Source organism: Mesoplodon densirostris (genome assembly GCF_025265405.1).
Source record: "Mesoplodon densirostris isolate mMesDen1 chromosome Y unlocalized genomic scaffold, mMesDen1 primary haplotype SUPER_Y_unloc_2, whole genome shotgun sequence".
NCBI lineage: Eukaryota > Metazoa > Chordata > Mammalia > Artiodactyla > Ziphiidae > Mesoplodon > Mesoplodon densirostris.
The window spans coordinates 853910-925998 of record NW_026778237.1 but is presented as its reverse complement, the minus strand read 5'-3'; the positions used below and the strand labels follow the sequence as shown (position 1 = coordinate 925998).

The 72089-nt window shown below is 41.8% G+C and overlaps 1 protein-coding gene across 1 annotated transcript; it reads right to left on the bottom strand.

The window, feature by feature from the left end:
- Positions 1-14504: 14504 nt before the first annotated feature.
- Positions 14505-63717, bottom strand: LOC132483039 (immunoglobulin-binding protein 1-like). Its single transcript, XM_060088280.1, has 7 exons — positions 63654-63717; positions 52384-52666; positions 43479-43674; positions 41830-41909; positions 40767-40879; positions 39429-39431; positions 14505-14706 (listed from the first exon to the last, which is right to left on the bottom strand). Exons 1-7 carry the CDS (start codon positions 63715-63717, stop codon positions 14567-14569), a joined length of 879 nt encoding a protein of 292 aa, XP_059944263.1. The 3' UTR covers positions 14505-14566.
- Positions 63718-72089: the final 8372 nt, after the last annotated feature.

Genomic DNA, 72089 nt, shown 5'->3' with positions numbered 1-72089 from the left:
GGGGTTAGTGCACCATGGCTAGCCCGGAGGGAGTCCGGGGAAAGGGTCTGGAGCTGCCGAAGAGGCAAGAGACTTTTTTCCCTTTTGTTTCCTGGTGCGCGAGGAGAGGGCATTAAGAGGGCTGCTTGGGGACACGCCAGAGACGGGCGCAAGCCGCGGGTAAGGCACGGACCTCGGAGACGGGCGTGGGCCACCGCCGCCGCCGCCGCCGCCCGCCGCCGCCCGCCGCCGCCACCGCCGCCACGGGGCCTGTGTGCGAGCGCGGGTCATTGTCCGTCCCGCCTTCCGGGGGACCTGTGCACCCTGGCACTGCCGGGGTCCCGAGACCCGGGGACGGCTTTCCCGGGAAAGCGCACGGAGCGCCACGGGCTGCTGCAACGTCACGCCGGCCTCTGCCGCCACAGGCCCGCCCCACACTGCGTGCCCCTCCCTCCCCTCTGCCTGAGTGAGCCAGAGCCCCCGAATCAGCGGCTCCTTTAAACCCGTCCTGTCTGAGTGAAGAACGGACGCCCTCCGGCGACCTATGCGCAGAGGCGGGGACAGGTCCAAGGCTGAGACCCGGGAGCTGTGAAAGCAGAGACAGGGAAATCTCTCCGTGCAGCCTCGGAGGCAGCGGATTAAAGCTCCACGGTCCATTTGATGTGCCCTGCGTCTGTGGAGTGCATGAATGGACAGAGAATCATCCCAAATTGAGGAAGTGGTCTTTGAGGACAAGATTTAAGACTTTCCCCCCTTTTCCTCTTTTTACAACGAATTATTCCAAATTAAGGAGGTGGACTTAGAGAGCAAGATTTCAGACTTCTCGCCCTTTTCCTCTTTTTGCAACGAATTATCCCAAATTGAGGAGGTGGGCTTGGAGAGCAAGATTTTTGATTTTTCCCCCTGCTCTCTTTTTGTGAATGTGTATGTGTAATCTTCTGTGTAAGATTCTCTCTGTATAGCTTTGCTTCCACCATATGTCCCAGGGTTCTATCAGTCCGTTTTTTTTTTCAATAATTACATTTTAATTTAAATAACGCTACTATATTTCATACTTTATTCTATTTTACTTTACCTGCTCTTTCTTTTTTGCCTACCTTCCCTTCCTCCCTCCCTCCCTCCACTCCTCCTTTCCTTCTTTCTTTTTCTTTCCTCCCTCCCACCCTTCTTCTTTCCACTTTCTTTTTCTTTCCTTCCTCCCACCCTCCTGTCTTTCTTTCTTTCCTTCCTCCCTCCCTCCCTTCTTCCATTCACTCTTCCTTTTGCTTTCATTCCTCCCTCCCTCCCTCCTTTCTTTCCTTCTTTCTTTCCATCCTTCCTCCCTCCCTCCGTTCTTTCTTTCTTCCGTCCTTCCTTCCTTTCTTCCCTTCTTCCTTTCTTTCCCTCTCTCTTTCTTTCTTCTACTAATTCTTTCTTTCTACTTTTTCTCCCTGTTATTCTGAGCCAGGTGGATGAAAGGCTCTTGGTGCTACAGCCAGGAGTCAGTGCTGTGCCTCTGAAGTGGGAGAGCCAACTTCAGGACACGGGTCCACAAGAGACCTGCCAGCTCCACATAATATCAAGCAGCGAAAATCTCCCAGAGATCTCCATCCCAACACCAGCACCCAGCTTCAGTCAACGACCAGCAATCTACAGTGCTGGTCACCCTATGCCAAGCAACTAGCATAGCAAGGCAGGAACACAAGCCCACCCATTAGCAGAGAGGCTACCTAAAAATATAATAAGGCCATAAGCACCCCAAAACACACCACCAGACATGGACCTGTCCACCAGAAAAACAAGATCGAGCCTCAACCACCAGAACACAGGCATTAGTCCCCCCCACCAGGAAGCCTACACAACCTACTGAAACAACGTTAGCCACTGGGGTCAGACACCAAAAACAACGGGAACTACGAATCTGCAGCCTGCAAAAAGGAGACCCCAAACACAGTAACATAAGCAAAATGAGAAGACAGAAAAACACACAGCAGGTGAAGGAGCAAGATAAAAACCTACCAGACCTAACAAATGAAGAGGTAATAGGCAGTCTACCTGAAAAAGAATTCAGAATAATGATAGTAAAGCTGATCCAAGATTCTATTTCCAAGATCCATAATCTTGGAAATAGAATAGACAAAATGCAAGAAACAGTTAACAAAGACCTAGAAGAACTAAAGATGAATCAAGCATCAATTAAAAACACAATAAATGAAATGAAAAATACTCTAGATGGGACCAATAGAAGAATAACTGAGGCAGAAGAACGGATAAGTGAGGTGGAAGATAAAATAGTGGAAATAACTGCTGCAGAGCAAAATAAAGAAAAAAGAATGAAAAGAACAGAGGACAGTCTCAGAGCCCTCTGGGACAACATTAAATGCACCAACATTCGAATTATAGGGGTTCCAGAAGAAGAAGAGAAAAAGAAAGGGACTGAGAAACTATTTGAAGAGATTATAGTTGAAAACTTCCCCAATATGGGAAAGGAAATAGTTAATCAAGTTCAGGAGGCACAGAGAGTCCCATACAGAATAAATCCAAGGAGAAATACACCAAGACACATATTAATCAAACTGTCAAAACTTAAACACAAAGAAATCATATTAAAAGCATCAAGGGAAGAACAACAAATAACACACAAGGGAATCCCCATCAGGTTAACAGCTGATCTCTCAGCAGAAACTCTACAAGCCAGAAGGGAGTGGCAGGACATAATTAAAGTGATGAAGGAGAGAAACCTGCAACCAAGATTACTCTACCCAGCAAGGATCTCATTCAGATTTGATGGAGAAATTAAAACCTTTACAGACAAGCAAAAGCTGAGAGAGTTCAGCACCACCAAACCAGCTTTACAACAAATGCTAAAGGAACTTCTCTAGGCAAGAAACACAACAGAAGGAATATACCTACAATAACGAACCCAAAGCAATTAAGGAAATGGGAATAGGAACATACATATCAATAATTACCTTAAATGTAAATGGACTAAATGCTCCCACCAAAAGACACAGACTGGCTGAATGGATACAAAAACAAGACCCATATATATGCTGTCTACGAGAGACCCACTTCAGACCTAGAGACACATACAGATTGAAAGTAAGGGGATGGAAAAAGATATTCCATGCAAATAGAAATCAAAAGAAAGCTGGAGTAGCAATTCTTATATCAGACAAAATAGACTTTAAAATAAAGACTATTAGAAGAGACAAAGAAGGACACTACATAACGATAAAGAGATCGATCCAAGAAGAAGATATAACAATTGTAAATATTTATGAACCTAACATAGGAGCACCTCAATACATAAGGCAAATACTAACAGCCATAAAAGGGGAAATCGACAGTAACAAACTCATAGTAGGGGCCTTTAACACCCCACTTTCACCAAGAGACAGATCATCCAAAATGAAAATAAATAAGGAAACACAAGCTTTAAATGATACATTAAACAAGATAGACTTAGTTGATATTTATAGGACATTCCATTCAAAAATAGCAGAATACACATTTTTCTCAAGTGCTCATGGAACATTCTCCAGGATAGATCATATCTTGGGTCACAAATCAAGCCTTGGTAAATTTAAGAAAATTGAAATTGTATCAAGTATCTTTTCCGACCACAATGCTATGAGACTAGACATCAATTACAGGAAAAGATCTGTAAAAAATACAAACACATGGAGGCTGAACAATACACTACTCAATAACGAAGTGATCACTGAAGAAATCAAAGAGGAAATTAAAAAAATACCTAGAAACAAATGACAATGGAGACACGACGACCCAAAACCTATGGGACGCAGCAAAAGCAGTTCTAAGGGGGAATTATATAGCAATACAATCCCACCTTAAGAAACAGGAAACATCTCGAGTAAACAACCTGACCCTGCACCTAAAGCAATTAGAGAAAGAAGAACAAAAAAACCCCAAAGTTAGCAGAAGGAAAGAAATCATAAAGATCAGATGAGAAATAAATGAAAAAGAAATGAAGGAAACGATAGCAAAGATCAACCAAACTAAAAGCTGGTTCTTTGAGAAGATAAACAAAATTGATAAACCATTAGCCAGACTCATCAAGAAAAGAAGGCAGAAGACTCAAATCAATAGAATTAGAAATGAAAAAGGAGAAGTAACAACTGACACTGCAGAAATACAAAAGATCATGAGAGATTACTATAAGCAACTCTATGCCAATAAAATGGACAACCTGGCAGAAATGGACAAATTCCTAGAAATGCACAACCTGCCAAGACTGACTCATGAAGAAATAGAAAATATGAATAGACCAATCACAAGCACTGAAATTGAAACTGTGATTAAAAATCTTCCATCAAACAAAAGCCCAGGACCACATGGCTTCACAGGCGAATTCTATCAAACATTTAGAGAAGAGCTAACACCCATCCTTCTCAAACTCTTCCAAACAATATCAGAGGAAGGAACATTCCCAAACTCATTCTACAAGGCCACCATCACCTTGAAACCAAAACCAGGCAAGGATGTCACAAAGAAAGAAAACTACAGGCCAATATCACTGATGAACATAGATGCAAAAATCCTCAACAAAATACTAGCAAACAGAATCCAACAGCACATTAAAAGGATCATACACCATGATCAAGTGGGGTTTATTCCAGGAATGCAAGGATTCTTCAATATACGCATATCAATCAATGTGATACACCATATTAACAAATTGAAGGAGAAAAACCATATGATCATCTCAATAGGTGCAGAGAAAGCTTTCGACAAAATTCAACACCCATTTATGATAAAAACGCTGCAGAACCTAGGCATAGAGGGAACTTTCCTCAACATAATAAAGGCCATCTATGACAAACCCACAGTCAACCTTGTCCTCAATGGTAAAACCTGAAAACATTTCCACTAAGATCAGGAACAAGACAAGGCTACCCACTCTCACCACTCTTATTTAACATAGTTTTGGAAGTTTTAGCCCCAGTTATCAGAGAAGAAAAGGAAATAAAAGGAATCCAAATTGGAAAAGAAGAAGTAAAGCTGTCACTGTGTGCAGATGACATGATACTATACATAGAGAATCCTAAAGATGATACCGAAAAACTACTAGAGCTAATCAATGGATTTGGTAAAGTAGCAGGCTACAAAATTAATGTACAGAAATCTCTGGCATTCCTGTACACTAATGTTGAAAAATCTGAAAATGAAATCAAGAAAACACTCCCATTTACCATTGCAACAAAAAGAATAAAATATCTAGGAATAAACCTACCTAAGGAGACAAAAGACCTGTATGCAGAAAATTATAAGACACTGATGAAAGAAATTAAAGATGATACAAATAGATGGAGAGATATACCATGCTCCTGGATTGGAAGAATCAATAGTGTGAAAATGACTCTACTACCCAAAGCAATCTACAGATTCAATGCAATCCCTATCAAACTACCACTGGCATTTTTCACAGAACTAGAACAAAATATTTCACAATTTGTTTGGAAAAACAAAAGACCCCAAATAGCCAAAGCAATCTTGAGAACGAAAAACGGAGCCGGAGGAATCAGGCTCCCTGACTTCAGACTATACTACAAAGCTACAGTAATTAAGACAGTGTTGTACTGGCATAAAAACAGAAAGATAGATCAGTGGATCAGGATAGAAAGCCGAGAGATAAACCCACGCACATATGGCCAACTTATCTTTGATAAAGGAGGCAGGAATGTACAGTGGAGAAAGGACAGCCTCTTCAATAAGTGGTGCTGGGAAAACTGGACAGGGACATGTAAAAGTTTGAGATTAGATCATTCCCTAACACCATACATAAAAATAAGCTCAAAATGGATTAAAGACTTAAATGTAAGGCCAGAAACTATCAAACTCTTAGAGGAAAACATAGGTAGAACACTCTATGACATAAATCACAGCAAGATCCTTTTGGACCCACCTCCTAGAGAAATGGAAATAAAAACAAAGATAAACAAATGGGACCTAATGAAACTTCAAAGCTTTTGCACAGCAAAGGAAACCATAAACAAGACCAAAAGGCAACCCTCAGAATGGGAGAAAATATTTGCAAATGAAGCAACTGACAAAGGATTAATCTCCAAAATTCATAAACAGCTCATGCAGCTCAATAGCAAAAAACAAACAAGCCAATCCAAAAATGGGCAGAAGACTTAAATAGGCATTTCTCCAAAGAAGATATAGAGACTGCCAACAAACACATGAAGGAATGCTCAACATCATTAATCATTAGAGAAATGCAAATCAAAACTACAATGAGATATCATCTCACACCAGTCATAATGGCCATCATCAAGAAATCTAGAAACAATAAATGCTGGAGAGGGTGTGGAGAAAAGGGAACACTCTTGCACTGCTGGTGGGAATGTGAATTGGTACAGCCACTATGGAGAACAGTATGGGGGTTCCTTAAAAAACTAAAAATAGAACTAGCATATGACCCAGCAATCCCACTACTAGGCATATACCCTGAGAAAACCATAATTCAAAAAGAGACATGTACCAAAATGTTCATTGCAGCTCTATTCACAATAGCCCGGAGCTGGAAACAACATAAGTGTCCATCATCGGATGAATGGATAAAGAAGATGTGGCACATATATACAATGGAATATTACTCAGCCATAAAAAGAGACGAAACTGAGCTATTTGTAATGAGGTGGATAGACCTAGAGTCTGTCATACAGAGTGAAGTAAGTCAGAAAGAGAAAGACAAATACCGTATTCTAACACATATATACGGAATTTAAAAAAAAATGTCATGAAGAACCTAGGGATAAAACGGGAATAAAGACACAGACCTAGTTGAGAATGGACTTGAGGATATGGGGAGGGGGAAGGGTAAGCTGTGACAAAGCGAGAGAGAGGCATGGACATATATACAGTACCAAATGTAAGGTAGATAGATAGTGGGAAGCAGCCACAGAGCACAGTGAGATCAGCTCGGTGCTTTGTGACCGCCTGGAGGGGTGGGATGGGGAGGGTGGGAGGGAGGGAGTTGCATGAGGGAAGGGATGTGGGAACAGATGTATATGTATGACTGATTCACTTTGTTATAAAGCAGAAACTAATAAAAAAATAATAATAAATAAATTTTAAAAAAAAAAGCTTGCTAGGAAAATCAAATACAAAATGGTATCAAGCGTCCTACAAGTACAAGGAAATATTGTTTCCTTAGCCTTTTCCAGGAATATTAATGGAACTTTGTCTCCCTCCCTACCTCCCACTCTGGCTTGGGCCTCCTCGATTAGACTAATATGAATCTTCAGAGTTGAGCTTAGGGGATGGTTTTCGTGCACCGTGGGATGTACTATCCTCCCCCAATGTACCCGCCGTGGCCACTTGACATGCCACCCCTCATTCTCTTTCTCTTTCTTTCTTTCCCCTGGCTAGCTGGGGTTACGAAACTGCTTCTTGGGGGCTAGTTGGCCACATACCGGGTAAGACATATTAGAGCACGTCTGCTCAGAATCTGCAGGGGAGAAGGGAGAGAGGTAACAGGTGGACCTGGGCTCTTCCAGGGCTAAGCACAGATGTGGGGAAGGCGAGAGTATCCCGGATAGATGAGTTCCAAAATGCTGCCAGCTCCAAGGCTGCTTACAAATCAGGTCTCTACCCCTTTTCACTTTCAGATGGGTAAATGGAAGAGGCCTAGAAAGGGCTCACATAGGGTGCTAGATGCAGGGCAAAGACACACCGATTTCCATCTCTGTCTTCCTAATGTCCGGCTCAGGGCCTGGTACAGTGTAGGCATTCAAGTAAATGTTTGTGGAAAAAATAATGAGGTCTGGTCTCCTGGTTCCTTAAGCAAGATGGACTGGCAGGGCCGGGCCATGACCCTGATTTACCAGCCCTCTTTCCCTCCCAAAACAAAGAGCATACTATCTGAGCTGGAGGCTTCCTGAGCCAACTGGACAAGTATAACATGAACACCAGTGAATGTAGTAAAAGCAGGAAGAAGAGAAGTAGGTAAGCAGACAAATCCTGAATAACCAGCATACATGATTTCCTAATCACAATCCAACCAACCAACAAGTAAACCCTTAGCTGCCTCAGAGTAAGCAGTACCAAAGGAGAGGTGGCCGAGAAGCACAAAAGGGTCTGGTAATTTCATTAATAGACTTTTAGGGCTGATATGATTCTAACCCTCAAGAAACACACAGTCCAGCATGTGAGGTGGATGGAATCTCAGACACCCATATGGGGTGCTGTGGGGTGTGAAGACGCAAATGAGAGAAGCATCCACCAGCCTGAGGAGGGCAGGGAAGCCTCTATGGAAGCAGAGGTGCTGTGGTGAGGAGAAAGGGTGCAAAAGGCATGGAAGGACAGCACAGGGAAGACAGTAATTAGCTCGTCAAACCAGAAGCTAAGAATCTTTGCAGGAACAACAGAAAACCAAAGAAGACTGGAAGGAAAACGAGAGCAAGGGGGTCAGGGAGATCAGAAGGAGTGGGTGGAAGCAAGGGAAATGTTGAGAAAGAAAGTAGCCTTAGGATTCTTCTTCCTGGATTCTCAAGGTTCACCCTCAGCTTTCAAAATGACTCATTTCTAGAAAGCTTTGGATAGCAGAGATTTTGCCATAATGTGTTTTCTTCTGATCGTTCCCCTTCAATTATACCCTTACTTGGTTCGGTACTGCAATTTCAGCAATACCTGAATAGGAGAACTTACTTAATGTCAGTCAATGGGCTAGGTACTATACAAGGGACATACATAGTCCCTTCTTTAACCAAATTTTATTGAGGTTCTACTACAAGCCTGGCATTATTCTAGGTTGATAATCATGTGTGTGGTGGGTCAGGGGGCTGGCAGGGAGTGAAAAGTACACACATCATCAATACAAGGATTGGGGCCATCAGAGAAGTACAAAGACGATGGAGAGGAAGGCTAGTAGCTGTGTGACCTTGGACAAGACTCTTCCCTTCTCTGAGTCTTGGTTTCCTCCTCTGGAAAAAGGGACTAATCATATTTATTTGCTGTGAGGAGTAGTAGTAATGTTTAAAAAGTTCTCGGGCAGTGTCTGCCACCCAGGAGATTTTCCATGGTACTAGTACTCAGCTGTGCAGTGAGAGGTGGCATTTGCAATGGGCTTCAACAGGCAGAGAAGCAAGGAGAGTGATCTGTCTTGTGACGGTTGGGGAGACACAAAAGTCTGCAGGTTTGCTTTGGCATAGAGACTAGTTTTGTTTGATGGGAGTCTCAGGTTTGTGGAGGGGAGCAGAAGGAGAGAAGACTGGACGTTGGTAAGTGGAGATGTCTTCCTCATAAATCCCTTTATGTATGGAGATCAGCAGCTCTAGAAAGAACCTACAGAAAGTAAATGAACCCAGGAGTAGTGGCTGGAGGTGGGGACCAAGGAGGTGGAGGGTGGGACAGAACAGGGTATTTCAAAATCTCTTAGAAGTCACTGGATCACTTCTCAGGGCAGGCAGCCTCTGGGGAACAACAGCATCTAGCACCTTGGTTCAGGCTAGAATGACCGACTATGTCTATTTGCAGGGACTGAGGAGTTGTCCGGAATTCAAGACTTTCAGTGCTAAAACCAGGGTGTTTGGGGGCTCATTGGGACAGCTGTTCCCCTAGTTCAGGCCTTTGTCACTGTCTCCTGGACTTCAGCAGGCTGCTCCCCACTGCTCTACCTTCCTTTGATCCTTTGCTGCTAGAGGATTGCTATCAAACACAGCTCTTATCCTCTGCCCTGTTTCTAACCCTCCAAAGGTTCCCATGGCCTCTGGGATCAAGTTCGAAGCCCAGAGCCTGGTCTCCAGAGCCTTGCTCCACTGGTTTCTGCCCTCCTTGAAAGTCTCACTTCCCATAACTTTCACACCACACCAGATACAGTCTCCTTTCCCAACTAGGAAGTACCCTTTGCTATTCTTGGTCTTTGCCCGCGGTGGTCTCTAATCAGCCTAAATTCTACACATGTTTCAGGTTACTGTGAAAATGTCTGAGATTCTCCACCCTGCTCTCTCTCCTGGATTCCCAAGGTACATTATACATACCTGTGGGAGAGCACATATTAGGAAGTTAGTTTGAGAGTGTAGACCCCACTGGTATATCCAGCTTCTAGTGAGATGCTTCATATACAGTAAGCTTTTGGTATATATATCTTGAATAGTCAGCATATTCACATGATTCAAAATCCATAAGGGTCTATAGGGAAATTCAGTGAAAAGTCTCCTTCCCACTCCTGGCCTCTAATAATCCCACACCCCTCCTTCTCCTCCAGGGAAATTTTATGTATGCCCAAGCAAATAAGGTAATTTGTTTTGTTAAACGAATAAAGGAAATAACAATAGAAACCTAGAAACAATCCAAATGTTCAAAATCTGGGCCTGGCTATGTAAGCTATTATATAGCAATCTTATAGACAATCTGCAGTCATTAAAAGTCATTAATATTAATACAAGGTAGACTCTGTAGTATATGATATGGCAAGCTTTCAAAGCAGACCTCTCCACTGAATACACTTTGTGCATATGTGGTCCCTTCAGTGATAGGATGAAAGGGGGTGTGAGAGAGAAACGATTGCTGCTTTAAGGGAAGGGATTCTGGGTTTCCTTTTATGTAAAGTTGTTTATTTATTGCCAGTTGGGACAAGAAACTAAATCTTTTGTCTACCATCTTTTCACATACATTTGTCAAAGGCGGCCTGGTGGGCAGATAAGTAAAAACCGGTTCTCAATTTCCACTGCATGTAACAATTCTCTCCTGTGTTGGTCATCTCCAGCACACAAAGAAAATCCTATTCACAAACCTTTTCGCTAGTGGTGATATATATAGAAGACTGAGAAAGCAATAGGGGGGAAGGGGTTAAAATAAGTTGTGAAATACTGAATTTAAAAAACAATGTATCCCCTCCTCTGGCCACCAAACTTACCTTTGTGCTCTGTTTTCTAATTGTTTAAAGTGTTTTCCATATTTGATTTCATTTGCTCCTTACTCTGGCCTGTGAGGTAAGTAAGGCCAGATGTTGTCAGCATCTGGGAGGGGTTAAAACTGACAGAGCTGGTATTAGAACCCATACCTCCTTGCTATGGAGCATGAGTGAACTGAGTCTGGTTAAAACTTGGATGAATGTGTGAAAAGCAATCTGTGAGGAAATGATGTGCAGCTGTTGGAGGGAGCTCTTTTGCAAGGAGGCAAAGGTCACAGTGCCGTCTTGTTGTTGGGTGTCTGAAAGAGACGGGTGTCAGTGTATCTGTTGTGCTGATGAGTAAACCAGAGGCCCACAGTAAGCAGAGGAGGACTTTGGAATTCAGTTGACATAAGAGAGGTGGATTTAGGTTCAGTAGTTTTATCCTTTGCACGTTGTTTTAAATGACAGCAGTGACCCCGGTGACCTGGGTGGCCCTGGGTCACCCAGCTAGGGAGGGGCAGAGCCCTGAGGATTTAGACTCAATTCAGAATCCTTAACTCCAACTTCTTGGGCTTGAAATCAGCTCATTCAGTCCCCTGCCCTATCTTTCTTACAGGGGTGTTGAAAAGAATGACTGGAAAGGAGAAATCACTGCGTGATGGCATTAAAAGAAGTAGTACCAAGCGTTCACCTTTTCCAAATAACTAATTGGCTTCCATGTGAGAGCTACAGAGGGCAAATATTTTGGCTACACTGATATGTTTGCACGGTGTATGTATTAGCTGTGTGCTGAACTAAGTCACTCACTGCATTTCCCCAAGCCAGTTTCCTTCCCTGTAAAACGAAGGCATCATCTCCTGCCTGACGGGTTGTGAGAATGAAATATGCAGCATATGTGAAATAAGCATAGTGCAAACGATGAAGCAGTGCTGTTATCTGTGGAATGCTTTGAGTCCTAGCTTCCCGGGGAGTCCACCAAACCCAGCTCACTCTAGGACCCTGAAACGCCTTGTTCTGGTGGGAGTAGAGAAGGTGGTTCTCTTTTTGTTTTCTCTAGCCGCCAGGCAGGCAGACTGAACTGGGGAGGAAAATGGAGGGAGATGGGTTTGCTCACCGCCTCTGTCTTATCCCCCAGCTGAGGGGGAAATGGTAGTGGGGAAGCGGGCTGGCATAATCTGTTCTTCGGTGAGTCAGCTCCCTCTTTTTAAGCTGCTTTAAGATGCAGAAGTAAAAGCACACACAATTGGGAAGCACATGGAAAATGACAGAAGCACAGCTTGTTACTAATGTGAACTTAAAGAAATCACTCAGCTTCTCTGGGCCTGTTTTCTCATCTGTAAAATGGGTACAATGCTACCTATTTTACAGGGTCATTGTGAGAATTAATAGCATGTGAAAGTGCCGGGTCTGGTGCCTGGCACAGAACAGAGTTTCCAACACCTACCTGTCCATTTCCTTTCCCTTCCTAGTGGACAGACCATAATCACTGAGCTCAGATGAAAACACTTATTCTTTAGCCTATTATAATGGCTGCCATTATTCATTTAGTTCTCACAACAACCCGATGAAACAGCTCATCTATAAACATGGAGGAAACAGAGGAGCAGTTCAGAGAAGCTATATTGCCCAAGGTCACACAGCTTTCAACTTTTAAAGCCAGGATTCAAACCCACTTTGTCTAGTTTGCCTTTTAGATATCAGAATGTGAGGGGGCTTCATCAGGCTGAATCTTCTGGAAGGACCATCTTTAAATAGACTTAGACCAAGGGGATAACCCGAACCTGGCCCATTTGGGGAATGAGCTCAGGATGGAGTTTGTTTTTTATTTTTATTTTTATTTTTTTTTTTGCGGTATGCAGGCTTCTCACTGTTGTGGCCTCCCCCGTTGCGGAGCACAGGCTCCGGACGCGCAGGCTCAGCGGCCATGGCTCACGGGCCCAGCCACTCCGCGGCATATGGGATCCTCCCAGACCGGGGCACGAACCCGTATCCCCTGCATCGGCAGGCGGACTCTCAACCACTTGCGCCACCAGGGAGGCCCCTCAGGATGGAGTTTTAAGGGCATGAAATAGGCCATTGCTAGAGGCAGCCTGGCAATAACTGGAAGAGAACTACAAATGAATGTTTGCTTCCCAAATCTGTGGGGAAGTTAATCTGTGCTCTACCAGCTTCAGGAGCTTATGTTGTGAGGGTGACATGAATCCTTTATTAAGCAGTATATATTTAGCAATAAACATATTATTGGTAGTCTTCTGTCATCTCCCACTAAACATAACGTCCTACTCATCGTCTGACAGCCCTCCATTTACCACCCTACAAAGGAGAGGGATCTGAGTCTCCTTTTCAAACCCCTGTCCTAAGCTAGGCTGCAGAAGCTAGAATAGGAAGGCTGAGTCATCTTCTTAAAAGAAAATGAAGTGTACCAAAGCCACATAGAACAAAGTATGGTTTCTAGATCATTTGTTTTCACACATGGCTGCTTTTCTAGGGTATCAACCCGGGAGCTGAGGATGTGTCTTCTCTTTACCGTAGAAAGTAAGTACCTTTCCTTGACATCTCTGCTGTCCCCCCTCCTCCACTCCCAGTTATTGGCATGACTGCAGGTACCTTATTAACTAGCAAAATGACTGCCATGGCACACTGACCGTTTGGGACTGTGCCAGGTATGGCACAGCACGGGCAAAGAGGGTCAAAATTGTCTTCCAGCAGTCCACTTAAGAGCTAGGCTATGGCCTGAGCTGCTCTTACCCTCAGGGTTCTAGATAGTTCCAGAGTAAAGGCCCTGGCCTCAGATGCTCACACAAGGATGGCTCATAGTGCCTTATTGGTTTCCTCATTTCTCATGGCTGAAGCAAGGAAGACTGGGTAGATAGAATTGTTCTGTTCATTTACAGCTGTAATTCCTGAAAATAGAGCCATGTGGCAGGGCAAGTCCTGGCTTTTGCACTTGTCCCTTGTAAAGCAAGTGTTGGGTTAGTTCACAGCACTGGGATAGAAAGGAGAAAGCAAGCTCCAGCCAGTCTGGGCAGCTCTGATGCTGGGTAACTCACTGCCCATATCAAAGGGAGATGACTAGGATCTCTCCATAAGCCCAGGGACCCACAGCTGACCCCCTCCCCTCACCCCCTGGAAGAAAGCAGCTGATACTTATATTCTGCACAGGCTCACATGGTAGATGGGACTTCTATTTTTCAAAGAGAATTCATACAGCCATTGACTATACAGAACCATTTCTCAGTACTCTTTTCTTTCCACTTAAGGAAAGTAGAATATACCATGATGAGGATTATAATTCCAAGACAAGATTGTTGGCTCATCACCTAGGGTACAAATACACACTTACGGCTTCCCTGGTGGCGCAGTGGTTGAGAGTCTGCCTGCCGATTCAGGGGACACGGGTTCGTGCCCCGGTCCGGGAAGATCCCACATGCCGCGGAGCGGCTGGGTCCGTGAGCCATGGCCGCTGAGACTGCGCGTCCGGAGCCTGTGCTCCACAACGGGAGAGGCCACAACAGTGAGAGGCCCACGTACCGCAAAGAAACAAAAATCAAAACAAACAAAAAAAACCCCCAAAAAACCAAATACACACTTAATTGACATTTTAATGAACGCAAAGCGAGATTAAGCATCTCTGCCTTCGTTGTACACGGCTGAAGCAGGAGCCCAGGGAGGGGAAGACTGTACAGCTTTCCTTGGTGGGGAAGACAGAAGCCCCTGTAGTCCTGTCTTGTTGTGGGGAGACTAACCCATGTTCTGTCGGTTGCCATAGCCCCTAGGATGGGTGTCCTTCCAGTCATCCCACTCCCAAGCTCTGTGTACTGCCTGTTCATCATCCTCTTCCTCCTGCTCCTGATCTTGTCGCTGAGCTGCTGTTCTTAACTCTGCCCAAGTGGAAAAATAAGAAAGCAGGTGTAAGGGAAAGAACGACTGTCACGGGCCCCAGCTCCACTCTGAATATGACCACATAACAAGAGAACAAGGAATATATACTTAGCTGCTTACCCTCGGGCCACCAGAACTGGGGAGAGTACTTACTATTACTTAACAGGTGACATGTTAAATAATAGTAAGACAGGGTCCTCTGAGTGGTTTTCACGAGAAGGCAAAAACATAAAAGTTGCCCCTCAAAATGAATTCTATTTTGGGAAAGAATTCTTGCTAAAATGTCCAACCCCTCACAACAGAAAACAAAAACACTAACTGACCAACAGAATCCCAGCAAACCAAAAACACTGAAGTGTTTCCATAGTATGTAGTGGTTATCACACTTGCCTGACAAAAACACTAATAATAAGTATTTATGATTTTATGATTTGTGATTTGCCAGGGATGTGGGACTATAGGTGAATTATCCTCCTTTATCCATTTCCTTTATTACAGTTCTACAATTCTGTGTGTGTATAAAATTGGAAATCACGGGACAGTTGAACCTACCAGAAAAGAATGCGTGCTATTTTGCACGTTTGGAACAGGGTCTGAGGTCCAAATGGCACTTGTCATGCAGTGTACCAAATACTAGGTCTCTTTTGCACTTTTTCTTTCCTTTGTGAGGTAAAGGAACATTTCCTAGATACCTTGAATTTGCCCACAAGAAATATTCTCATTACCATGATAAAGAATGAAATATGTGGGGAATCTGATCTCTCCTTACAGCTTAGGAGTCCTGTGCTCTGTTTTGTTTTTTTTTAACCCTTTTATTGTAAAACAAAAGATACTGGAAATCACACAAAATATATATATAACTTAAAATTTGGTAAGGAGGATATACCTTTATAGCCTTCACTTGGGTCAAGATATAGATTTTCTGTACCCATCCCCAAAGCTTCTCCATGAGCATCTACCAAATGACACCGTGCTCACTGGCAGTTAACCCCCATTCCTTCCCTCCCTGGAAATCACCAATCTACCTTCTATCTCTATAGATTTGCCTATTCTGAACATTTCCCATAAATGGAATCAAGTAACATGTGGTCTTTTGTGTCTGACTTCTTTCACTTAGCATAATGCTTTTGAGGTTAGTCTTATCCATTTTCAAATATTTTGATATATTTTTAATCTACAGGTTTCTTCTTCCATCCCTTTTTTTCCTTACAAGTTCTCTATTGAAGAGGCTGGGCCACTTGACCTGTTGTTTCCCCAAATCTGGATTTGGCCGACCGCATAGTCCTGATGGAGTCCAACATGTTCTTCTGTACTTCTGCAGATTGGCAAGTGGACACAGAGCTTGATATGACTCAGGGTTGATCCCTTCTCATGATACAGGTGGTGCTGTTCTCCCCCGGCAGGTGGCACATAGTATCTGTGTCTCATATGTTGTGATGTTAGCAGATGTTGATGCTCAATGCCTAGATTTGTTAATTTTCCCAGGATTTCAAAATGGTGATACTCTTTAACATTTATTTTTTTATTAAGTATAATGCTTTTATAAAGAGAGGCTTTCCCCCATCTACTAATTAGTCACCGGGGAAAAGAAAACAAGATTAATGCTTGATTCTTCTGCTTTAATTTACCATTTCTCAAGGTAACAAATTGGTTCCTTATCATCCTGTGAAATTGAACAATTTTTGTTTTAACTATAGTTATGAACTCATGGATTTAAATATATTTGATGGGTTTCAATGAATTGCAATGATTTCTAAAAAATATTCAAATAAACTTTCTAACTTTAGTTTTAATTTACAGAAAAAAGGAGAAGATAGTACAGAGTTCTTATACATCCGTACCCAATTTCCCTTATTGTTAGCGTCTTACATTACTATGGTTTGTGTGTCATAACTAATGAACCAATACTGATACATACATAACTAACAACTAAAGTTCATACTTTATTCAGATTTCCTTAGGTTTTACGTAATGTCCGTTTTTTTTTTTTTTTTTTTTTGGTTCCAGGATCCCATCAAATATTCCATATTACATTAGTCCTCTGGCTCCTTCGTCTCCTCTTGGCTGTGAGAATTTCTCACTTTCCTTGTTTTTTATGACCTGGACAGTTTTAAGGGGTACTCATCAGGTATTTTGCAGAATGTCCCTCAACCTGGGGTTGCCTCTTTTTCTCATTAGACTAAGGTTATGATTTTTGGAAGAGAGTAACAGTGAAGTTTCCTCCTTATCACATCAAACCAAGGCTATACCACCAACATGACTTATCACTGCTGATGTTAACTGGGGTCACTTCAGGTAGTGTTTGTAGGGTTCCCAACTTCTCCCCCTCCTTCTATACTATAGTCTTTGGAAGCAAGTAACTAAACATAGCCTACACTTAAGGGGTGAGGAGTTATGCTGCACCTCCTCGAGACAGGTGTATATACGCAAATTATTTAGAATTTTTCTGTAGGGGAGATTGGTCTCTTCGCCCCCATCTATCTATGTAATCATTTATTTCTATAACGATAGACTCATGGACACATTTTATTCCTTGTGTTATAATCCAATACTGTTATTTTCCTGCTCACATTCTTCCAGTTTGGGGCAGTAACAGTTCTTTCAGAAGGCCCTGTGTCACATTAACATACCTCAATAGTTTTTCTTTGTTGTTGTTTTTGAGTGCTTCTTTATTTTCTAGTACTACAAGGCATTTGAGGTTCATCTTGTATATTCCCTGTCCAGCCCTAGAATTATCCATTTCTCTAAGGAGCCTTTTAATTGGAGAATAGTATTAGAAACCAAGATTTGGGTACTAGATGTGCTCATTGCTACTGGCAATTATTCTTTTTCAAGCCAAACTGTCTTTGGCCAGTGGAAACGTCTTCAAACTGGCTTCTGAGTCCTTTTGATATGACCATAGTAGTCTTTGAAAGCTTCTTTCCTATCCTTTATGACAAGATGTTCCAAGCTCATCTTCTTTATTTCCTGCTGCAAACTTGGAATTAGCTATTTCTCTAAGACACCCTGGTTTTTTTTTTATGGGAATGGTATTTCAAGAACAGAACCTGGGTTACTAGGTGTGCTCATTGTTTCTGGGCTGGTCATTGTTTCTAAGCCTTTTCAGTGGATAAAGCAAAAGTGTGTGTGTGGGTATGGGTGTGTGTACTTTTCGATAAAATTTCTCATGAATTCATATTCAGGACTACAGGGGTGTTTTGTTTCTAACTCAAATTCTTTTGAATTACATCTGTATTCTTCCACACTAAAAGTCTTAGCTCTCAAAGACAGAGAATGATGGAATTTGAATAGCTCATAATTACTCAGTTAATACTATCTCACATTACACAGTCCTGGAATAACACTAATACTGTTACCAATATAACTGCTGAGAACAGTTCTTTTTTTTGCATAGTCTTTCCTCATTTCTCCATTAAAAGTTACACTATATCTACATTACCAGAGCACTGGGCAATTAAGCATTAATACTTTCTCCTTTCAAATCTCATTTAGTCTTAGTTCTACAAGTAACTATATATTTAATGCTGACTGACAGTCCTTATATCAATGTCTCTATCATCACTTTGGTTGTCTTAAGCTCATTCTCTATCAAATTTCTCAGAAAGGGATCATGGGACGAATATTTCCTTAGTTCCTGCATGTTGATAAATACCTGTACCCTTTATACCTAAAAGTCAGTTTTACCAGATATAATGTCCTTGGCTCACATTTTTTCCCCTTGGGTATCTTAAATGTTACTCCATTTTCTTCTGGAATAAAGTGTTGGTGTCAGAAAATTTGAAGATGATCTAATTTTCCTTCCTTTACAACCCACCTGCTGTTTTTGCTGAAGTATCCAAGGCATTTCTTTTTAAAAAAAAAAGTCTAGTAATTTTATTAGAATGTGTCTTGCTGCTGGTCATTGTGGGTCAAAATTCTTAGGTACACAGTGTGCTTTTTAAAAGCAAATCAAAAGTTTCCTCAATATTAGTTTTTTCTTTAAATATCTTTATTGGAGTATAACTGCTTCACAATGTTGTGTTAGTTTCTGCTGTACAACAAAGTGAATCAGCTATATGTATACATATATGCCCATATCCCCTCCCTCTTGCATCTCCCTCCCACCCTCCCTATCCCAACCCTCTAGTTGGTAATAAAGCACTGAGCTGATCTCCCTGTGCTATGCGGCTGCTTCCCACTAGCCATCCATTTTACATTTGGTAGTGTATAAATGTCCATGCCACTCTCTCACTTTGTCTCAGCTTACCCTTCCTCCTCCCTGTGTCCTCAAGTCCATTCTCTACATCTGCGTCTTTATTCCTGCCCTGCTACTAGGTTCATCAGGACAGTTTTTTTGATTCCATATATGTGCGTTAGCATATGGTATTTGTTTTTCTCTTTCTGACTTACTTCACTCTGTATGACAGTCTCTAGGTCCAACCAATATTAGTTTTAAGCATTTTTTTTTCTTTTTTCTTGCTTTGGTATTCTTCTTCAGATAATCTTATTATCCATATGTTATATCTTCTTTGCTATCTTTCATATTTGTCACTTTTTCTAGAAATCTGTTCATCTTTGTTTCTTTTTTATTTAAAACATTTTCCTTTTTACTTTAGAAAGGCATTTTCTGTTATATTCACTCATGCTTGTTTTCTTCTAGTTTAGCCTTCATTTCTTTTCTTTTATTCAAATTGAAGTCTAATTGATTTACAATATTAGTTTCAGGTGTACAACATGTTGACTTAATATTTTATATATTATATTCCATTTAGAGTTATTATAAAACATTGGGAAGATGGTGCAAGAGTTAGAAGTGGAGATCACCTTCCTCCCCACAAATACATCAGAAATACATCTACATGTGGAACAGCTCCTACAAAACACCTACTGAATGCTGGCAGAAGAACTCAGACCTCCCAAAAGGCAAGAAACTCCCCACATACTTAGGTAGGGCAAAAGAAAACAGAAAAAAAAAACAGAGACAAAAGAATAGGGACGGGACCCGCACCAGTGGGAGGGAGCTGTGAAGGAGGAAAGGTTTCCACACACGAGGAAGACCCTTCACTGGCGGAGATGGGGGTGGAGTGGGGGAAGCTTCGGAGCCATGGAGGAGACCGCAGCAACAGGGGTGCAGGGCACAAAGTGGAGAGATTCCCGCACAGGGGATCGGTGCTGACCAGCACTCATCAGCCCGAGAGGCTTGTCTGCTCACCCACCGGGGTGGGCGGGGGCTGAGAGTTGAGGCTCGGGCTTCGGAGGTCAGACCCCAAGGAGAGGACTGGGGTTGGCTGCGTGAACACAGCTTGAAGGGGCTAGTGCACCACAGCTAGCCGGAGGGAGTCCGGGAAAAAGTCTGGAACTGCCGAAGAGGCAAGAGACATTTTCTTGCCTCTTTGTTTCGCAGTGCGCAAGGGGAGGGGATTAAGAGTGCTGCTTAAAGGAGCTCCAGAGACAGGTGCAAGTCAGGGCTATCAGCGTGCACTCCAGATACGGGCATGAGACGCTAAGGCTGCTGCTGCTGCCACCAAGAAGCCTGTGTGCGAGCACAGGTCACTATGCACACCTCCCCTCCCGGGAGCCTGTGGAGCCCACCACTGCCAGCGTCCCCTGATCCAGGGACAACTTCCCCGGGAAAACGCACGGCATACCTCAGGCTGTTGCAATGTCATGCCAGCCTCTGCCGACGCAGGCTCGCCCCACATCTGTACCCCTCCCTTCCCCTGGCCTGAGTGAGCCAGAGACCCCGAATCAGCTGCTCCTAAAACCCCGTCCTGCCTAGGCAGGAACAGACGGCCTCAGGTGACCTACATGCAGAAGCGGGGTCAAATCCAAAGCTGAAGCCCAGGAGCTGTGCAAACAAAGAGGAGAAAGGGAAATCTCTCCCAGCAGCTTTAGGAACAATGGATTAAATCTCCACAATCAACTTGATGTACCCTGCATCTGTGGAATACCTGAAGAGACAACAAATCATCCCAAAATTGAGGCGGTGGACTTTGGGAGCAACGATATATATATTTTTTTTTTTTCCTTTTTCTATTTTTGTGACTGTGTATGTGTACGCTTCTCTGTGTGATGTTGTCTGTATAGTTTTGCTTTTACCATTTGTCATAGCTTTTTGTCTGTCCGATTTTGGGTTTTTTTTTTTTAGTATAGATTTTAGCGCTTGTTATCATTGGTGGATTTGTTTTTTGCTTTGGTTACACTCTTCCTTCTTTCTTTTTTTCTTTTTTTTTTACTACTTTTTACATTAAAAATTTTTTTAATAATCATTTTTTATATTAACATTTTATTTTTTCTTTTGTACTTTTTCTTTCCCTTTCTTCCTTCCTTCCTTCCTTCCTCCCTTCCTTCTTTCTTTCCTTCCTTCCTTTCTTTCTTTCTTTTTTCTTTCTCTCTTTCTCTCTTTCTCCTATTTATTCTAAGCCATGTGGATGACAGGGTCTTGGTACTCCAGCCGGGCATCAGGCCTGTGCCTCTGAGGTGGGAGAGCTGAGTTCAGGACACTGGTCCACCAGAGACTTCCCAGCTCCATGTAATATCAAATGGCGAAAATCTCCCAGAGATCTCCATCTCAATGCCAACACCCAGCTCCACTCAACGACCAGCAAGCTACAGTGCTGGACACCCTATGCCAAACAACTAGCAAAACAGGAAAACAACCCCACCCATTAGCAGAGAGGCTGCCTAAAATCAAAACAAGGTCACAGGCACCCCAAAACACACCACCAGACGTGGTCCTGTCCATCAGAAGAAACAAGATCCAGCCTCATCCACCAGAACACAGACACTAGTCCCCTCCACCAGGAAGCCTACGTAACCCACTGAACCAACCTTACCCACTGGGAGCAAACACCAAAAACAACGGGAACTAAGAACCTGCAGCCTGAGAAAAGGAGACACCAAACACAGTAAGTTAAGCAAAATGAGAAGACAGAGAAACACACAGCAGATGAAGGAGCAAGGTAAAAACCCATCAGACCAAACAAATGAAGAGGAAAAAGATAGTCTACCTGAAAAAGAATTCAGAGTAATGATAGTAAAGATGATCCGAAGTCTTGGAAATAGAATGGAGAAAATACAAGAAACATTTAACAAGGACCTAGAAGAACTAAAGAGCAAAGAAACAATGATGAATGACACAATAAATGAAATTAGAAACTCTCTAGAAGGAATCAATAGCAGAATAACTGAGGCAGAAGAAAGGATAAGTGACCTGGAAGATAAAATAGTGGAAATAACTACTGCAGAGCAGAATTAAGAAAAAAGAATGAAAGGATTGAGGACAGTCTCAGAGCCCTCTGGGACAACATTAAACACACCAACATTAGAATTATAAGGGCCCCAGAAGAAGAAGAGAAAAAGAAAGGGACTGAGAAAATATTTGAAGAGATTATAGTTGAAAACTTCCCTAATATGGGAAAGGAAATAGTTAATCAAGTCCAGGAAGCACATAGAGTCCCATATAGAATAATTCCAAGGAGAAACACTCCAAGAAACATATTAATCAAAGTATGAAAAATTAAATACAAGGAACAAATATTAAAAGCAGCAAGGGAAAAACAACAAATAACATAAAAGGGAACCCCATAAGGTTACAAGTGATCTTTCAGCAGAAACTCTGCAAGCCAGAACCCCATAAGGTTACAAGTGATCTTTCAGCAGAAACTCTGCAAGCCAGAAGGGAGTCACAGGACATATTTAAAGTGATGAAAGGGAAAAACCTACAACCACTATTACTCTACCCAGGAAGGATCTCATTCTGATTCGATGGAGAAATTAAAATTTTACAGACAAGCAAAGCTAAGAGAATTCAGCACCACCAAACCAGCTTTACAACAAATGCTAAAGGAACTTCTCTAGGCAAGAAACACAAGAGAAGGAAAGAACCTACAATAACAAACCCAAAACAATTAAGAAAATGGTAATAGGAACACACATATCAATAATTACCTTAAATGTAAATGGATTAAATGCTACAAAGAAAGACACAGACTGGCTGAATGGATACAAAACCAAGACCCATATATATGCTGTCTACAAGAGACCCCCTTCAGACCTAGGGACACATACAGACTGAAAGTGAGGGGATGGAAAACGATATTCCATGCAAATGGAAATCAAAAGAAAGCTGGTGTAGCAATTCTCATATCAGACAAAATAGACTTTAAAACAAAGACTATTACAAGAGAAAGAAGGACACTACATAATGATCAAGGGATCAATCCAAGAAGAAGACATAACAACTGTAAATATTTATGCACCCAATATACAAACACCTCAATACATAAGGGAAATGCTAACAGCCGTAAAAGGGGAAATAGACAGTAACACAGTCATAGTAGGGGACTTTAATTGATATTTGTAGGACATTCCATCCGAAAACAACAGAATACACTTTATTCTCAAGTACTCATGGAACATTTCCCAGGATAAATCATATCTTGGGTCACAAATCAAACCTTGGTAAATTTAAGAAAATGGAAATTGTATCAAGTATGGTTTCTGACAACAACGTTATGAAACTAGATTTAATTACAGGAAAGAAACAGTAAAATATTGAAACATGTGGAGGCTAAACAATGCACTATTTAACAACCAAGAGATCACTGTAGAAACCAAAGAGGAAATCAAAAAATACCTAGAAACAAATGACAATGAAAATACGATGACCCAAAACCTATGGGATGCAGCAAAAGCCATTCCAAGAGGGAAGTTTATAGCAGTACAGTCCTACCTTAAGAAACAAGAAACTTCTCAAATAAAGAACCTAAACTTACACCTAAAGCAATCAGAGAAAGATTAACAACAACAACAACAACAACAAAAAAACCCCAAAGTTAGCAGAAGGAAAGAAATCATAAAGTTCAGATGAGAAATAAGTGAAAAAGAAATGAAGGAAAGAATAGCAAAGAGCAATAAAACTAAAAGCTGGTTCTTTGAGAAGATAAACAAAATTGATAAACCATTAGCCAGACTCATCAAGAAAAAAAGGAAGGAGACACAAATCAATAGAATCAGCAATGAAAAAGGAGAGAAAACTGACACTTCAGGAATACAAAGGGTCATGAGAGATTACTACAAGCAACTATATGCCAATAAAATGGACAACCTAGAAGAAATGGACAAATTCGTAGAAAAGTACAACCTTCCGAGACTGAACCAGGAAGAAACAGAAAATATAAACAGACCAATCACAAGCACTGAAATTGAGACTGTGATTAAAAACCTTCAAACAAACAAAAGTCCAGGACCAGATGGCTTCACAGGCGAATTCCATCACACATTTAGAGAAGAGCTAACACCTATCCTTCTCAAACTCTTGCAAACTATAGAAGAGGGAGGAACACCCCCAAACTCATTCTATGAGGCCACCATCACGCTGATACAAAAACCAGACAAAGATGTCACAAAGAAAGAAAACTACAGTCCAATATCATTGATGAACCTAGATACAAATATCCTCAAAAAAAAAAAAAAAAACACTAGAAAACAGAATCCAAAAGCACATTAAAAGGATCATACACCATGATCAAGTGGGGTTTGTTCCAGGAATGCAAGGATTCTTCAATATATGCAAATCAATCAATGTGATACACCATATTAACAAATTGAAGAATAAAAAACATATGAAGCTTTCGACAAAATTCAACACCCATTTATGATAAAAACCCTCCAGAAAGTAGGCATAGAGTGAACTTACCTCAACATAATAAAGGCCATATATGACAAACCCACAGCCAACATCGTTCTCAATGGTGAAAAACTGAAACCATTTCCACTATGATCAGGGACAACACAAGGTTGCCCACTCTCACCACTATTATTCAACATTGTTTTGGAAGTATTAGCCACAGCAATCAGAGAAGAAAAAGAAATAAAAAGAATCCAAATGACAAAAGAAGTAAAGCTGTCACTGCAGATTACATGATACTATACATAGAGAATCCTAAAGATGCTACCAGAAAACTACTAGAGCTAATCAATGAATTTGGTAAAGTAGCAGGATACAAAATTAATGCACAGAAATCTCTTGCATTTCTATACATTAACGATGAAAAATCTGAAAATGAAATTAAGGAAACACTCCCATTTACCATTGCAACAAAAAGAATAAAATACCTAGGAATAAACCTACATAAGGAGACAAAAGACCTGTATGCAGAAAACTATAAGACATTGATGAAAGAAATTAAAGATGATACAAATAGATGGAGAGATATACCATGTTCCTGGATTGGAAGAATCAATATTATGAAAATGACTCTACTACCCAAAGCAATCTACAGATTCAATGCAATCCCTATCAAACTACCACTGGCATTTTTCACAGAACTAGAATAAAAAATTTCACAATTTGTATGGAAACACAAAAGACCCTGAATAGCCAAAGCAATCTTCAGAACGAAAAACGGAGCTGGAGGGATCAGGCTCCCTGACTTCAGAGGAGACTACAAAGCTACAGTAATTAAGACAGTATGGTACTGGCACAAAAACAGAAATACAGATCAGTGGAACAGCACAGAAAGCCCAGAGTTAAACCCATGCACATAGGTGACCTTATTTTTGATAAAGGAGGCAAGAATATAAAATGGAGAAAAGACAGCCTCTTCAACAAGTGGTGCTGGAAAAACTGGACAGCTACATGTAAAAGAATGAAATTCAAACACTCCCTAACACCATACATAAAAATAAACTCAAAATGGATAAAAGACCTAAATGTAAGGCCAGACACTATAAAACTCTTAGAGGAAAATATAGGAGGAACACTGCATGACATACATCACAGCAAGATCCTTTTTGACCCATCTCCTACAAAAATGGATATAAAAATAAAATAAATGGGACCTAATGAAACTTAAAATCTTTTCAACAGCAAAGGAAACCATAAACAAGACGAAAACACAACCATCAGAATGGGAGAAAATGTTTGCAAATGAAGCAACTGACAAAGGATTAATCTCCAAAATTTACAAGCAGCTCAATATCAAAAAAAAAAACAAACAACCTGGGCTTCCCTGGTGGTGCAGTGGTTGAGAATCTGCCTGCCAATGCAGGGGATATGGGTTCGAACCCTCATGTGGGAAGAACCCATATGCCGTGGAGGAACTAGGCCCGTGAGACACAACTACTGAGCCTGCGCATCTGGAGCTTGTGCTCCACAACAAGAGAGGCCGCAACAGTGAGAGGCATGCGCACTGCGATGAAGAGTGACCCCCGCTTGCTGCAACTAGAGAAAGCCCTTGCACAGAAACGGAGACCCAAGACAGTCATAAATAAATAAATAAATTTATTTCTATCACAATTATACATATTAAAAACAAAACAAAAACAAACAAACAACCCAATCCAAAAATGGGCAATGTAAATAGACATTTCTCCAAAGAAGATATACAGTTTGGCAACAAACACATGAAAGAATGCTCAACATCACTAATCATTAGAGAAATGCAAATCAAAACTACAATGAGATATCACCTTACAGCAGTCAGAATGGCCATCATCAAAAAATCTACAAACAATAAATGCTGGAGAGGGTGTGGAGAAAAGGAAACCCTCTTGTACTGTTGGTGGGAATGTAAACTGATACAGCCACTATGGAGAACAGTATGGAGGTTCCTTAAAAAACTAAAAATAGAGCTACCATACGACCCAGCAATTCCACTACTAGTCATACACCCTGAGAAAGCCATAATTCAAAGAGTCATGTACCACAATGGTCACTGAAGCTCTATTTACAATAGCCAGGACACGGAAGTAACCTAAGTGTCCACTGACAGATGAATGGATAAAGAAGATGTGGCACATATATACAATGGAATATTATGCAGCCATAAAAAGTAACGAAACTGAGTTATTTGTAGTGAGGTGGATGGACCTAGAGTCAGTCATACAGAGTGAAGTAAGTCAGAAAGAGAAAAACAAATACCATGTGCTAACACTTATATATGGAATCTTAAAAAAAAAGAGTCATGAAGAACCTAGGGGCATGATGGGAATAAAGATGCAGACCTACTAGAGAATGGACTTGAGGACATGGGGAGGGGGAAGGGTAAGCTGGGACAAAGTAAGAGAGTGGCATGGACATATATACACTACCAAATGTAAAACCGATAGCTAGTGGGAAGCAGCCGCCTAGCACAGGGAGATCAGCTCGGTGATCTGTGACCACCTAAAGGGGTGGGATAGGGAGAGTGGGAGGGAGGGAGATGCAAGAAGGAAGAGATATGGGGACATATGTATATGTATAACTGATTCACTCTGTTATAAAGCAGAAACTAACACAACATTGTAAAGCAATTATACTCCAATAAAGATGTTAAAAAATTGGCTATATTCCCTGTGCTGTAAAATGTATCTTTGTAGCTTATTCATTTTATACATAGTAGCTGGTTCCTCTTAATCCCATACCATCTTGCCCTTCCCTCCCTTTTCTCTCCTCACTGGTATCCACTAGTTTGTCCTCTATATCTGTGAGTCTGGTTCTGTTTTCTTATATTTTTATTAGATTATTTTTTAGATTCCACATATAAATGATACCATACAGTATTTGTCTTTCTCTTATTTCACTAAGCATTAATACCCTATAGGAACCATCCATGTTGTTGAAAATGGCAGAGTTTCACTCTTTTTAGGGCTAATACTCCAGTGTGTATATATATATATATACACACCACATCTTCTATATCTTTTCTTCTACTGATGGACAACTTTGGTTGTTTCCATATACTGGTTAATGTAAACAATGATTCTGTGAACACTGGGGTGCATGTATCTTTTTGAATTAGTGTTTCCATTTTCTTTGGATAAAAACCCAGGGGTAGAATTGTTGGATCATATGGTAGTTCTATTTTAATTTTTTGACAAACTGCCACACTGCCTTCCATAGTAGCTACACCAATTTATATTCCCACCAACAGCATACTAGGGTTCCCATTTCTATACATCCTCGCCAACATTTGTTATTTGTAGACTTCTTGATGATAGCCATTCTGACAGGTGTGAGGTGATATCTCATTATGGTTTTGATTTGCATTTCTCTGATGATTAGCAATGTTGAGCCTCTTTTCATGTTCCTGTTGGCCATCTGTATATCTTCTTTGGAAAGATGTCTACTCAGGTCGTCTGCCCATTTTTAAGTTTTTTTTTTATTGAGTTATATGAGCTATCTATATATTTTGGATATTAACCCCTTATTGGGCATATCATTTGTAAAATATTTTCTCCCATTCTGTAGGTTGTCTGTTCATTTTGTTGGTTTCCTTTGCTGTGCAAAAGTATTTAAGTTTAATTAGGTCCCATTTGTTTATTTTTGCTTTTGTTTCCTTTGTCTGAGACAGATCCATAAAAATATTGCTACGGTTTATGTCAAAAGTGTTCTGCTTTAGCCTTCATCTCTATTTTTGTTTTATTTTTATTTTTTAACCACACCACATGGCATGTGGGATCTTAATTCCCCAACCAGGGATCAAACCTGAGCTCCCTGCAGTGGAAGCATGGAGTCTTAACCACTGGACTGCCAGGGAAGTCCCAGCCTTTCTTTCTTTCTTTCTTTCTTTTTAATTTACTTGACTGCATTGGATCTTAGTTGTGGTACACAGGCTCTTTGTTGCGGCACGTGGGCTCTCTAGTTGTGGCTCGTGGGCTCTAGAGTGCATGGGCTTAGTTACCCCACAGCATGTGGGATCCTCGTCCCCTGACCAGGGATCGAAATTGCATCCCCTGCATTGGAAGGCAGATTCTTAACCACTGACCGCAAGGGAAGTCCCTCAGCCTTCATTTCTGAAGTGATTCTTTCTTCTTACTTCCCCCAAGTTGTCACTACATTTCTGAGTTTTTCTAATCCTGCTTTGTATTGTTCTTCCATGTCTTATTTAATTTTCTTAATGTCTTCCAACTCATTTTTAAACAGTATATTTTAAATTCATTGTTTTTTGAGTGTGTCTTTCTGGAATGCCCCCCACCTTTTTTTCTCTGTATTTTTTAAATTGAAGTATAGTTGATTTAAAATACTGTGTTAGTTTCAGGTGTACAGCAAAGTGATTCAGTTATATATATATATATATATATATATATATGTATATTCAGTTTATATCCTTTATATCACTTACATGTGGAATCGAAAAAATAATACAAATGAATCTATATACAAAACAGAAACTGACTCACAGACATAGAAAATAAATTTATGGTTACCAAAGCGGAGAGGGAGGGAGGGAGGGTGGGACAAATTAGGAGTATGGGATTAACAGATACAAACTACTATACATAAAATAGATAAGCCACATGGAATGCTTTTGATTCTCTCCTTATAGTAATTATGTGTGGGATCTGACCTTATTTTTCCATTCATTTTTCTCACAACTTTATTGAGGTATTTTTCACATACCATAAAATTTACCCATTTAAAATGTACAATTCAGTGGTTTTTAGTATATTCAGAACTGTGCAACCGTCATACAATCTGTTGCTCATTCTTATGTGTACTAAGCTTTCCTGAACTTTTAGAAAGAAGTATGGTTCAGGGTGACTTTTCTAACTTTACAGAGGCTCCCTTTCTGCTGTTTTTATGTATGTTAAAGGAATATGATGACTTGCTTGATTAGAGTTATTGGTTCTGGTCCTCTCTCCCATTCTTACCTAGACCTTTTCTTTCCTTATTCTTTATTGTCCCTGTTCTGCTCAATTTGAATTCTATTCTCAGCAATTTCTCCTTAGTGTGGGACTGTGTATGAGTAGGGAGATCTGGTGGCTCATTTTCAAGAGTTCATTAAGGGTTAGCCTGCTCCATCCCTTTCAGACCTTCTGACCACAGGTTCCTTGTATTCATTCAGTTTTTATTGGAAGGCAAACACCTCCCCATTTCAACTAATGTTCTTAAACTGAACTGCCACACTTTTTTTTCATTAAAAATGTTTAATTGAAGTATAGTTGACTTACAATATTTGTTTCAGATGTACAACAGAGTGATTCTATATTTGTATCAATTATGTGCTGTAAAAAGTTATTATAATATTATTGACTATATTCCCTGTGCTGTGCATTACATCCTTGTGACCTATTTATAACTGGTAATTTGTATCTCTTAATCCCTTCACCCATTTCACCCATTCTCTCAACCACTAGTTTGTTCTCTGTATCTATGAGTCTGTTTCTGGGTTGTTTAGGACTCATTTATTTTGTTTGTTTGTTTTTTGCGGTACACAGGCCTCTCACTATTGTGGCCTCTCCCGTTGCGGAGCACAGGCTCCAGTCGCGCAGGCTCAGCAGCCATGGCTCACGGGCCTAGCCGCTCCATGGCATGTGGGATTTTCCAGGACTGGGGCACAAACCCATGTCCCCTGCATCGGCAGGTGGACCCTCAACCACTGCAACCCCAGGGAAGCCAAGGATTCATTTGTTTTATCTTTCTGACTTATTCACTTAGCATAATACCCTCCAGGTCCATCCATGTTGTCACAGATTGCAAGATTTCATTCTTTTTTATGGCTTAGTGGTGTTGGGAAAACTGGACAGCTACAAGTAAAAGAATGAAACGACCATTTTCTCACATCATTTACAAAAATAAACTCAAAATGAATTAAAGACTTAAATGTAAGACCCGAAACCATAAAACATCTAGAAGAAAACACAGGCAGTATCCTCTTTGAAACTAGTCTTAGCAATACTTTTTTTGATCTGTCTCCTCAGGCAATGGCAACAAAACCAAAAATAAACAAACGGAACCATATGAAGCTAAAAAACTTTTGCACAGCAAAGGGAACCATCAGCAAAATAAAAAGGCAACTTAACTGAATGGGAGAAGATATTTGCAAATAATATGTCTGTTAAGGGGTTAATATCCAAAATATATAAAGAACTCATACAACTCAGTACAAACAATCTGAATAAGAAATGGGCAGAAGACCTGAATAGACGTTTTTCCAAAGAAAACATAGAGATGGCCAACAGGCACAAGAAAAGGTACTCAACATCACTAATCATAAGGGAAATGTAAATCAAAACCACCTCAAATGCAATGAGATACCACCTCACACTTGTCACAATGCCATGCTTTTTAGTGAATACCAGTTTGCTGTTTTGGAATTCTCCTGTTTGTCAGGTCTTTCACATGGTCTGTCAACTCCTGCTTTCTCCTACACAGATGTCCATTCCTTGTTGATCTTGTGGCTATGAATGATTTGACCTAACCTGCTTTTATTTTGAGTTTCATGGGGATACATTGTCACTTAGTTTTGCTGTAAATATTATCCATGAATTTTTTGTTTTGGCTTTTTACTGAAATGTAACATACATGCAGAAAAATACACAAACACTGTATAGCTCAATCAATTTTCACATCTGAACACATCCATGTAATTGGTACCCAGATTAAGATACAAAACATTACTAACTCCTCAGAAGTCCCCCTCAGATCCAGTTCCATTCATGATCTCCCACTAAGGGTGAGCACCATACTGGCTTTTAACCAGCATATACAAGTTTCAGCCATGTCTGAACTTTATGCTCTTTTGTGTCTTTCTTTACTCAAATTATGTTTGTAAAACTTAGCTATATTTGTTACTTATAAGTAAAGAACTATAGTCTGCTTAACCTTATTGCTAAATAGTATCTCACTGTGTGAATATGCCAAAATTTATTTATCCATTCTACTATGTATGGGCATTTAAGTAGTGTTCAGTTTGGGGTATTACAAATAATGCTATGAGCATTCCTGTACAAGCCTTTTGAGGAAATATGGTCTCTTTCCCCTTAGGTATATACCTGGGAGTGAAACTGCCAGGTCATGAGGGTATACATATGTTTGACTTTTGTGCAACACTATGACCACCAACCCCCCAGAGGTTCTCCATCTTTATTGTTTCCTTTCTTCCATATACTTTCTTATTTTGTTGTTTTCTCCAACTTCTTAAGTTAGTACCTTAGTAACTGATTTTACCTTTCTTTTTTCTAATATAACTACTGAAAGTTATACCTTTCCCTCTCAGCACTGCTTTAGTTGTATCCCACAAGTTTTAATGTATTTCATTATCATTCAGTTAAAAATACTTCTTAATTTTCTTTGTGATTTCTTCTTTGACTGATGGGTTATTTATAAGTATGTTGTTTAAAGTATTTAGGGACTTCCTATATGTCATTGATTGCTAACTGAATTAGATTGTGGTCAGAGAACATAGTGCAATTTCAATCTTTGAAAGTTTATGGAGGAACTTCCCTGGTGGTCCAGTGGTTAAGAATCCATCTTCCAATGCAGGCGACAAGAGTTCAATCCCTGGTTGGGGAAATAAGAACCCACCTGCCACGGGGCAACTAAGCCTGTGCACCACAACTCTTGAGCCCACGCACTCTAGAGCCCATGCACCACAACTAGAGAGAAGCCTGCACGCTGCAATGAAGAGCCCACATGCCACAATAAAAGATCTTGCGTGCCACAACGAAGATCCCACGTGCCACAACTAAGACCCAATGATGTCAAATTAATTAACTAATTAATTTTAAAAATAAATTAATTAATTAAAAAAAGAAAGTTTATGGACACTTATTTGGTGGCCCAGAATATGGTCTAAGTTAGTGAACATATCATGTGCATTTGAAAAAAAAGGTGTATTTTGCAGGTATTGGATATATTTTTCTACAAATGTCAAACAGGTTAAGGTGGCTACGAGTTTTCTCCAGATCTTTTATGTCCTTACTGATTTTCTGTCCAGAAATTCTTTCAGTTACTGAAAGAGAAGTATGAAAATCTCTAACTATGGCTGTAGATTTGTCTATTTCTCCATTTAATTCTGTCAATTTTTTCTGCATGTAATTTGAAGATTAGTCACAAACATGTTTATGATTGCTATGTCTTCCAGATAAATTGCCCCTTTTATCAGCATTAAATGTCCTTTTGAAAGTCCAGTAACACCTTTTTTCTTGAAGTCTACTTTATCTGACATTATATAGTTACCTCAGCTTTCTTATGTTTACTGTTAGCATGGTATATGTAAAAAATCTTTTTAGGTTCCACCAATCTGTACCTTTATATTTAAATGCATCTCTTGATAGGAGATCAAGAGGGTGGTGTAAGAAGATGTGGAGTTCACCTCTCCCCATGAACACATCAAAAAATATATCAACGTGTGGAACAATTCTCACTGAAAACTAACTGGAAATTGTCAGAAAGACTCCTGTACAACCAAGGTTGTAAGAAAGATACACAGAAGTCCACAGAGAAGCCTGGGCTCCACTTATGAGTACTGCATGGGTAGACTGCCCCCAGGTAGGGTAGAGAAACCAGTAGCCTGCTGTCCTAGGCTACTGGTTTCATGCGACAGCCATGCTGTGCTCTATAGCCAGAGCTGAGAGAATGTTCTAGCCCTGCTCACTTCATGCCACAAGCATGGCACTGCATCTAGGGTGTCCAGGACCTGGGAAGAGACTCGACCTTGAGATGGAGAGGTGACCCAGCCCTGGGGTGGAGCCCAGGTGGGGCAGCAGTGGTGACTATTGCTGGAATTTACTCAAGAGGTGCCCCCAGAAGCAGCCCAGACTTCTGATGGCAGCAGAGCTGCTGGGTTTCCCACAGCTGCTTTGCTGCATGTGTACCCCAGCCCAAGCTGAATGTTCTGGCCCTGTTCACTCCATGTCACAGTGTGGCACTACAAAAAGGAAATTACAGGCCAGTATATTTGATGAATATAAATGCAGAAACCCTCAACAAAATATTAGCAAACCAAATCTAAAAATATATAAAAAGGATCATATACCACAATCAAGCTGAATTTATTCTAGGGTCACAAGGGTAATTCGATATATGCAAATTAATCAGTGTGATACACCACATTATCAAAAGGAAGAATAAAAATCACATGATCATCTCAATAGATGCAGAAAGACCAATGTGATAAAATTCAACATCCATTAATAATAAAAACTCTGAAAGTGGGTATCGAGGGAACATATCTCAACATAACAAAGGCCATTTAGGACAAACCCACATCCAATGTCATACTTAATGGTGAAAAGCTGAAAGCCTTCCCGATACATTCTGAAACAAGACAAGGATGCCCATTCTCGCCACTTCTATTCAACACAGTATTAGAAGTCCTAGTCACAGCAATTAGACAAGAAAGAAATAAAAGGCATCCAAATAGGAAGGGAAGAGGTAAAACTGTCATTATTTGCATATGACGTGGTACTATATCTAGAAAACCCTAAAGTCTCCACCCAAAAACTATTAGAACTAATAAATGAATTCAGCAAGGCTGTAGGATACAAGATCAATATACAGAAATCTGTTGTATTTCTATACACTAACAATAAAATATCAGAAAGAGAAAGTAAAAAACAAAAATCCTGCTTAAAATTGCATCAAAAATAATAAAATACCTAGGAATAAACTTAACTAAGACCTATACTCTGAAAACTAGAAAACATTTATGAAGAAAACTAAAGATGATACAAAGAAATGGAAAGATATCCTGTGGTCTTGGATTAGAAGAATTAATGTTATTAAAATGGCCATGCTGTCCAAAGCAATCTACAGAGTTAATGCAATCCCTATCAAAATATACATGATATTTTTCACAGGACTAGAGCAAATAACCCTAAAATTCAGATGGAACCACAAAAGATCCTGAATTGCCAAAGCAATCTTGAGGAAAAAGAACAAAGCCAGAGGTATAATGTTCCCAGACTTCAGACTATACTACAAAGCTACAGTAATCAAAACAGCATGGTACTGGCATGAAAACAGACACACAGATTAATGGAACAGAATAGACAGCCCAGAAATAGTCTATGGTCAATTAATCTATGACAAAAGAGGCAAGAATATACAATGAAGAAAAGACAGTCTCTTCAACAAGTGGTGCTGCGAAAATTGGACAGCTACATTTAAAACAATGAGATTAGAACATTCTTTCACACCATATACAAAAATGAACTCAAAATGGATTAGGAGACCTAAATATAAGAACTGAAACCATAAAACTCCTAGAAGAGAATATAGGCAGAACACTCTGACAAAATGGTAGTAATATTTTTTTTTTGGCTCTGTCTCCTAAGGCAAAGGAAGTAAAAGCAAAACTAAACAAATGGGACATAATTAAACTTAAAAGCTTTTACACAGCAAGGGAAAATATTGACAAAATGAAAAGACAACCTACACAGTGGGAGCAAATATTTACAACTGATGTGACCCATAAGGGATTACTATCTAAAATATTATGAACAGCTCATACAATTCATCATCAAAAAAACAAACAACCCAATAAGTGGGCAGAAGACCTGAAGAGACAGTTTTCCAAAGACATACAGATGGCTAACAGGCACATGAAAAGATTCTCAACATCACTAATTATTAGAAAAACGCAAATCAAAACCACAATTAGGTATTACCTCACACCTGTCAGAATGGCTGTCATCAAAAAGTCTACAAATAACAAATGTTGGAGAGGATGTGAAGAAAAGGGAACCCTCGTACACTGTTGGTAAGAATGTAAATTGGTACAGCCACTATGGAAAACAGTACGGAGGTTCCTCAAAAAACTAAAAGTAGAACTACCATATGATCCAGCAATTCAACTCCTACGTATATATCTAGAAAAAATGAAAACACTAATTCAAAAAGATACATGCACCCCAGTGTTTATAGCAGCACTATTTACAATAGCCAAGAGAGGGAAGCAACCCAAGTGCCCATCAACAGATGAATGGATAAAGACAATGTGGTATATATATATATGTATATATGTATACATACATACACACAGAGTGGACTATTACTCAGCCATAAAAAAGAATTTGCAGCAACATGGATGGACCTAGAGGGTATTATGCTTAGTGAAATAAGTCAGACAGAGAAAGACACATACTGTATGATATCACTTATATGTGGAATCTAAAAAGTAATACAAATGAACCAATATGAAAAACAGAAACAGACTCACAGATATAGAAAACAAACTTGTGGCTACCAAAGGGGGCAGAGGAAAGTGGGGAGGGACAAATTAGGGGTATGGGATTAACAGATACAAACTACTATGTATAATATAGATAATCAACAAGGATATATTGTATAGCACAGGGAATGATACTCATTATCTTGTAATAACTTATAATGGAGCATGATTTACAAAAATACTGAATCATTTTGCTGTACGCCTGAAACTAATATTGTAAATCAACTATACTTCAATTAAAAAACAAATAGAATGCACCTCTTGTAGACAGCATGCAGTTGAGTCTGGTAATCAATCTCTGATTTCTAATTTGAAGGTTTACTCCATTTATATTTAACATAATTACTGACATGGCTGGATTGGGATTTACCATTCTGCTATTGATTTTTTGTTCATCTCATCTGTTTTCTGTTTCTCCATTCTTTCTTGCCTTCCTCCCTTTTAATTTCTCCATTGACATTATAGCTTTCTCTCTTTGCATTATTTTTAAAAACTAGACCTTAGTTTTAGAGCAGTTTTAGGTATACAGTAAAACTGAATGAAAAGAACACAGTGTTCCTATATACCCCCTGCCCTACACAGACACAGCCTCCCCTCACTATCAACATCGAGCCTCAGTGGTACATTTGTTATAATCAATGAACCTACACTGATGCATCATTATCATGCAAAGTCCACAGTTTACATAAGCATTCACTCTTGGTGTTGTACATTCTATGGATTTGGGCAAATGTATAATGACATATATTTACCATTACAGCATAATAATAGTCTACCTGCCCCCAAAATCCTCTGTGTTTTGCCTATTCATCCCTCATTTTCCTCTAATTCCTGGCAACCAATGACCCTTTTACTCTCTCCATAGTTTGGCATTTTCCAGAATGTCATGTAGCTGGAATCATACAGTATGTAGCCTTTTCAGATTAGCTTCTTTCACTTAGTAATATGCATTTAAGGTTCTCCATGTCTTTTTATGTCTTGATGGCTCATTTGTTTTTAGCAATGAATATTATTCCATTGTCTGTATGTACCACAGTTTATCCATTTGCCTACTGAGAGCATCTTGGCTGCTTCCAAATGTTGGCAATTATGAATAAAGCTGTTATAAACATTTGTGTGCAATTTTTGTGTGGACCTAACTTCAACTCATTTGCGTAAATACCAAGGAGCATGACTGCTTGATAGAATGGTAAGAGAATGTTTAGTTCTGACAAACTGTCTTCCAAAGTGTCTGTACCATTTTACATTCCCACCGACAATGAATGACAGTTCCTGTTGCTCCATTATCCATGCCAGCATTTGGTTTTGTCAGTATTTTGGCCATTCTTATATGGGTGTAGTGGGATCACTGTTGTTTTAATTTGCAATTCCCTAATGACATATGATGTTGGGCATCTTTTCATATGCTTATTTCCCCTCTATATAATCTTCTTTGGTGAGGTGTCTAAGGTCTTTTACTCATTTTTAAATTGGGGTGTTTAGGGACTTCCCTGGTGGCGCAGTCATTAAGAATCTGCCTGCCAATGCAGGGGACATGGGTTCAAGCCCTGGTCCAGGAAGATCTAACGTGCCGCAGAGCAAATAAGCCCCTGTGCAACAACTACAGAGCCCGCATGCCACAGTTACTGAAGCCCAAGCACCTAGAGCCTGTGCTCCGCAACAAGAGAAGCCACCGCAATGAGAAGCCCATGCACCGCAACAAAGAGTAGCCCTCACTAAACGCAACTAAAGAAAGACCGCACACAGCAACGAAGACCCAACACAACGAAAAATTAAATAAATAAATAAATAAATAAAATTGGGGTGTTTAATTGAGGCATTACTTCACTATCTCTGGGACCCACTGTTTCAAATGGGAAGGTGACAATTCATATCACTGTTTTTCTGTGTGTAATATGTACTTTATCTCTGGCTGTTTTTAAGATTCTTTTTCTTTTGTTTTCGGCAGTTTGACTATGATGTCCCTATGCTTGGTTTTCACTGTATTTAAAACCTGCTTAGTTTGGCCTTACTGCTATTTCTAAATTTCTAAATTTGTGTTTCACAGATTTGGGGAACATTTCAGCCATCATTTCTTCAGTTTTTTTTAATGGTTCTTTCTCTCTTTCTTCTCTCCTACTGGTATTCCAATTGTACATACGGTAGACCTTTTTACATTGTTCCACAGGTCATTGAGGCTCTTCATTTTTAACCAATCTTATTTTTTTTTCTTCAGATTGACTTATTTCAAGTTAACCAACCCTTTCTCCTGTCATTGTCAATCTGCTATTAATCTTATCCAATTTAAAAAAAATTGAAATATAGTTGATGTACAACATTATGTTAGTTTCAGGTGCATTACAGTGGTTTGACATTTGCATACATTATGAAATGATCACCACCATAAATCTGGTAACCATCTGTCCCTACACAAAGTTATCACAATATTACTGACATTTCTTATGCTGTATATTACACCCCCGTGGCTTTATTTATAACTAGAGGTTTATAGCTCTTAATCCCCTTCACCTATTTCCTCTCTCCATCCTCCCTCTCCTGTGGCAATCACCCATTTTTTTGTCTGTATCTATGAGTCTGGTTTGATTTTTAAACTTCAGATATTGTATTTTTCAGTTCCAGAATTTTTTGTGCATAGTTTCTACTTCTCTGAGATTTCTTTTCATTCATTACAAGTATATTTTCCCCTATGCCCTTGAGCATAGAAATAAGCTGCTTTAAAGTCCTTATCTGCTAATTTCAACATCTGAGTCATCTTGGGGTTGATTTTCATTGATTGCTTTTCCTCTTGAGTATAAGTCACATTTTCTTTCTTTTTTTTTTCCTGTACGTATCGTAGTTGAGGACTGAATCCCAGACTTTGTGAATGGTTATGTTGTAGAGATTATGAATTCTGTTTTGTTCCTCTAAAAAGTACTGATTTTTCATTTCAGTTAGTTTTCATTTGTCTAGAACGAAAATTCCAAATTCTGTTTCCTCTGCATTGGGCAGTAGCTGGATTATCCATTCAGTTATTTTAGCTTTATCGAGGGTGCTTGGAGTCCATCCTGTATAGCTTAGTAGTCTACCAGAGATTTGGGCAGGCTTTATACAATTAGGGCTCCTCCTCTGTGGTTCTCTCCTGGGGTATCTTCTTAGGTTTCAGTTGCTACAGTCACCCTGAACTCAGTTCTCTCCTTCCTCATCTGATAAGACTGGTTTCTATCCAAGTTTTACCTACCTGCATATTACAGCAAGTGCAGCCTGCCCATGGGTGAAAAGCTATAAAAAAAAACAGGAAACCTTTTCAAATGACCACTCTTCTCTTCGCTACCATGGAAACAGCATTGGAAGTGGGAATTTTAGGGTCTGTATTAACATCCTAGCCTGTCCACTTTCTAGCTATGTTTACTTTGGGTTAGTTCTCAGACACCATTTCTCATTCTAAAATGGGAGTAAACACAGTCCTTGCGTAGAGTCGCCGTGGTTTCCTGCTTCAACAGTGCTTGGACGGAACCCGGCACTCATCCCCCGCTCCGGGCAGCCGCTCAGAGCCAGCCCTTGCCACCACCTCACAGCGCTCTCCGACCACCCCAAGGTCCCCACCACTGTTACAGCGCCACGCAATCACCGCCACCGCTTCACCTCAGCCACCCGCCATGATGACCGTGTCCCCCTCGCAGGTGCACCAGAACTACCATCAGGACTCGGAGGTCGCTATCAACCGCCAGATCAACCAGGAGCTCTACGCCTCCTACATCTACCTGTCCATGTCATACTATTTTGACCGCAATGATGTGGCTTTGAAGAACCTTGCCAAATACCTTCTTCACCAATCCTGTGAGGAGAGGGAATATGCTGAGAAACTGATGAAGATGCAGAACCAATGGGGTGGCCAAATCTTCCTTCAGGTATCAAGAAATCAGACCGTGATGACTGGGATAATGGGCTGAATGCAATGGAATGTGCGCTACACTTGGAAAAAAGTGTGAAGCAGTCACTACTGGAACTGCACAAACTGGCCACTGAGAAAAATGACCCCCATTTGTGTGACTTCATTGAGACTCATTACCTGAATGAGCAGGTGAAATCCACTAAAGAATTGGGTGACCACGTAACCAACTTGAGCATGATGGGGGCCCCTGAATCTGGCATGGCAGAGTATCTCTTTGATAAGAACACCCTGGGAAATAGTGATAATGAGAGCTAAGCCTTGGGCTGGCTTCTCATAGCCACACTGGTGACTTCCCTGGTCACCAAGGCAGTGCATGCATGTTTGGGTTACCTTTACCTTTTCTGTAAGTTGTACCAAAACATCTACAAGTCCTTTCTTTAGTACCATTCCTTCAAAGAAAGTAATTTGGTACCCCCCACCAAAATAAATAAATAAATTGGGAGTAAGAATGTTTGCTTCAGGGGGTTGTTAAGAGTATCAAGTGAGGTAATACATGAGATAAGGAAAATAGGCTCAGAGGGGCTAGATGATGTCCTATCTAAGTGGTAGGAGTAATTGGTTACTCCAGATCTGTCCATGCTTTTTCTGCTATGCCATATTGCTTCCATCTTTCTAATGACTACCAGCTCCACCTTTCCCTCCCAAACACACCTCCAAGTACTTACCATGATCTAATTACCAAACTGAGCACCAAGAACACAAAGTAAGCCAAAGTCCTTGCCCTCAAGAAGTTCCAAATACCGTTCCCTTCTTATATAAGTGTTGACTGCCCTACAGTCTATGTCTGATTTTGGTCACTCTCAGGGCTTTCAGATAGCTGTTTTGTTATATTCTGTTCAGTCTGTAATTGTTATCTATAGGAGGGGTTGGCCTGATACAACCTACTCTGCTGTTACCAGAAGCAGACCTGCTATTTATGGATTTTTGGCTTTGCTATCTAGCTGCTCAGTCTGTTTTTATGCCATGATATTTGGGAAATTAAAAAAAACTATGCTGTCCCACTGCCCCCATCCTCCCGAAATCATGTGCTATTTATTTTAATAATAAATGAAATAAAATACTGACTAGAATCTTTCTATTACTCAGAATCTTTGTCCAGATTTCTTTTGCTTCTAAGGGGCAACAATACTTGGTCTGAATTTAATTGCTCGAGAGCTAGGGACCTGAAGTGTAGTAGTATAACTACTCTCCTCCCACCCCTACATACCTGATGTTTTCTTGGCTATACCCTGATCAGGTAATGCTCCAAATTTCCAATGTTGTTTATACCAGTCATTCACCATCATAGATGCCAGACTTGGATAACCAGCTCCAAATATTCTGCAAAAATCACACTGCATTTAGAAAAGTAAACATAAATAGCTCTATTAAAAAACCTCTTCTCTTTAGTGATAAATCCTGTGTCTGTTTCATCCTTGCTCCCCTATCCAGGTATCTTCTGAGGATTTGTTCAAACTCCTGTTAGGATATGTAAAAACAGGCATCCAGGAAGGAGAATTAAAGGCAAGAGCTTAGGGATTCCCTGGTGGCGCAGTGGTTGAGAGTCCGCCTGCCGATGCAGGGGACACAGGTTCGTGCCCTGGTCCGGGAAGATAGCACATGCCGTGGAGCGGCTAGGCCCGTGAACCATAGCCACTGAGCCTGCACGTCTGGAGCCTGTGCTCCGCAAAGGGGGAGAGGCCACAACAGTGAGAGGCCCGCGTACTGCAAAAAACAAAACAAAACAAACAAACAAACAAAAAAAGGCAAGAGCTTTCACGAGAAGATAAATAGCCCAGAATCATCTCCCAGTAAGCAATCCTGGAGGCTAATGCCCCACAGACGAGTGATGATATGATGGAAGGAGTATTTATACTTGGAGGGTATAAAAGATACACAGAGGAAGAAGACTCTTCTGCCACCCTATGGAAAAGCATCCCAAAACTCAGAATTAAAACCTAGATAGGCAAACATGTCCTTTTGAGAACTGTAGCTGAAGGAAACAGTGGGAAACAATTTTAAGGTCTACAATTCTCCCTTAGATTCTTTTCTTCCTTCTGTTTTTAATTAGTTAATTAATTAATTTTTGTTGGTTTTCTTTCTAGCCTATTTTTAAGCTCAAGTTTGTGAGGGAAATGTCTGATGAAGACAGAGAAAGTATCAGAGGAGATACCTCTGATGAAAGAACAGCCTCCTCAGGTGAAGCCATTACCTTCTGGTACTCATGCACTGTAAATGAACCATAAAAGCAGGGGGCTTGCAAAGGCAACCCACTTTTTAATACTACCTACTTGGTTTGGGCCATGTTCCGAGTGAGAACAAAAGGTTTCATTGGAGGCCTGTCCCGACGAGATGAGTGAGAAGTTGATGGCTAAAAAGGAAATTAATTATCAGAAGTGTACTTGTCATTCTGCCCACCCCACTATGCAGGCTCTTATGTCTTTAGGTGCTTGAAAAGCCCTATTTATCAGTCTCTAAGATATATCTGCACAACACTAATGGTGGAGGTTGGTTAGCTCTCCTGAGGTGGCCCAAGTATCTTGCTGGAAAGGGAGAAAGAGAAAGCTCTCCCAGGAATCATTTCACCATAAGTGAAAAATTACTTGACTTTAAAATACTCTCCTCCAAAGAGGAAGATTCCAAAGCCTTCTTCCCTGTTCCATCTAAAACCCTTGAGCGCAATTTGAAGCCCCTTTCCTTAGCCTGGCCTTCAGTGCAAAAGTTGAATTATGAAGACCCTTCTGCTAAAACCCTGTCCAATGTAATTTTGCTATTAATTGTCATGAGCTCCCTAGAGTGTTTTAGAAGTGTCTGTTCCTAAATGCAAGGTGGGGAAGAATGGGTATCTTACATTATAGGTGCACAGAAATGTTTCAAGGAAACTTGGCTGTCCAGGGGCACACCAAAACAAACTATGGTCAAGAAAAGATGTTCACTTGGTTCTAAACTCCATCACTTCCAGAGCCAATCCCAATACCAAATGAGAGAGCATAAAAACAAAAAAATAAGGAGAGGGGAGGATCCAGAGGAGTCCAGCCTCATGATGCTTGAAAACCACTCATCTAGATATGCCCAAGGGGCCTTAAGGCTTTAGAATACTAATTGTTCATTCTTTGATCCCTTCCAATGAGAAACTAGGTTGATGTTACCCTGAGGCAAAAGCTCCTGGGCTAATTAGTGCAAATCGAATTAGCAAGAGGTTTATCTGAGGACTTAAATGCCTGCGACTAACTGATAAATTCAACTCAATTCATGTTGTATTCTGAACCAAAAACTAAGTGGCAGCAGAGCCTAATATTTTGAAGTAGCAGCTCCAAAACACAGTTATGATCTTCAGAGACAGCCAAAGTGGAGTTACACCAAGTTTTCTTTACCAATATACCCGACATTTTGTGCAGAGATGTCCTTGCTGTGTTTCATACTTGGGTGACCTAAGGTGTGAGAGTGTATCATTGTGTAAGGTTAAATCCTGGTTTCTCCCCCAACCTAAACACATTCCATGTCTTTTGCTTTATCTTCTTTTTACTCTTTTCTCTCTCTTCTCCAGTTACTCTTCTTCTTCATTCCCATCCTATCCCTCTTCCTGTTTATTACAGTAAAGCACAGGTTTTCAAGGCCCACCTCCCTATGCCTTCCTTCAGCAGTCATGACTGCTCACAGCCCAAACCAATTTTCACTTCAGAGAAGCCTCCCTTCCTCCTGGCATGTCACAAAATTACAAAAGACTGGAAGTGTGTTACAGGTTAGAAAGCACTGGGGAACAATACTATAAACTAGAAAGAAAGCTATCCTAGTGACCCGTCAGCCTTCCTCCACTAATCTTAATACGAACAATGATTTTATGGAGACTTAAAAGGATTTTAATTCGATTACTCTTCTGTAGAAGATTCAAATCTCTGACAGTAGCTTTTTCAGCAATATAGGCAGTGACCAGGCTTACCTCTTTTGAAGAATCTTTTCCTCTCAAGATCTTTATCTCCTGATCAATGCTCTTAATCTCTTCTAAGATGATACCAATCCACCTTCGAAGGTGAAGGAGGTAATATTCACGAACACACTCATCATCTGCTTGACCACTTTCCACAGCAGATTTCAGTGCAGACAACCTATGCTCCACCTCCTTCTTCTGCTTGTATCTGTTCCACAGAAACGCATTAGCCATGAACTTAAAAATAAAGAGATGTTCCTTCAAAAGAAGCCCAGAATACAATTTTATCTTTCAAATGACCAGGTACACCGATTTCCATTTAGGCAAAAATACAGATTCTATACCTCAGAATTTGCCACCAAGGCAATTCTCTCAAGACTACAAGGCAAGGAAGGGATCAGCAGAAGCTGAGAAATACATCCTGAAATGAGAAAAATATCGAGGTAACCTGATCTGAGCAACTCTTCCCATCATATTTTGAGATGGGAGAGCCTTAGTAATTTTATGACATCAATCTTTACTAGGTTGGGTGCTTAGTATATACAATATCCATTTGGGAATTACAGTTTCAAATAGTCATAGAATCTTAGGGGTCATTTACCTGCCATTGATGCAGGAATTCCTTGTGAAACAGCTTAAAAAATGGTAAACTCTTCTTTTCTTCTGGGCAAAACATTTCCAGCTCCTCTAACTCATCCTAGTATAATTTGAAGACTCATATCCACCCTGCCTGCCCTTTTCAAGATGTATTCTAGTATGTCATCTATCACTCATTGGACAATGATTTACTGAGTACCTATTGTGTGACAGGTACTGTTCTCAGTGCTTGAGACACAACAGTGCATAGAAGAAAGTCCATGATCTCCTGAAGCTTTCATTCTAGTGTGAGAAGACAGACAAAAAGAAACAGATGAGTCAGGTGGTGGTGAAGTGCTCTGAAGAAACAAAAAGAGCAAGGTAAAATGGATAGAGTGATGGTGCGAAAGTAGGGGTGATCAGGAGGGACTTCTTTGAAGAGGTGACATCTGAGCAAAGACTTCAAGGAAATAAGGATGGAAGCCATGCCAGTATCTGAAACAGTGTTCTAAGGGGGAAAAGCAAATATGAAGGTCCTGGGGTGGGAGAGTGCTGGCCTGACATGTTTGAGAAATAGCAAGGAGGTCAGTGTGGCTGGCATGGTGTGAAGAATAATAGGAAGTGCAGTCAGAGAGACAGCCAGGGCCATAATTTGTAGAACCCTGTAGGCCAAGAATACACGAAATATCAAATGTCATGATATTTTGAGAAGAGAAAGCCACTGGAAGCTTTAAAATAGAATACATGAAATGAACTTTTTTTAAATGGACTACTCTGTTGTGTGTAGACTGTGGGTGGGTGGGGAGGCAAGGGTGGAGCAGGAAAATCAATTAAGAGGATATTGCCACAATCCAGGTGAGAGACAGCGACTTGAAATAGGGAGGTGGTGAGATGTGGACATAATTAAAATATATCAGTATTTGCTGATTTATTGGATGTAAGGTCTTGAGGCAAAGAGAGGAATCAAGGGAAAACTCCACAACTTCCAAGAGAAGTATCTTGAAATATCTATGTCTGGAACCCCACTCTAGACCTCCAGAATCAGACACTACTCTGTGGGTGTTCACCCAAATCTGAAGTTCTTAACTTGAGGTCCATGGACAGAGTTTGGAGGGAGGGGTGCTCTTGAACTCCCCCAAATTTTGTATGGAATTCTACATGTATGCTTCTTCTTCTTCTTCTTCTTCTTTTTTTTTTTTTTACTGAGGAGAGGTTAAGGAGGTCCATGACTCACAAAAAGTCAAGAACCTCTGCTCTGGAATAATACTTTATTATAAAAACTTTTAGGCTCTTCTGCTCCTTTTAATCAACAAGTGGGCACTTTATGTAATGTTACAAATAACTGTCACAGCACTATCACAGGTGGCCTTCTGAGTAAAACACTACACAGGTCAATTCCTAGTTCATGAATGCTATTACAGATATCACTTGAGAACATTTAACTCTGGTACCACTTCTACCCCACCCACTTTCCTGGATGTACCTAAGTCAGGAAAAAAATACACACACACACACACACACACACACACATCAGGGCCTTAGAATGTATGTAATCCAGGGTAAATTCTTGGTTAGTCTACTGGGCCTTTTGTGTGTGTGTGTGTGGTATGCGGGCCTCTCACTGCTGTGGCCGCTCCCGTTGTGGAGCACAGCTCCGGACGCGCAGGCTCAGTGGCCATGGCTCACGGGCCCAGCAGCTCCGCGGCATGTGGGATCTTCCTGGATGGGGGCACGAACCCGTGTCCCCTGCATCGACAGGCGGACTCTCAACCACTGCGCCACCAGGGAAGCCCTTCTGGGCCTTTGAATAAGGTTTCTGTGCTTCCTTTCCCATCCTCTGCATGCATGCGGTCTAGTCACACTCTCTGGTCTTTCCTTCTTCTCTACTTCCTTTGCTTCTATGACTTTGCTCCTAGCCATCTTTGGGACTTTTAAGTTCCTGAACTCCTATTCTTTGAGGCCAGTGCTTTTTAAACCTTTCTGTCTTAGCAGAAGAACCCTTTCTTCTTATGAGAGCTTATTTGGAACTCCAGAAAGTAATAAAAGATAAAATCCGCCTTGGTTAAATCAGAGGAGGGCTCCCAACATGCCCCCTACCCAGGCACTGTGGTAGAATCTTAGGGCTCGAAGGAACAGATTGTAAACCACTGTCCTAGACCTGTGTCACTGTTCTAGATTTCCTATGGTGAGCCATTGCATGCAAACACTCCCTATCACCCTAGAATTCCCCAGTGCCTGTCACCCTTCTGACTCTGGGCCACTTTCATCACTCATTCCCCTTTTCTGTTCCCAAGCTGCTGAAGAGAGGTAACAAATTAAAAATTTGTGTCAAATGAGTCAACTACAAATTCATACGATCAAACTTCAACGGAAAGGTCACTCTTGTTCAGCTATCTTTTTGCTCATCTTTTGTGGATTCCATGCCAACATCATGTTCACCAGATGGCCAGCCAATGTAGAAATTCAATTTCCCTTTTTACCTTAAAATCTCTATAGCTTCACCTTTCCTCCTCTCCTCTTGCCTTTAAGCAGCTAATGTTGTCTTTATCATTCCACTTTGGCTATCAATCCTGTCCCCACCCACATTCTTCCAAGCCTCACTCAATCAATCATCCTCCCTGTCAGTAGCAGTTACAATTTTTCGCCCTACTGGTGCCTTTCCCCTATCCTAGAAACACCTTCCCTCAATCCATGTTCTGCCTTTTCAAATGACCACTCTTCTCTCTTTTCTAAACAGCACTAGAACTGGGAATTTGAAGACCTGAGTTTAAAGCCTGGCCACTTACCAGCCATGTAACTTTGGACAAGTCAGTACTCAGAGTCCATTTCCTTATTTCTAAAATGGGACAATATCTGCTTCATGGGGCTGTTAAGAGGATCAAATGAACAATATTCATGGAAGTGCTTTGTAAGCAGCAATATATTGTTATCTGATGGGAAAAATTGAGGTTAAGGGGGGCTAGGTGATGCCCCATCTACTAGGTGGCAGAAATTGGACTGGTCACCCCAGGTCTGACTCCAAAGCCCAGGCTTTTTCTGCTATACCATATTGTTTCCAGCTTTCTGATGACCACTCTATCTGTCCTTCCCAAAGATACCTCAAGTACCTACTATGATCCAATTACTGGTTGGGTACCAAGGATATAATGATATAATTAGGATACTAAGGATATAATTAGTCAAGGTCTCTGACCTTTAGAAGTTCCAAGTCTAGAAAATAACAGATTGTTATGGCCTGATAAGTAACATAAATTAAGTGCTACAGTATCTGGGAGGGGAGACAGGTAGAGAGAAGCTTCAAAGAGGACATGACATTTGTCTTCTCTCTTCCCCAGGCTTCTTTCTATAAGTACTTTAACCTGTACCTTGTTGAGTCTCTTACCTCTGCTCTTTCTTTCCTCTTCCTTCTCCCTTAATTTGACCCAAGGTTTTATCCTTGGCTTTTTTTTCTCTCTCTCTACATGTTTTTTCTTGGCAAACTATCCACAACCAGTGACACTCCTGAATTTTTAGCACTAGCAGCAAAACAGTCTGATAAGTTTTAGTTACACATTCCCATCTGTCTATGGACGTGGCTGTCCAGTTGTCACTTTAGGACCTAAATTCAGTAAACCTAAAACTAGACTCATTACTTACCCAGCTTCTACTTCTCCATTTCTGTCAAAAGAATGTAGGGGGCTTCCCTGGTGGCGCAGTGGTTGAGAGTTCGCCTGCCGATGCAAGGGACGTGGGTTCGTGCCCCGGTCTGGGAAGATCCCACATGCTGCGGAGTGGCTGGGCCCGTGAGCCGTGGCCGTTGAGCCTGTGCGTCCAGAGCCAGTGCTCCGCAATGGGAGAGGCCACAACAGTGAGAGGCCCACATACCGCAAAAAAAAAAAAAAAAAAAAAAGAATGTAGGTACATTTAATCAAAACTTACACTTACACCTCAAAGACGGGAATTAGAGAAGTTATATGAAGAAACAGGTTTTGAGGTAGAGAGAGGACATACCATTTAGGTGCTTTATGTAGGATGACCTCACTGTGTAAAGTCATGAGGTGGGGGATGGAAGACTTACAGAAATTAAATAAGGCTTTGAACAATTTGTTTTCTAATCATATAAATGCTTCTTGCAAAAGTAATATCTCTGATAGTTGTAATTTCATTTTTATCACTTCTTTCCAATTGAAATACTATTATAACATGTTAACTTGTCTTTCTGCCCCTCTCTTGCTTTTCAATGTTCCATACACATCACTTCCTTACAGTCCACCAACCATACTACTCTTAGCTTCTGCCAAATCAGACTATTCTCCATTTCCTGTACATACCTCCAACTACCCTGCCTTGGGCTTTTGCTCATATTGTTCCCCCCTGCTTGTCAATAAATATTTTTTGAGCATCTTCTATATACCAAGCCCTGTGCTAGACATACCACAGAGAACAAGAGGGAAATGGCTCCTGCTTTCATGGAGTATACATTCTAGTAGGGGAGAAAGACAAAGCCCAGAAAGACAGATAAATGAAGAGCATTACATGCAAAGAGAACAACATGTACAAAGACTCTGTAGAAGGAAAGAACTGGATATGTTCGGAACTGAAAGAAGGCTATTATGGCAGCAGTCTAGTGAACAAGGAGAGTATGATGTATGATGAGATTGGAGAGAGGCAGATGCCAGATCATCCAGGTCTTTATAGTTAATGGCTTGGATATTTCAGGTGAGAGATGCTGGTGGCCTAGATGAAGGTATGATAGTGGAGAAAGAAACAGAAGGACATACGGTACATTTTGTAGCTAGAACTGGCAGGCCTTGTTGATGGACTGGATGTGGCAATTCAGAAGGGAGGAACTGAAGCTAATTCCTAGGTTTCTAGCTTAAAACCTGGGTGAGCGGTGGTCTGTTTATTGAGGTGGTAAAGACGTGAGTGAGGGGGCACATTTGGGGATTAAAAAGCCCCAGTTCAATTTAGGGCATGTTAGGTTTGAGATGTCTATGAAACATCCACGTATGGTGTTCAAAGTCAGGAGAGGTCTGGGTTAGTGATATAAATATGGGAGCCATTCGCGAAAAGATAGTGTTGGTATCTCGTCTGTCAGGCATTAAAAAAAAAAAAAAAAAAAAAAAGGTGGCGCAGTGGTTGAGAGTCCACCTGCCGATGCAAGGGACATGGGTTCGTGCCCCGGTCCGGGAAGATCCCACATGCCGCGGAGAGGCTGGGGCCGTGAGCCATGGCCGCTGAGCCTGCGCGTCGGGAGCCTGTGCTCCACAACGGGAGAGGCCACAACAGTGAGAGGCCCTCGTACCGCAAAAAAAAAAAAAAAAAAAAAAAAAAAAAAAGTTCAAAGATCAAGCTTTCTAACCAAAGAAATGCAAATCAAAACAATGAGGTATCTTTCCTGCTTGCCCATCTGGATTTTCTAAGTGTTGCCATTCAATACTGTTGCAGTGGGACATACTTTGAAACTTTGTTATTGTGGAAAGCAATATAATTACCATCAAGAGTCAAAATATTCAAAACTTTTGATTTAGGCACTGGTCCTTCTAGAAATCTGTCCTACAGGAACGGTGACAGATGCAGTTATGTTTATAACATTACTCAGAATAGCAAGTAAAAAATCAACCCATAAACAGGCTAAGCATTGGACAATAAAAGATTAGTTTAAATAATTATGATATGACTGTAAGCTGGAATACTATTTAACCATTAAATACCATGGCTTCAAAAGACATGGGGAAATCAAAACAGGATGTTAGGTTTAAAAAAAAGGATAAAAAAAAACTATATTTATGGCATTCTTCCAAATTTATTAACTAAAATAACTATGTATCTGGAAGAAAATACATCAGATAGTTAACAAAGCTCATCTCTGAGTGCTAGGATAAAGACTTATTTTTAATTTTTAAAATGTTGTTTTCCAACTTTCTACAATGAGTATTATTATTTTTACATTCAGGCTAACCTGTAATTTGCATTTTTAATTTGCATCCTTCTAGTCTCACCTCAAATGCTACTACATTCTGAAACCTTTTCCTTAACCCTCCAACCAGATGTGATCACTCCCTGGTCTTTGTCAACAACACCATTTGTATCTCTCTAGTGCATTTACAGTCTTTTTTTTTTTTTTGGATATATTATGATTATTTGGATACCAAATTCACTGTTTAAAACTACCTGTTATATGCCAATGGGCTGCCCCTACATTCTTACAAAGGACATGACACTGAATTACACTTCATATCAGTCTATCCCATTTCCTCAAAAAACATTCTCTTGTCACTCACTAGCTCTTAACCATACTTTATTATTCCTTAAAGCCGTTACCACCTAAAATAACATTTTTATTTACTAGCTTACTGGCTGTCTCCTCCACCAAAACAAGAGCTCCATGAGGGCACGGACTTTGTCTGGGTCTCCATTACTTAGCACACAGTAAAGCCTCAATAAATATGTTAAATGAATCAATCAATTTTCAGCTCTCTAGACCAGGCCTCTCCACTGAGCTTCCTGCTACAGATACCTTGACTTGGATATCTCCTAGGCACCTTAAATGCAACATGTCTCAATATACAATTCATACTCTCCCCTATCTGTTCTTCCTCTTCTATTTCCCCATCTCAATGAGTTCCACAGCCACCCACCTACATCAGAAACATGGACATCTTCCTTGCTGCTTCATTCTACCCTACCTGTCACAACCAATTGATCGTTTTCTGCAGATTCAACCCTATAAATAAATATATCCTCTCCATCCCTTCTGCCATTGCAGTAGTAAAGTCTCATCACCTCTGTGACCTAACTGGATCTAATCTTCTCCCTCAGAATGCTTCCTAACTGCTGCTAGAGTATGCTAGTTAAAATGCAAATATGACCTTGCTATTCTTTAAGGAAAAAAAAAAAAAAAAAAACCTCCAGTGGATCCCTAGTCACCAAACAAATCTCAAGCTCTTTAGCATGGCCTAATAATAGGTAACATTTATAGAATATTTACTATGTAACAGATACTATGCTAGCTGTTTTATGTGGTTTATTTTATTAATGCCTCTTAACCCTATGAGATAGGTACCACTGTTACTTAGACTTCACATATGAGGAAACCTGAGGCTCAGACAGGTTACAAAAGTTACCCAAAGTCCAATGGCTTATAAGTAAAGCTGGGTCTCAAACCCAGGTCTCTCATTCCATGACCTGTACTCAGCTACAAAGATACGACGATAGCTGACTTTGAGCGCTTACTGTATCAGACAATGTGGTAAGAGATTTTTATGCATTTCTCTTCTATTTTATAGGACCTATTATTATCCAATTTGACATCTGGGGAAGTTAAGGCACTGAGGGATTAAGCAACCTACCCAAAATCAGAATGATTAAATTTTGGAGCTGGGATTCAAATCCCCTCCCCAAGTTCTCAGGAACAAGGTCATTCTTTCACCTTCCTCACACCCTAAGCTCTCCGTGGTCTGAACCCTACAACATTCTTCAGCATTATTCTTTCCCCTCCTTCACCACCCACTTTGTGTTCTAGCATCACCTAATTGCTTACAGTTTTTCCCCACCCCAGCACTGTGATCTTTAATGTCCCTGTAGCTTTACTAATGCTATTATCTCTGCTGGCTAAAGCCCTCCTTTCCTCTTCCTCTAGATAATACTCCTATGTATCCTTAAACAACTCATCACAGGAGTCACCTCGTCCAGGGAGCCTTCTCCTCTCTCCTGTTCCCTCTTTGGTTAGGTGCCGCTCCTGTCTGCTCTCCCAACACCCTGGGTATTTCCCTACCACATCATTTTATAATTTACACTGTTTCTATGCCTCTTTTCCTCACCACACTGTGTGCTCCTCCAAGGCAGAGACCACCCATATCCATACAAACGCCCATACTCAGTTTGAATCCCCGGTGCCTAGCATAGCTCCTAAATACTGTGAGCACTCTTTTTAAAAAACTAAACTAAGAGAGTAAGCATGGTGTTCAAGGTCACATAATGAAACTATGCCAGTACTAAGATTCCACTTCGTCCAGAAGCTGCTTGCTGGTTTAGAACAGCTCGGGGAGCCGCGGCAACAGTAAGTCATCTTCCGCTGTTGCCATCTTGGGGTAGGGAAGAACACTTAAGACCTCACTTCCGGCCCTGGGACAGATGGGTTGGGCTTCCAGCAACGAAACCGGAAGGGGCGCAGCATTGGTCCAGCGTCTCCACTGTTACCTAAGCGTCGTACAACTACCAGAAGCCGTTGTTAGCTAAACCTAGCAACCGTTTCCATAAACTCATTTTACCAGGCTGCCTGTTACCAGTAGTAGGCATCTGTTACAGACACACAACGCGCAAACAAGCAAACCCTAGGTGCTGCTTTTCGCGTGGCTACTCGTCGCCGATCCGGGTCTGGGCAGTGCCGTAGGCTCTGAAGCGCGGGTGTGACGAGGCTGAATCCGGAACTAGGGCGGGCGTGAGAGGGTAGGCGCGGGCGCGCCTCCAGAGTCGGCCCTGCGTGCGCCTTACCTCGCAAGGCTCTCCCTGGCCTGAAGGGCCGGGGCGGCCAGGGTCGTGCAAGTAGCGCCCCCCTCCGGCTTCCGTCCACCCAGCAGCTGGAGCTCTGGGTTCCTCCCAGCCAATCCTCGCCTGCTCTCTTTCCCGTCGCTTCACCCCTCCTACACACACATTTAGACTACCAAAAGTAAGGTAGATAGCTAATGGGAAGCAGCCGCAAAGCACAGGGAGATCAGCTCGGTTCTTTGTGACCACCTAGAGGGGAGGAATAGGGAGGGTGGGAGGGAGGGAAACGCAAGAGGGAAGGGATATGGGAACAGATGTATATGTATAACTGATTCACTTTGTTATAAAGCAGAAACTAATTTAAAAAAAAATAAAAAATAAAAGTTACTGTTACCAACCCCTTTTACACACACACACATTTAAAAATTAGTTACCAACCCCTTTTACACACACATTCAAAAGTTACTGTCACCCCTCCTATACACACACACACACACACACACACACACACACACTTTGAAAAGTTACTTCTTCTGTGAAAGCTTCCTTGAGCCCCTCTCCCCCGCTAAATGAAAATTTTCTGTGCATCTCTATCAGAACACCTACCACGTTGTATTACAGCTAGTGACTTACAAATCTATCTCCCTTACCAATATGAGTCTGATTAATTTTTGCACCTCTCCGGCTAGCCCAGTGCCTGATACTTATTAAGTGCCCAGTGTCATTATATCAATAGAAAAATAAGTGATCGGTTTGGAAAGCAGCTCAGTTTCGCAGAACTGTGCTGTTCAACACGGTAGCCACTTGCCACATGGGGCTATTGAGAACTTGAATGTGGCTATTTTGAATTGAGATGTGCTTTCAATGTAAAATATACACCAGATATTGAGAACTTATTACGAAAAAGTAATGTAAAATATCTCAATAATTTTTACACTGACTACATGTTGAAATGCTAATGTTTTGTATATATTGGGTTAAACATATTATTAAAATTAATTTCACTTGTGTCTTTTCACTTTTTTAATGTGCCTACTAGAAAACTTAGAATTACATATTGGGTTCACGTTTGTGGCTAACAGCTACTGTACAGCGCTGATGTAAAAATATAATTCCAGGACTTTGAAAGAAGGGACCTCATTGCTTTGAACAAATCAATATAAATATGTACTGATTACCATAGGACACACCCCGAGTTGTCCTAGGAGATTTAATTTAAGTAAAATGTATGTTGCCTGCCCTGAAAAATAAGTTTTTAAACTAAATGTAGTTTACACTATAATTGAGAAGAAAACAAATTTCACGTAAAACCAACTAGAGGGGGCTTCCCTGGTGGTGCAGTGGTTGGGAGTCCACCTGCCGATGCAGGGGACACAGGTTCATGCCCCAGTCCGGGAAAATCCCACATGCCGTGGAGCGGCTGGGCCCGTGAGCCATGGCCACTGAGCCTGAGCGTCCGGAGCCTGTGCTCCACAATGGAAGAGGCCACAACAGTGAGAGGCCCGTGTACCGCAAAAAAAACCCAAAAACATTTGCAAATATTTTCTCCCATTCTGAGGGTTGTCTTTTGGTCTTGTTTATGGTTTCCTTTGCTGTGCAAAAGCTTTGAAGTTTCATTAGGTCCCATTTATCTTTGTTTTTATTTCCATTTCTCTAGGAGGTGGGTCCAAAAGGATCTTGCTGTGATTTATGTCATAGAGTGTTCTACCTATGTTTTCCTCTAAGAGTTTGATAGTTTCTGGCCTTACATTTAAGTCTTTAATCCATTTTGAGCTTATTTTTGTGTATAGTGTTAGGGAATGATCTAATCTCAAACTTCTACATGTCCCTGTCCAGTTTTCCCAGCACCACTTATTGAAGAGGCTGTCCTTTCTCCACTGTACATTCCTGCCTCCTTTATCAAAGATAAGTTGGCCATATGTGCGTGGGTTTATCTCTCGGCTTTCTATCCTGATCCACTGATCTATCTTTCGGTTTTTATGCCAGTACCAGACTGTCTTAATTACTGTAGCTTTGTAGTATAGTCTGAAGTCTACCATATGACCCAGCAATCCCATTACTAGGCATATACCCTGAGAAAACCATAATTCAAAAAGAGACATGTACCAAAATGTTCATTGCAGCTCTATTCATAATAGCCCGGAGCTGGAAACAACCTAAGGGTCCATCATCGGATGAATGGATAAAGAAGATGTGGCACATATATACAATGGAATATTACTCAGCCATAAAAAGAAACGAAACTGAGCTATTTGTAATGAGGTGGATAGACCTAGAGTCTGTCATACAGAGTGAAGTAAGTCAGAAAGAGAAAGACAAATACCGTATGCTAACACATATATACGGAATTTTAAAAAAAATGTCATGAAGAACCTAGGGGTAAAACGGGAATAAAGACACAGACCTACTTGAGAATGGACTTGAGGATATGGGGAGGGGGAAGGGTAAGCTGTGACAAAGCGAAAGAGAGGCATGGACATATATACAGTACCAAACGTAAGGTAGATAGATAGTGGGAAGCAGCCGCAGAGCACAGGGAGATCAGCTCGGTGCTTTGTGACCGCCTGGAGGGGTGGGATGGGGAGGGTGGGAGGGAGGGAGATGCATGAGGGAAGGGATGTGGGAACAGATGTATATGTATGACTGATTCACTTTGTTATAAAGGAGAAACTAATTAAAAAAAAAACTAGAGGGCAATATAGGACAGTATATAACTAGGGCATATATTGTACTGCATAGGTTGTTGGAAACCCAAGAAATGACAAAGCATTTTATGTTAGTAGTCAGAAAGCTTCTTAGACATGACATGAAGTCGCAGAATTTCAAAGTTGGAAGAGGATATCAAAAATCATAGGAAAACAACCTGAGACCAGATAAGTGACTTGCTCAACGAGTTGTGACAAAGCCAGTGTCTTCTAAATTCAATTGTTTTTACTCCATCTATCTTAAATTGAGTAGGATTTAAAAAGATGGAGAGGCCTTTCATGTGGGACAGAATGAAGCCCCAAGCTAAATCAGTGCTTGGCAAGAAGGAGAGGAGAGTGGGGCATTAAGTGTGGGTTGAAAAAGCTTCCCAGGTGACTATAATACACCTTCCCTTGCAACCTGCTTTAGAAGCTGAGGAGGAAAGGAAGCTCTGGTGAATCACCAATTTGATTTATCTGGCACCTCTAATGAGTCTTGTAAACTGAAATTTCAGGGTCAGCCTTGGCCAAGAATACAAAGAAGAAAGATAGTACTTGTGAAGGAGACTTAGAAACAGTAATTGTGAGACTAAAGATAATTTGTTCCTGCACATTTGCTTGGATTAAGACATAGCTTTACTGTCGCCTAAGAGAAAAAAAAAAATACGCAGAATTTGAATCTGGTCTTGAACTTTGCAAGCCATTTTTCTATGGCTTTCAAAATGACAGTCTTCATGAGAATCGCCACTTACTTTCAGAGTGCATGTCATATATTCACATCATCATTTTAAATATTGAATTGCATCTTACTGAGATAATACCAAGATTAAAAAGTGGTTAGAAAAAAAGTAATAATAAAAATGAATCATTTATTGTGTTTCTGTGTGTAAACACTTTATCACATTAAATCCCAGTTGTGTATGAGAGATTTTTTTTAAAAAAATCCTAGTTTAGGGGAACCAGAAGCGCCCTTAGAAATCTTGTAAGTATAATGTCACTTAAACTTTTTGTAGTAGCAGAACTCTTTTTCCAAACCAAATTTTAGACAGGCCAATAGTTTTTAAAAGGGCTTCTGTGTTTGAAGTAGATACACAGAAGCCTGCCAACTCAGCCCATCTTTTCCCCAACTTGTGCAGTGGCACCCAAGGCACAAAAGCACTTCTGAGGGACTCGAGGGCTCTAAGTAACACAGTATAAAAAGCACAAATCTAGCACAGCCCCTTCATTTAGCAGATGAAGAAACTGAGACCCTGAGAAGTTAGGTAACTTGCCCAAAGTCATACAGCTAGGATGACTAACTGGTCAACAGTATATAGAGTGAGTTGGAATGGGGAGAAACTAAAGTCCAGGAAAATAGTGGAAAGCATTTTAAGTAATCTGTGCATAGCTACAGAAATGAGATGACCTTTCAAGTATTTCCTATTGTGACTCCCCGATCGAAATGATGGATGTTCATTTGTCATGCTTGGATCAACACAGATTTGTTCTCTGAGATAAATTTTGTGAGTCATGAGAGAAATGGTATAGTAAACCTTTTCCTGCCTATCTGAATTGAGGCGCTTGGCAATTTAAACCTTCTTTGGTCTACTGCTGTTTTGTCTTGAGTGAGTAGTATTCTACTGATATTTGTACCTGTAATGCCAGCAATAACACTAGATGAGATCAAATTGTGCACAGTGTAAAGCCAAGAGCAGGCTGTAACTTGCCAAAAATTATATATGGAATAATGACTTAATCCCTAGTGTTCAAACTAACTTCACTAAGTATTTCTGAGGTTTGAATTTGCCTGACTAGTAGCAAGAAGTTCATTAAGCCATGAAAGGAAAAACTCCAGTACAATGAAGACTGAATTACATGAAAGATTTAAATTCCTACTTTTATATCCAACTCTGAGGAATGTGGTAAAACAGTTAAAAACACTCTGGAGACTGATATTTGAGTCCTACCTCTGCTACTGAGTAGCTGTGTGACCTTGCAGAAGTCCCTTCCTTTCCACATTAGTTATGTGCTACCTAAATTCTAGGCACTGGAAATTCAAAGAACAAGACACTGGGTTTGAGCCCTTAAGGGGCCCACAGTTCAATGGGAAAGACCAGTGAACAAATAATCAAATAGGAATTTGTTAAGAATGGAGGGAATAACTTTAGCCCTGAGGGGGGCATTCTGTTAAAGGTCAAACTCCATATCTGCCTTTCTGATCCTTTCTGACCTGCTGCTGACATCCTTTTCATTCTGTTCACCCATGGATCCTAAGCTCCACCTTTAGCGGACTCTCCTAGTTCTCGAAACTATCATGTCCTCTTAGGCCTTCATGCATTTACATGGGCCATGCCTTATGCCTGCAATGTCCTTCTTTCCCTTGTCTGCCTGGCAAATTTGTATTTAGTACTGACAACTTAGCTGAAGGATCACTTCCTTCAGGAAGCATTTCCTGATCATTTAACTGCAGGTGAGGTGCCCTCCTCTTAGCTCTTACAGCACTTTATTCATCTCCCTATGACAGTGCTGGACTATGGTTTTCTTTATCCACAGCTGTCTCTCAGTAGCCTGAGAGCTCCTTGAGGTCAGGGAGAGTGTCTTGTTCGACTTTGTTTACCTCAGCACAGCACCTGACATTGTGGGGTCATTAGGTAGGGACTCAATGTTAAATGAATTACAAAACAATAATACCTTACCTTCTCTGAGTGCTCATTTCCTGCCAGATGACTGTGCTAAGTATTTTATATGCATTTTCTCAGTGAATCTCTACAACTGCCGTAAGAAATAGGTGTTGTTATATCCTTATTTTACAGATGAGGAAATTGTGGCTCAGAGAGGTTAAAGTAACTGGCCCTTTAGTGTTCCCTTACCACGGGATCTGAACCCAACCCCATTGAATCCAGATCCTATTCCAGAGCCCATGCTTTTAACCACTATACTATACTACAAAAGAGGGGGGAAATTACAGACCTAGTGAAGAACGAAAGGGGAAATGAACATGTAACAGATAGTGCTAAAAAGTAAAAGGAAGCAAGGCTGAATCAGTAGTCTGGCCCACATTATGGAGGATGTGGATTCAGCCAGAAGTGTGTAGACTTGATGTTCTGTAAGCAATAGGGAGGCATTGGTTTAATTCAGTATTTATTAAGGAACTATTATGTGCCAGCCACTGTGCTAGCTGCTGGGATATAAATATGCATAGTCTTTGCTCCCGAAGCTCTAACTGGCAGGTAAGGGAGAAAGAAAACAAGTCAATGTAAAGTGGTATATGATTTTATAGTGATACATTGAGAGTGATACATCTCAAAGGAGATGAGGCCAAAACTGAGTATTGAATGGTGATAGGATGTGTAGCGAACTTGAAGCATTTCATTATTATTGGAACTTACAGTTGGAAGCAACAAGAGGTAGGTAACTAATTCATTCAACATGTATTTATTGAATGCCTGCTATGTGCAAGACACTGTTCTGGCGCTGGAGTGAATGAGACAGACAAAACCCCTGCCCTTGTGGATTGCAAGGCAAGCAGGAGCTACTACTGCATGCCCATTTGTATAGCACTTATTTCCAAAGAACTTAGATAATGTCTTAACTGCGCCCCACAGTAGCTCTAAGAGAGACTACAGTAGGTATACTGGTCAGTCTTTCCAAAATGTGGAGGCATACTGGTGATATGAGAGATGAATTTAGGTGGTACATGGAGGACCACTTATAACATTTAAATAGCTCTAAGCGGGGCTTCCCTGGTGGCGCAGTGGTTGAGGGTCCGCCTGCTGATGCAGGGGACATGGGTTCGTACCCCGGTCCGGGAGATCCCACATGACTTGGAGTGGCTGGGCCCGTGAGCCATGACCGCTGAGCCTGCGCGTCCAGAGCCTGTGCTCCACAACGGGAGAGGCCACAGAGGTGAGAAGCCCGCGTACCGCAAAAAAAAAAAAAAACTCTAAGCAATACCCCTAGCAGCCTTCTAGCATCACAGATAGAAAGCTTCACCTCCGGCTTTTCCCTAGGTGACTACACCCCTTCCCCATCTGTTGCCATGGAGATGAGTGGCTTCACTTCTCTAATTCCCCTACCTCCACCCCTAGGTGAGACTCAGAGAGCCCCCTTCCCATCTCCATGGAAAGAACTCCATGCTCCCCAACCTTTTTTCCAAATCACATCCTGCTTCTCAGGCTGTCACCACAGAAACAGAAATGTCTCCCCATCCCCCCAGGCATCTCCATGGTGACCCTCAACCTTACCCCCAGGACATAACCAGGATCAATCCCTACTATAGGTCTAGAAATCAGGGGGCGATAGAAGGAAGGTGAGGGTGACTCCCTGCTGTGGCTGCCATCTTTGTCTCTTTCCCTCTGGCTTTGAATAAAGGCATTGGGGCCCCTCTCTCAACAAAGGGGGTAGGGAAATTACAGTTTATAAGTACCAATTAGGTGCCAGGCACAGGGCTAGGCACTTTACATACTCAAACCAGACATTTTACAGAGTTTAAGGGAGAAAGGCTCACAGAGTGGGAGGCAGTTGACCTTGTTTCCCCTGCTGAGCCTCTTATCATCCTCACTGAAACCGGGAACCAAGAGGATTTTATTTCCACCATTCTTCTTTGCTGTATGACCTTGGGCAAGTAGCCTCCTGTCTCTGAGCCTCATTTTCCCCATCTGTAAAATAACAGTATTGGAATAATTATCACCTTGAATATCCTCTTATTAATGTCAGATCATAAGTAGTTCTGATCTTCTCTTGAGGAACTGATTTTTTTTAGCTATGAATGCTAGTAAATGTTAAGGTGTTTTTTGTTTTCTTAAACTGACATAGTGGAGGTCTTCAAAATTTTATGATTGAATACTCTATAAGTTTATTGTTTAGAATCTCTAATGGTTTCTTCTAAGGTTTTTTGTTTGTTTTGAAATTTCTATTTTGAAGTAATTCACAGGAAGCTGCAGGGAGGTCTTGTGCATCCTTTACCCCACCTGTGCCAATGCTGGCATCCTAGCAGTATAATAGCAAAACCAGTCAACGGACACTGATGTAATCCACAGAGCTTATTCAGATTTCACCAGTTTTACATGAAGTCATTTGTGTGTGTGTGTGTGTGTGTGTGTGTGTTCTAATGCAATTTTATCACATGTGGAGATTCATTTATCCACAGCCTCAGTCAAGACACAGCGCTGTTCAATCACCACAAGGAATTCCTTGTGTTGTCCCTTTATAAACACACTCACCTACTTCCCTCCCTTCATCCCTAATTCCTGGCAACCATAAATCTGTTCTCATGTCTACAGTTTTGTTATTTCAAGAATTTTATAAAAATGGAATCATGTAGTATATAACCTTTTGGAATTGTTTTTTTCACTCAGCATAATTCCCTGGGGATTCATCCAAGTCATTGCATATATCAAGAGTTCATTCTTTTCATTGCTGAATAGTAAGTATCCGATGGTATGTATGCACCAATTTGTTTAACCATTCACCTGATGAAGGACATTTGGATTGTTTCCAGTTTTAGGCTGCTATGAACATTCATGTCCTTTTGTGTGAGTCAAACATGTCTTTCACAGAGCAAAATGTTTTATTTTTATAAGGTCCAATTTATCAATTTTTACTTTTATGGACTGTGCTTTTCGAGTCAAGCCTAAAAACTCTTTGCCTAGCCCTAGGTCCAAAAGATGTTCTCCTATTTTTTTCTAAGAGTTTTATAATTTTATGTTTTACGTTTAAGTCTGTAATCCATTCTGAGCTCATTTTTGTATAAGGTTGGGGTTTATATTTTGCCTATGGTTGTCCAATTGCTCTACTACCATTTGTTGGAAAGACTATCCTTCCTCCATTGAATTGCTTTGTACCTTTGTCAAAACTCAGTTGAGCAGATTTGTATGGGTCTATTTCTCGGTTCTCTTTTCCACTGGTCTATGTGTATATCCCTGTCAGTGCAGAGCACAGGCCTTTGAGATAGAATGCCTAGTGCCAGTTGCTAGCTTGGGTGATCCTGGGCAAGTTACCCTTCCATGACTACCCATCTCACTCAGTATATAAGAAGGCCTTCAGAGCCCCGCCTGATCTAACCACACCCTACCTGTCTGTGCCTATCTCCTATTACTCCTCCCCTTATTCACTCTGCTCCAGCCACACTGGCCTCCTGACTGCTCCTTAATCACATCACATATGTTCCCACCCTAGAATCCTTCCTGGGCTATTTCCTTATCCCAGAACCTTCTTTCCACAGACATCTCCATTGCTACCTCCCTTACCTCCTTCAAGTCTTTTCTGAAATTTCATCTTCTCAGCGAGGCTTTACTTAAAATGGCAAAGCCTTTGCCTTTCCTCTTTCCCATGTGTTTTCACCTCCACAGCATTCATCACCGTCTAACACACAATGTCATCTATGTACTTATTCTTTGTACGTCTCTCACTACGAGCTCAAGGCGAGCAGACATTTTTGTTTTGTTCACTGTTGTATTCCCAATGCCTACACTGTGCCTGGTACAATACACCTTTGTTGAATGAATGAAGGAATGAGTGGATAGACGGATGGATGAATGAGTGAGTGAAAGAATGCTGTGAGCCAGGGCCAGCTCCCTTGAGCATTTTCTCTGCCCTGTAGCTTGTGCCAAGACAGGACTCCAACCTAAATGTAAGGCCAGAAACTATCAAACTCTTAGAGGAAAACATAGGCAGAACACTCTATGACATAAATCACAGCAAGATCCTTTTGGACCCACCTCCTAGAGAAATGGAAATAAAAACAAAGATAAACAAATGGGACCTAATGAAACTTCAAAGCTTTTGCACAACAAAGGAAACCATAAACAAGACCAAAAGACAACCCTCAGAATGGGAGAAAATATTTGCAAATGAAGCAACTGACAAAGGATTAATCTCCATAATGTATAAACAGCTCATGCAGCTGAATAGCAAAAAAACAAAAAACCCAATCCAAAAATGGGCAGAAGACTTAAATAGGCATTTCTCCAAAGAAGATATACAGACTGCCAACAAACGCATGAAAGAATGCTCAACATCATTAATCATTAGAGAAATGCAAATCAAAACTACAATGAGATATCATCTCACACCAGTCAGAATGGCCATCATCAAGAAATCTAGAAACAATAAATGCTGGAGAGGGTGTGGAGAAAAGGGAACACTCTTGCACTGCTGGTGGGAATGTGAATTGGTACAGCCACTATGGAGAACAGTATGGGGGTTCCTTAAAAAACTAAAAATAGAACTACCATATGACCCAGCAATCCCACTACTAGGCATATACCCTGAGAAAACCATAATTCAAAAAGAGACATGTACCAAAATGTTCATTGCAGCTCTATTCACAATAGCCCGGAGCTGGAAACAACCTACGTGTCCATCATCAGATGAATGGATAAAGAAGATGTGGCACATATATACAATGGAATATTACTCAGCCATGAAAAGAAACGAAACTGAGCTATTTGTAATGAGGTGGATGGACCTAGAGTCTGTCATACAGAGTGAAGTAAGTCAGAGACAGAAAGACAAATACCATATGCTAACACATATATACGGAATTTAAGAAAAAAATGTCATGAAGAACCTAGGGGTAAAACAGGAATAAAGACACAGACCTACTTGAGAATGGACTTGAGGATATGGGGAGAGGGAAGGGTAAGCTGTGACAAAGCGAGAGAGAGGCATGGACATATATACACTACCAAACGTAAGGTAGATAGCTAGTGGGAAGCAGCCACATAGCACAGGGAGATCAGCTCGGTGCTTTGTGACCGCCTGGAGGGTGGGATAGGGAGGGTGGGAGGGAGGGAGATGCATGAAGGAAGGGATGTGGCAACAGATATATATGTATGACTGATTCACTTTGTTATAAAGCAGAAACTAATAAAATAAATAAAGAAAGAAAGAAAGAAAAAAAGATTACTCTACCCAGCAAGGATCTAAAAAAAAAAGGGGCGGGGGGGCTCCAGCCAGCCCCCATGCACTTGTCCTTCTAAGCGTGACCACCAGGTGGCAGTTGGAGCCTGAACTCCGGCTTCATTTGCTTGCGCATGCGCGCGCGTGCCAGATCACACAGGGCCTCATGGAGAAGAAGATTGGGACCTGATCTGGCATGCAGTGGGGAGCCATCAAAGAATTTAAAGCAAGGAAATGATGGTTACACTTGCTGGCTTGGAGATTCAGCTGCCTTGAAGGAGGGCAGTGACTGGAGGCAGGTGAGAGATTAGCTGGGCTTAGATTGGAGTAGTGGGGATAGAGAACAATGGATGAAGACTATGGATTTTTTTCAGAGGAAGAATTCAGCAACCAATTTTTTCTAAAAGCTTGCCTGAAAAAGGAAGGAGTGCTAGGTCCAGAGAAGGAAATTATGGTACAGTTTTTTTTTTTTTTTTTTTTTTTTTTAACACAGGTGAGACTTGAGGCTCTTCTATTCCCCGTAGCACCTGGCACCAATTAATTGAATAACTGGAGGGAGGGGCACCTAGCCCAATACCTGACAAGTGGTAGGGGCCTATCCCAGATTCAGCGTGGACCCCATCTTCTGACTTGCCTCTCATCTTTAAGCTGGAGTCCCATGACACAAGCACTGTGAGGCTGGTGAATTTACTCAGAACCTGGATTTCCCTTCCACTTAAGGGGTTTCCCTATAATGGTCCCCAAGGACTGAGGGAAATTTATAAGCCAGTCAGAGAAGGTATCCCAGTTTGTTCATTTCCTGGCATGTCAATATGTTAGGAAAGCCCAGCAATTCTCCTCTATTTCCTTTTCATTTTCAAAGTCCTTCACCCCCTTCTCTGCATTATCTTTCCCCAGGAAGAATTGTGCGTTCTTGCTTTTCCCATCTTTTATCAGTACTTCCTTCTCGTCATGGGACTATTTAAAACTACCCAAGGTCCAGCTCACGCTCAGTTTGGAAGAAAACTAAAGGAGTCCAACAGCAAGGGCCATTCAGAACTCAGCCTGCTTTCGGCCTTGCTGTCTGTGCACCTCATGGACAGTAGTAGAAATTCTGTCCCGCTGCCCCAAGGCTGCTATCTTCTCCATGCTGGGGGCTTTTGCCTTCCTGGCAAATCTGGGGTGAAAATATAGGACTTTGTGATGGGTAAGAAAGGGACAAATGAATACTTATATACGGGTACTTTGTGTTAAGTGCTTTGTAGATGTCATTGTATTGCATCTCCACAGCAACCCAATGAGGGAGGTATTAGTGTCATTAATTTATGGATGAAACTGAGGCTCAGGGAAATGGTAGAATTTGCCCAAGATTATTAGGTTAGTGGTAAGTCAGGAATTAGACCCATGTGTTTTTAACCTCAAAATGCATTTGTACCCAGTAAGTTATTTGGGGGGGGGAGTGGGGGGGGTTGCATGGGGGAGGAGAACTCCCCTGGTTGACCTTTTTTCCAAGAGAAAAGGCTAGAAATAGGTTTCTCCTGTCCTGGGTGGGTGCCCCATCTCAAAAAAAAAAAAAAAAAAAAAGAGTAACCATGTGTAGGCAGTGTCTAACTAAGGAATCTATACATGAATTCATTGTTGCCTCTACCTCCTTTCTTCACCCCCACTTGGTGAGCTCCTGGGGAACAGGGTGAGCATGTAGACTCAGACTCAGGTTTGCTGTCCCCTCGGACAAGCCTCTTCCCCTCTCTGAGCCTTTTGTTGTTCCAGCTATAAAATGAGAGTATTGTCAGAGAGAAACGGTCTCTAAGGTCTCTTCCAGCTCTAACATTCAAGGATTGTATTGATTGTACCGTACTGTAGGATTGCCTGATTCATTCATGTATAAAAACAAATTTCCTGTTGCCATAGAGAACAAGGGCTTTTTGAACTAGAAAATGATACGCTCAAGGAGGCAAGATAAATAGTGGAAAGGGCATAGGCTTTGAGTCAGCCAGACTTGGGTTAAAATCCTGTACATACACTGGGCAGGTCACTTTGCTTCTCTGAACTTCTTTCATCATCTATAAAGCAGGAAAAACTACTCCTGTTTCTTGGAGTGAGGTAATGTATATGACAGTGCCAAGGGAGGTACTCGAGACTGTGTGTGTGTGTGTGTGTGTGTGTGTAATTGGGGTTTGGCTCTTCCTCCCCAACTCCACCCCACTCTGTCTAGCTCACAGGATATTCTTTTCTCTCCTCCTCCCTGACAGCCAGGCTGAGTGTTTACTGCCAGGGCCTCAGCTTCCAAAGTTTTCTGGCAGGGTTATCAGGAGTGTGGAACAACTCGACCTCTCTCACAACCTTGTAAAAGTCCTAGAGGGGATGGTGCAACTGAGACTCGACCAAAGCCTGGACTTTAGGTGTAGCCAGCTGGAGGTTCTGGCCTCAGAGGCCCTCGACCAGCTTTGTTGGCTCAGCTCCCTCACCCTGGCATCCAGTCTCCTGGACTGTAACTGCCTGGCTAACGACAGAGCACTCCAGTTCTTGTGTCACCCTCAGGTTCTGGACCTCTCAGCCAACTGCCTCATCAGTGACATGACTGCTTACCAGGTGACCAAACTCAGCTCACTGGAGAGCCTAAACCTCTCAGACAACCACATGACTCACCTGGCTTGGGGTGCCTTCTTGGATCCCCTTTTCCGTTGGGCATCAACCCGAGCAACAGCTACATTCTGGAAACTTGCTGGCTTGTCTGTGCTGTAGGAGCTCATCTTGTCCAGGAATTCTCTTCATTGCATCTCCACCTTCAGCCTCCCAAGGCCACTTGAGCCCCAGTGGCCTGCAGTTATCCATAGCCGAGGGCACACCAGTTTCAGGTATTAGACCCGAGTCATAACTGACTGAGTACCTTCCCACTTCTATGCACCCAATACCATCTCCTCTATTTTAACCACTCTGACAACTCCCTGGCCTTCCTAGAATCAAATCCCCTATCCCCAGCTTTGGGGGCTGCAGTTGGTACCATGATATAACATCCAACCTGAACGCATTATCTTGACATATCCCACTTGACCTAAGTAGGCAGCATTCGCGGGAGACTTCCTTGGTAGGCTTCCTGCCCTTCAGTGCCTCATAATGGCCTGGAACTGTTTCCAGAATGTGACAACCCAGTGCCCCATGGCATCACCAGTTCTGAGGCCGGCCCCTACTTTTCCACTGTCCTTCTGCACTTGACATCTCTGGATCTCTGGGGGAACATTATTTAGTCATTGCCCACCTGGTTATTTGAGATTATGCCCAGGCTGGGAGCCATGGACTTGGGGAACAAGGGGTTGCACCTATGTTGGAAGCATGGGGCCATGGGGGAAGAGCACCTCAAAAGCCCCCCAACCCGAAGTCTTTTCAGGGCAGTCTTCCTAGTGAAGCATCTGGGCCTTCGTGGAAGAAGCCGAGGGTCTTACATTCAGGAATCTGCCCCTGCCACCCTTTGCTCCCTGGATCTCTCAGGTAATATGGGGCTGACTTTAACTGCAGGGACATTCTGAGGCCTGCACTTCTCTTTGTGGAAGCTCTCTCTGTATGACAATAGCATGAGGGACTCTCAGGTACAGCCTCCCTGCCTACAGGAGCTCAGTGCCTTGACTTCTCTGGCTACAAGCTGAGCAGCTTTCCCAACCAAGGGCATTGGCTGCTATCCCTTGGCCAGTCTGGACCTTCATTACCAGAGCCTGCAAGCTGTGAAAGGGGTGACCCTGATGGTCGTGCCTGACCACCTCATGAGCTTGACCACTTCTAGCAATCTTCTCCACTCCTGGATGCTCTGCTTAGGGCCAGACTTAGAGGAAGGCCAGAGTATTTATCTTCGTAGCAGAACAGTTGCTGGGCTTGACTAATGGGTGACCATAGTTTACCGTGTATGAAGCATGGGACCCTTTGGGCTATGTGGACCTGGCTGGTGGTGACTGGCCTGTTGGTCATCCGGTGTGGTCCGACCACCCTATTGAGAAAGAGTCATTGCTTGGCTCTTGGTATGCAGTTCCACAGCAACAATATCAGCCCAAGGCCTGAGTAGGAAACTATGGGGAAAGACTGTGGGTGGGATTCTTTTGCAAGGCATGGCCCAAACCTCTTGGAGGGGGGTAAGAGAAATGAGAAACATGTGAAGGAAGATAACCATAAGCAGGCCACAGGGGTCTTCCTGTGTACAGAGGGAGAAATGTTTCTCTCTAGCAGCTGAAGTGTGGATTCCCAGAGGACTTTAAAAGTATCACATTTGTTTTTTTTTCCTTTAAATTTATTTTTGTCTGCATTAGGTCTTTGTTGTGGTGTGTGGGCTTCTCATTGCGGTGGCTTCTCTTGTTGCAGAGCATGAGCTCTAGGCCTACAGGCTACAGTAGTTGTGGCATGCAAACTCAGTAGTTGTGGCTCGTGGGCTCTAGAGTGCACGCACAGTAGTTGTGATGCACGGGTTTAGTTGCTCCTCAGCATGTGGGATCTTCCCAGACCACGGATCGAACCCATGCCCCCTACATTGGCAGGTGGATTCTTAACCACTGCACCACCATGGAAGTCCCCACATTTGTGCAGCCAGAAAATGGAGATGTGCCAGCCCACTAGCACTACAAGAGAACTTTAGACACATCCTCCCCTCTCCCCTTCCTGAATGGCCATGCAGCCTCTGCTTAGACATCCCTCTCCCTCCCCAGGAAGCCTGTTCTAGACATGGACCACTCTGATTCCTAATACAGATTTTCTTCCTTGTATTGAGTGCAAGTCTGCTTCTATTCCTGGGTTCCAGCTCTGCCCTCTGGGGCCATATCCAAATACATCTGTTCTCTTGGACTCTGCCAGAAGTCTGAAGACAAGAGACCCATGAATCCTCTCTTCTCCAGGCTAGACAGCCCTAACTCTTTCAATAAATCTTCAGGTACTAAACTGTCACCAAATGTAACTTCTCTGTGTCTCAGTTTCCTCACTTGTAAAATGGGGAATAAACCAGATAATACATGCAAAAATCTTGTAACAGTGTCTGGCATATTGGAAGCAGTTGGTGAGTGTGGGCTATAATTATTAAACTCATATTGCTAGATTGGATCACTCTGTGAAGTCAAAGGCTGTGCCTTATTCATCTCTGTATGGCCAGTGCTTAGTCCAGCATCTTGCACACAGTCAAAACATAATTCACACCATCTGTGAGATGGTGAGTCCCTGTTCCAGTCTACTCACTTTCTTCTGGACATATTCTAGTTTGTTCCTCTTAATGTAGGAAGCCCAGAAGTGAATACTGTTGGATTATTTTAGGTTCATGTAAGTTACAGGCATAAAATCACAGAATCCCAGAATCTCACATCAGGGATGGACTTTAAAAGTCTGTTATCTACTCCATCGAGTCTACCTTCATCTCCCAACTCCTCCATCTGATTCTACCAGCCCCAGGAAGTTGTCATCCAATGCGTGAATACCCCAGTGAGCCAGGTTCTGGAAGGACAGCAGTTTCTGTGGGAGCTCAAGCCCTGTGATCTCAACACACAACAGAAGAAGAGTTGGGGACTTCCTGGTGGCACAGTGATTAGGAATCCACCTGCCAATGCAGGGAACATGGGTTTGAGCCCTGGTCCAGGAAGATCCCACATGCCGCGGAGCAACTAAGCCCGTGTGCCGCAACTACTGAGCCTGTGCTCTAGAGCCCATGAGCCACAACTACTGAGCCTGCGTGCCACAACTACTGAAGCCCATGCCCCACAGCAAGAGAAGCCACCACAATGGGAAGCCCACACACCGCAAAGAAAAGTAGCCCCCACTTGCTGCAATTAGAGAAAGCCTGTGCGTGGCAGCAAAGACCCAGTGCAGCCAAAAATAAGTAATTGTTTTTAATAAAAAGAAAAAAGAAGAAGATTTAAGGGGCTTGGTTTAGCATCCTGACTGAGGCAGCATCTGTGCTCTGGGCTAGATTCCTTTCCCTTCATTTCTAAGTGAAATTACCCTTATAAATGTGTGGATTTGTCAAAGGGAAAAAATGGGTGTTTCTATATCTGGGCATGTGAAGTAAGCAGTGAAGAAAGAGTGAGAGAGAGGAGAGAGACACACACACTCAGACAGACAGAGACAGAGAGAGAGACAGAGATGAAAAGAGAGAGAGAGAGCAGACAGAGAGAGGAATGAGTAGTGGTGGAAGAGACAGTGGGCGCAAAGAGAGACTGAGAGATAGTGATAGAGAGAAACTAAAGAGACACATGTACACACATAGAAATGAAGCAAGAGAGGAAAGACTGAGGCACAGAGAAAGACACAGAGAAAAGAGAGAGAGAAAGGAGAAAGAGACAGTATATAAGTATACACACATGCACAAACACACACACACAGTTGGAGGCAGAAACAGTGCAAGTGAGAAACACACACACACACACACGAGCCAGTATGAACAAGTGAGCATGAGATTCAAGCTGTCTGCGGAGCCTGGAGTCCTTTCCCACCTGAATGATGGGCCTGAAGCCTTTGGGGCAACCCAGAGATCAGCAACCTAGATTTTTCCACCTGGAAGGACTCCAAAGGTCAGTTGCAGACCCTGTAACTGGCTAGTTTCTGGTCTCCCTACTATCGGCCCCCCGCCCCCCCGCCCCAAGTGTGATTCCTTCAGGTCTTGGTCAGTAGGTCGGGAATCATAGGGAGCACCCAGATGGTCCTTTCTCTAGCCACCCCATGGCAGAAAAAGACATACAGGCACCTCTAGTGATGGTGGCCCACAAGGAGTGTGCCCAGACCAGAGTGATGCTAAGGTGCTTGGACCCACTGCCCAGACAGAAATCACCTAAGCCTACATTCTGGGGAGCTTGGACTCACTGCCATGTATTGGCCCAGAGACCACCTGGTCTGGTCTATGGCTCCTAGAGCTTTCATTCTCAAAGAACCCTTACTGGGGCTTCCCTGGTGGCACAGTGGTTGAGAGTCCGCCTGTCAGTGCAGGGGACGCGGGTTCGTGCCCCAGTCTGGGAAGATCCTACATGCTGTGGAGCGGCTGGGCCCGTGAGCCATGGCCTCTGAGCCTGTGCGCCCAGAGCCTGTGTTCCACAACAGGAGAGGCCACAACAGTGAGAGGCCCATGTACCGCAAAAAAAAAAAAAAAAAAGAACCCTTATTAAACACCTGGGCAGGGCTGGGGCAAGCCCTGCATGAAAGGAACCCAAAGCCAGACCTAGGCTCACAGAGGGGAACCAGAAACAAACAGCTGAAACGCTGCTCAGGAATAAAGGGCATGTGATTAACCAAACGAACAGGTAACCAGGGCAGAATGAATAATAGACAAACACATCTATGTTATGTACAAGAATAAGGATAAATGCATACCTGACAGCAGAGAGAGAACAAGAGAATAGGCAGGGCAGAGCCAGCAAATTGGCCACTCTTCTAACTAATCAGAAGAGGCTCTCTGGATAAGGTGGAATTTAAGATTTCTGAGCATGTCTGCCCTCTCTGTAATGTGATTAAAATTGGTTTAGAAATTTGTGCTATATTTCAAGTGAGTGCTGTGCTTAAAGTGTAATTGCATTTGGCTGCATATTTGACATTCTTGAAATTAGAGCAGCTTGCATGCAATAAGGAAACTTGTCTAGAATGGAATTTGATTTTTTAAGCCAACGCACAGAAGAGCAGTTGCAGTCTGAGACACTGATGGATGGCTCCTTCAGCGCAGCCTCTCAGCTGTGGCTCCCTCTGTGCTGAACTTCCTGTTCATCCTGGAACTCTCCTCCAGATCTCAGCGGGAGGGAAGCTTCTTGACCTCTGACTCCAGAAACCACATTTCTCTTGGCAGTCAGAGTCTGAGCTATCATGACTCTCTGATCCAGGCCTCTCCTACACATCTGTCAGCCTCAGACTGCATGCCAGGTTGGGCAATTAGGGACTTTATCTTTGTCACCCAGGACTTAGGACCTTGATCTTGGATGTGAAACACCCACAGCTGGTGCTATGTGTATCCTGGCTTGCTCTCTGTCAGAACTCAGAAGAGCCATTAGGATTGCTGGCTAATTCTCTCTCTCCACTGTGGCAGAGGCTGAATGGCTGCTCAAGATTCTGTCACCACCTCAATAAAGATGATGATGAGAAAGGAGAGAAAAAGAGGGGGAAAAAAGATATCATATTTCAGGGTATCCCAAACCCTTCTCAGACCTGACTCTGGCTAATTAGCCATGGCCTTGCCATTGCGGTTTACAGAGGAACAGCCTACCTGTGTGACCCTAGAATCTTAAGACTGAGAGGGACTGCAGGCATCATGTAGTCAGTAAACAAATATTTTGAGCATATACCATGATGCTGGAGTTATAGAGCTGAACAAAACAGGCTTTGTCCCTCCCTCAGGAGCTTCCAGTCTAGTGGGGAAAACAGTCTTTATACAGAAATGTGCAATTGTTTCATTACTTGTCGGTGTGCAAAGTGCTCAGAGAAAGTACAGCTACTCGGCCTAGTTTAGTAGTCTAGAAGGCTTCCCTACAGAATTAATGTTTCAGGTCAAGGCCAGCAGGAGGAGGGGTTAGCTAGGAGAAGGGTGGGGGGTGGGGGGTGCGGGGTTGGGATTTGTGGGGGCTCAATGCAGGAGGGAGCAAAGTTCCAACTACTTCATGGACTAATTAACTTCACATAGAAAAGCCGTTCCTCAGGCCAGTTGTCTTGAAAATGACTGCTTTTGGTCACCAGAAGACCAGACTATGACAAGCCTGGCACAGAGGTATTACTCCCTCAAACATGCCCATAGATGGATCCAAGAGGATCAACTATGGATTTGATGGACAGGACACTGTTATGCTGGCAGGCAGAGAGCAGCTTTACTTAACCTTCTTCTGGTCTTATTTTTGTTTATTGGGTATGGTATCTAGAGGCCTCCAATTTGACACCAGTCCAAGGGATAGGGCTGGCCTCTGTGGATCTCACCTGTCCTCAGTAAACATATTCTGTCAAGCCAAGGAAAGGGAAGAAACACTTATTTGAGCACATGCTCTGTGTCAGCTGCTTTTACAAATACCTCATTAAATCCTCAAGGTACACTTAAGAGGTAGGT

Bases quoted from the DNA above. Each gene is read 5' to 3' on its own strand.
- LOC132483039 (XM_060088280.1), bottom strand. From the start codon at position 63,717: ATGAGAGGCAAGTCAGAAGATGGGGTCCACGCTGAATCTGGGATAGGC. The intron at 43,675-52,383 runs GTAGCCACGCGA...TCTGTGGAACAG, and splicing joins CAGACCCGGATCGGCGACGA to ATACAAGCAGAAGAAGGAGG. The intron at 41,910-43,478 runs GTAAGCCTGGTC...TTTCCTTTTTAG, and splicing joins GAAAAGATTCTTCAAAAGAG to CCATCAACTTCTCACTCATC.